We start from the raw sequence: 72,089 nt of genomic DNA, 5'->3' as shown, positions 1-72,089 counted from the left end.
TTACACTACACGGAGCCCACGGCACACACACTACAAATTTGGCATGAGGCACAGAGGGCGATGGGGTGGAAGGGGACACTCACGCAGGCGACACCGCTGTGGGACACCCGACGACTCGGACGACATAAAAATACCAAGGGATTCCGACAGTGGGACCTCATAGGGATCTCCAAGGTGGGAGACCTGTGGCGGAAGGGGGCAGTGGTGCCATTCACTGAGTTGCAAGAAACATATAAGCTGGCGCACACTGAAATTTATAGATATGCCCAAATACGACACGCCCTACAAGCAGGGATCCCCGCGAATACACAGCTGCCCGAGTCCCCACCGTTAGAGGACAGACTACTAACAGACCACCTCCAAATGAAAGCCATCTCACTGACTTATCGGAAAATAATAAACAATCAACAAGATCCAACAATAGTCCTGAAGCAGAAATGGGTGGCAGAGGTGGGAGACCTGGATGAGGAAGACTGGCAAACGGCCCTGATGTCCCAGAGGGAGGTGGCAATACCCTCTACCCTTAGGTTACTCCAACTAAAAATCTTTCACCGAATCTATTATACACGGCCCCTGTTACACAGGATAGGAAAGGCAAACACTCCCTTCTGTCTCCATAACTGTGGAGCCGAGGGTACTTTCTGGCACACACTCTGGGAATGTCCACGGGTCGCTTCTTTCTGGCCCTCTGTTCTATGCACCATGTCCCAGGTCACTAACGTGGTTATTCCACCTGAGCCCAAATGCTGCCTACTCAACATCTGGGAACCCACGGACTTAAAACGCGCTGACCAGGCCTGGGTGACATTGGGGATAACATAAGCCAAACGGAACATAGCACAGCGCTGGGGTTCGGAACAGTCCCCAACGCCTCAGCAGTGGTGTCGAGATTTGGACGACACAATGGTAACGGAGAAATCTGTTTACACCCATAGAGGCTGCTCAAAGAAATGGACGCGAATCTGGGGAAAGTGGAACCACTTTCGGGGCGACATATGCGAGCCCCCCCCACCTGAACAGGAATCGGACGATAGTGACTGACCTATACACCACACTAAGGCAGGATCAGCCACACTCTACCACACCCGAGGGGCACAGAGGGGTTGATGAAGTTGGAATCTCGTTGATGATACTATGCCATGTCTGTATTCAACTGGATTATCATTGATGTATGCCACTGCTTATCCATTATCATATTGCCTACTGGATGTAATGTGCCAAATGTTTAATAAAAAAGTTAAAAAAATATATATATATTTTATATTGCTGTTACTGAATTGCTTGTTTGCCTCATATTAGTCTTCCTTCATTTCTTCCGCAGGCTAGGACTGTCTGAGGCTATTCTGCATTTCTATAGCATGGTTTTAAGAGTCGTGTATCTGAATTTTATTTTGAATTTGTAATAAAACTTTCTAACCCTAAAAAAAAATCTATTAATCTGGGACATGACATATACAAACAACCGAAGCGTACATATTCCTACAATTCAGGTTGATGTTACATATACAGATCTAATTCTTATGTTATCAACGAGGATGTAGCTAGTTAAGTGTTTGCTATCCACTGATCAAGGTCAGGCTTTCCATGCAGCTGTGCACTCGTGTTTAGCCCACAGCAAAAGGGCTTCGATAATGAACTTACTTTGAAGCCTTAGTTGAAAGAACAGATCATTTCGAATTTATCCAGATGTCATCAGGGCCGGACTGGGAACCCAAAGCAGCCCTTGCAATTTTGACTGACCAGGCCCCCTGCTACTTTTGTTAATGGGGGCTGATATAGCAGCACCGATGCAAAAACAGCTCCCTCCGCAGCAAAATCGTCCCCCATCCTTCCAGCCTCCCAGGGAAATGCCCGATGCCCGCTAAGGCCAGTCCGGCCCTGGATGTCGTCAAAAAAATAGGGGTATTAAGTGTGAACATTGACACTATCTAGTTATTCATTTGTGGAAAAAACATGCTGGTCCCTAAAAATATGCTTACAGGGCTCAAGACTCTTTGGAGAGCGGCCCGCTGCTGAGTAAGGGGGAGGTGTCTGTAGAGAGAAGCAAGCTTTACCTTCCTCTCTTATTGAACAAGGCAGGTTCGTTCCAGCAGAAGCTGCAGCCCACTACAAACCTGTGTCACACGGGGCCTCTGAAAGCTGCCGACCTTCTGCTGTAAAGTCAGACTGGCTGGAAAAAAGCTGCACATCGGCTGGAAGAGACAGCTGTAAGAAAGTGGCTCTGTATATACTGCACCAAAGTAAGGTTCAGTGTGCACAGAGTCCACAGTCCCCAGAGGTTTGGCAGAGGCTAAAGTTAGATATAACCTTACTCTCTAAAGTGGTAGCTTGGTCGAGCAGTAAGGCAGTATCAGAGGACAGTGTAAAGCATTTGTTGTACACACTCAGTCAGCAAATGGTCTCACACACTCAAGAACTGAACTCTAGGCCAATTGTTTTGTATATAAAAATATATAGTAGTTTTATTGTAGAATCAACAATAGGTATCAAAATACTTTCTCAGAATAAAATGCTGTAGTTGTATACTTTCAATAAGCAGTATACTTTTAAATGCAATAGTTACAGTTGTTGCAATAGGCAACACAATTCAAACACAATTATAACATTGAGCTGAATGGGAGTTTTTAAGTAAATGCAATTTCAATTACTTTGCGTATGATTTTCTTACTCAGGGTTGGATACTGGATTTAACCCTGGTGCTTTTCCTGTAAACAGTTGAAATAAATCGTTTTTGTTACACAGGCGATTTTTAAGGAATATTTGTAAGTTTCAAAAATCGACACTTAGAAGAATTTCTGGCAAAAACCGCTAACTTGATTTTCCTATGGAGGAAAATCAAGTTAGCGGTAAGTACAGTTGCAATTACTTTTCAAGGTCAGTGCTGGGCACCAAGATCCAGCACTGGGGTCTCTCCTGATAACAGGTGAGTAATTTCGTTTTCGTTGATCGGCTGATTTTTAGTGAATATTTTAAAGTTTCAAAACTCGACTAATTTCCAAGTGAAACAAGTCAATGTTACCCTATGGAGAAAATGTAGGTTATCGGCTTTCAGGTAAGTACTCGACTGGCAGAGTTAAGGTTCTGGGCATAGAGTCAGGGGTCTCACAGGGTCAGGTAGGTACAGTTGTTACACACTCAGCGGCACAGGGGCAGCCGGGTGCAGAGAGAGTTAGGCCCAATGTTAGCCTATGGCGGGCAGGGGGTCTTTGGTTGGTGGCTGCTAGCAGGCAGGCCACGCGGCTGTGGGAGCTGGGCTCCTGGTCACTCACTCAGGGCAAGTGGGGAAGAAAAATAGGATAGAGGTTGCACTTCCAGGGGCACTCGGGCGGCTGGGTGCAGGGCGTTTTTGAGCCGTTGGGCGCTCAATGTATTGCAATGGAGAAGTTACCAGATGAACAAAGGCTGCAAGCTCAGGGACGGAGATTTTTCAGGTGCGACCACCACTTCGAGAGGTAAGTTGGGAAGCTGTAGGTTAGGTAGGCACCCAGGAGTTGGGCCGCAGGGCGCCGGGTGCAGGGGTGCCTTTTTGCGTTGGGAAATCTTACCCTCTGCTGGTCGCGGTTGGAGGCGTCCCTGGTTCTGAGGCTGCAGGCATCGTCTGGAGCGTCAAGGAGGGTCCTTGGGTGCTGGATTCTTGGTCACAGTCGCCGGGGGAACGTCCTCTGGGTCTTTGTTCACTCAGGCACAGGCCGGGCTTGGCGGGTGCAGAGTGTGCAGGAGTTGCGGTTCTGGCTGGCACCAGGGGTTTGTTACTTGCTTTGAGCAGAACCACTTCTCGTGGGAGTCCCAGTCTTTTAGAGTCACAAGGCAGCCAGGTCCTCAGGGGTTTTCAGGGTTGCTGACCACTGGAGACGCCGGGTTTTAGCAGGAGCAGGTTCGAGGGTCGACAGGCCTGTAGGGCAGGGGCCAAGTCAGTTGGTGTCATCCTCTTGTTAGCAGCTGCACGGCAGGTCTTCTTTCTTCTTGTTCGTTTCAGATTCGGGATCTGAGGATGGAAGGTTCAGGGTGCCCCTAAATACTAAATTTAAGGGGCGTTGCAGGTAGGTAGAGGTCAGGGACCAATGGGTCTCTTTCCTGGGGTGGGTACACCCCCAATCCTGCCACTCTCCAGTGGGAGGGGGGCAGGAGCCTAGTCCTGACTGGGCAGGGCTCCCCATCTTCAAGATGGCGAGAGCGCGGAGATGTGCTTCACCTCGCCTCCCCCACCTGAGGGGTGGGGTTGGCAGAGGCTGGCACACACCTTTTCCTAACTTGGACTTTCCCGCCAGTCTTCCCGCCAAAGTGGGGGCTTGAACCAGTGGGGACTAGTTGCTGAGTACAGTAAGTGGTCTGGGGAGGCTCAGAAAGGCGGCATGCCTTTGAAGCTTCCCCCTGCCCATCCTGGGGGAGGAGACCTAGCTCCTCGCCCAGGATGTGCATTGTTGCAGGCCCAGGAGAGAGGATGGCTCTCTACCCAGGGGTCCAGCAACATGTCTGCTGGGTAGCAGCCTAGGCAGCCTCTCAGACAGGACATGGATTGTAGGTTAGGTTCAGGGGGCAACTCTAAGTTGCCCTCTGTCGTGCATCTTACATTAAATCCCACACTGGCATCAGTGTGGGTTTAATGTGCTGAGAAGTTTGATTCCAAACTTCTCAGTCTTCAGTGTAGCCATCATGGTGCTGTGGAGTTCGTGATGACGACCTCCCAGCACCATATAATCTTAATGGCAGCACTGCACTTACAGTGCCCAGGAATGGCCCTGGGTGCTGTAGGGGTACAGGGCTCATGCACCTGTACCCTCACCACTGGCATAGTGCACCCAGCTAGAGGGGTGACTGAGGTATGCCAGGGCAGTGTGTTTGTGGGCATGGCACACAGAGATGTGTGCCATGTCGATTCTGTTTTGTTCTGCACCAAGACACTCAGCCTGCAAAGGCAGTGTGTGTGTGTGTCAGGGTACAGGGCCTCTAAGGGTGGCACAATAAGTGCTGCAGCCCTTAGGGGCCTTCTCTTGTCACAGGGCCCTGGGTACCTAGGGTACCATCTACCAGGGGCTGACATGTGGCCAGAGATGCCAATTGGGTTTTAGTCTTCATGCAGTTTTAGGGAAGGAACACAGGCCCTGGGCACCTGATTGGCAGGAGCCCAGGGCGCACTCAGTCAAAGTACATCAGCAATTCAGCAAAAAGTGGGGGCATACCATGCAAGAAAGATGGCACTTTCTCACAACAGCACTACACCTAGTTCCATTGTGGGTCATGGAAATAGACGAAAGGCTGCTAATACAATGATATGGTGAAGGATCACAGTATTGGTTGTCCTTCTTTTATCTCTATGGACCTTTGTGGCTGCTGCTGTGGCCGGCTCCACACCTGGACCAGGAGAGCACAGGAGGTGGGAAAGAGTTACAAACAGTCCACTGAAATAAGGGTGGGCGGTCCCCACTGCCAACCACAAATTAAGAATTGACTTAAAAGAGGGATGCCTCACAACCTACACCACACTACTGCATGAAAACAGAAAAGTCATAAATACTCTCCTGTCATCAGGACAAGGACTGTATGGCCTCAATGCGGCAGCCACCTATGTGGCACTTGGTTAGAGCAAGAGACCTGGAAGCTTAGGCCAGGTACCGCTCCAGCTATCAGAGTGAGAGAGATGGGCGATAGTGCGAAGGGGGTTCTTCTACGAACACTGAGATATTATATATATATATATATTCTTATTTAATCTTTATTTCGGTTAAAAACCAAAATAATACACACATATTCATCATTGACAATGGAACCCATGGTACAATTATACAGGTAGATAAAAATATTTCATACACCAGGTTCTAATAGACAAGTGGCTCATGGTGAAATTTATAAGCACAGAAAAAATCACTGGACTATATCATTTGCTATGTGTGTACTCCATTAAAACCAAGTAAAACAGGAGAAACTGGAATAAAGTGCGAGTGCAATAATATCTAACAATCTCCACAACGATCTCTGAGGCTTTCAATAGAACCCTAATGCCTTTATGGATTTAAAAAGATAAAAAAGTTAAGATAAAAACTAAAAAGAAAATTTAAAACAGGATCCTGTGAATTAAGACACCCTCAAGTCTTGGGATTGTTACTGGAGCTAGACCCTAGCACAAGGGAGAGTAGACAGGAGCCTTCGCCTAATGGCCCAGAACCGGCCAAGAAATTTTGCAACAGCACATACAAAAGATGGTCTTGTATGTGATCTTAACAACCGTAGGGCGTCAAGATGGCTATGGGTCCCCAACTTTCTACATAGTGGGACCAAACAATTCCATCTTGGTCTGTCATAAGCTGAAAATGCAAAAAAAAACATGGCCCACAGTTTCATTTGGGTATGGGAAGGAAGGGCATCCCTTGGGCTGACTGATGTTGTTTATCCAGTGGTTGGTAAAAGCATTGATAGGTAGACAACCAAACCTGAACTGCGTATACAGTTTCCTGTCCCCAGGCACTTTGATGATATCGAAATATTTCTCGAGGTGTTTAGAGGATTTTATGTCTAAGAAGACATCAGTTAAACAGCCATGACGAATCCTCAAATAAGTGGTCTGCTCTACCCATAGCCAATATTGGCGCTTTAGCATCTCCTTAGAATACAATGGTGGAGAGCAAACAGACTCATTTGGGAGGCCAATTGCTGCCCGAATAGAGTTGACATATTTTATCCACCCAATTTTTTTATTCCCATCTTAGGCAGACACTTCATCAAAAGCGGCAACATAGGGGGCAAGGTCAGGGGTGGTGACCAACCTATACCAAAAGAGCAGGGGACGCAATCTCGCTTGGTCATGTATAGACCTGACTCCCAGGTCCAATTTTAACGGGAAGGAGGGGGGTGCTTTGGGGTAAGGCTACAAGGCTCCTAAGAAACATATTTTCGACTGATGTTAATTTACTTGCAACCGCTACACCCCATAGAGCACACTACTCACAACCTTTGAGCTGTAGAGTTTAAGGGCTGGGGCTACGGGCTTCGTATATGATAAACAAATCTCTCGCCCCAACACCCCAGATAACTGAGAGAATTTTAGGGACGCCTTGTTCAAATGATTATTATTATATATATATAGTAACTGGAAAAACTTTAGGCTTTACAGACGTGATAGTTAGGAATTAGCATTTAAAAAACCTTAGAAATTCACTGAAAAAACCATTGGTTTCAGGGACGTTATAGTTAGTTGGACATTTGTTATAGTTAGTTGAGCTAACTATAACTCGCGCGCCCGCAATGCACTGGTGATGACATCACATATTACATCACTCATGACATGGTCAGTGACATCACTGATGACATCATCCAGTGAATGTGTGTTTCTGTAAAGTTTAAATATTTTTCATATATATCTATGCCAAGGTATATTGAAGAAAGAGTGAATTTACAAGTCCCTGAATGGATTATTTAGTAGGTGCGTGACTGACTGTATAAGTGAGTAATTGAACATGTGTTACTGAATGTATGGGTTAGTGACTAAACTGTGTGAAAGTCTGTATTAGTGTCTCATTTGGTATATAAGCGGCTGCATGGGTTGGTGAGTAGCTACATGAGTGTCTATATGGGTTATTGATTTGTTGTCTGAGTATCTGTGAGTGCCTGAGTGTCTGTGTGGGTGGGTGTGACTCTGTGCATACATGTCTGAGTGGGTGATTAACTGGTTGTATGGATTCAAAAGTACATCTGGGAAGGGCTGTATGGGTGAATTAGTGTGTGTATGGGTGTGTTGGTGAGTGAATGAATGTCTCACTGGTATATGTGTGAGTAACTACATATGTTTTAAGGCAGTATATGTGAGTGTTGGAGTATATAAATGACTATATGTGAGAGTAAGTTATTTAAAGAGTGGGTGCATGAAAGAGTCTGCTTGTATCAGTGATTGTATAAGACAGTAAGTATGTGTTAGTATATGCATAAATAAGTGATGTGGTGTGTGTATAAATAACACAGTTGGTGTGTATAACTGTACCCATGAGTAAATGGGTATGTGATTGATTCTTTGCATGACTGACTAGGTGTGTGAGTAACTCTCTGGATGAGTGGCGGACTGTGACTGTATGTATAGGTGTATGAGTGCATATTATAGTACTGTATTGATGAGTAACTGCATGTATAAGTGAGTGGATGTGAGTGGAGACCTAGGAAATAGTGGGTGGTATGTAGTATCTGGCATTGTTGTGTGTATGGTTTCAAAAAATAGTAGTGTGTGTATCAAAGTTTATATTAGGCCATCAGTATGTGCATCAGATTATCAGGTGGATGATGTTATCAGTGATGTCATTTGAGATTTCATGAGTGATGTCACTGACCATGTCATGAGTGATGTAATATGTGACGGGCGCGCGAGTTATAGTTAGCTCATCTAACTATAACGGGCAAATTTCTCTGGTTTTATACGAGTCAAATGTCCAACTAACTATAACGTCCCTGAAACCTGGTTTTTTCAGTTAATTTCTAAGTTTTTTTAAATGCTACTTCCTAACTATAACGTCTGTAAAACCTATGTTTTTTTCAATGAATTTCAAATGCTTTTTAAATGTTAATTTCATATTTTAATATTTATAAAACCTATTTTTTTTCTATTTTTTTTGTAATATTTTGGAACTCTATTATCCTTTTTTTTATTTGAAAAATTTGTAATGTTTTGTATCTTCAAAAAAAAGTATGTATATTGTTGTTTTTTTTGTTTTTTGAGAAAACTGAACTCCCGTACCGGTAGCGTACCAAGCTCCATCAGCACGCAAATCCTATCCGCCATATTGCTAAACTCGTAAAGGATGCGCATTTCGTATCCGACGGGTTTGTGGCACCGCGTCCCGCGTAACATCATATACGTATGTGGTCGCGCCAGCTGCTACTTTGGTATGCGACGGGTACGCAGTACCAAGCCGTGCCTTACGTCATGTACGTATGGGGTCACGCCCGCTGCACGTTGCGTATGCGACGAGTGCACGCTGCCAGGCCCTGTATTACATCATAGACGTATGGTGTCGCACCAGGAAAGTCATTTCCTCATTTTCTTTTTCGTCTCAAAACTATATTTAAATAAGTTTAAAGTGTATATGAGAACAAGCGATAATCTAAAATATTTTAAACATTTATATATTTGTAACTGTAATAAACTTATATTATGGTAAATATATTTTCTCAAAATCGCGTTCGGTGCGGCCTCATTGCGTGCTCGGTGCGCGAATGCCATGTGACCTTAAAGAAAAGCATTTCATTGGTTCATAACATTTCCCATTGTAACAGTTGGAGTACCTCACCCATTTTAGTCATTCTCTCTACAGCATTTGATGAGAGACTCTTCTTCTGCTTACAGAGCTTTTTTGAAAACTTTTTGCTATATACACATATCTGACACTACACACAACATGCAACCATCATCTTCATCAATATTCATGCTCTGTAAAGTAGCCTTCCATCTGTGATAGCCATGCATTTGAAAGCTACATAACAGAACTTTTTCCCACTGCCGGAGATAACATGGTTGCATACGCTCTCCACAGCACAATGTAAGGTGGTACGGCCCAGGGGCAGTATCATGCATAGATAATAAACACACTGACACAGATAGATAGTGGAAGTGGGTACGGGCACGTGCGCTCGACTCCTTTTTATTACCAGGGTCACATATCCAGTGATGTCTGTGCTGAATGCGTGTGGGGTGAGTGTAAACCAGCCCTCAGGGAATGGTTGCTGCTAGCATCAACTACAACAGTAATCATTGGATCACATACAGAGATTCAATAATAAAAGGGTCAATAGTTTGTGCTGCAGTAAGGTAGGGACACTAGATGTGAAATAATACAGAAAAGATTCTATCGTAAAAGAACCATAACTTGTGGTATACTGAGATACAGACAGTAGATCTGAAATAATACACAAAAAGATTGTATCATAAAGGGTCCATCAGGTCTAGTGCAGTCAGATAGCCACATATAAAGCATTCAGCATGTGCACAGCCAGCGATGATGCGTGCTGCGGGCGGGCCGTACTAGGAGCAATGTCTGTTGCCTATAACACTACATCATCTGCAATAGCGACTCGATCTGAATTGTAAACACTGTTGTCTGCAGTGTAGGCCAGAGAGCGGTCAGCAAGGGCCCACAGCCATGTGGCGGTGACTTGAGCTGTCCTGTTTGCCGTACACGAAGCAACAAAAACCGTGTGCGGACCCTGTGATGATGCGTATGCGTGCTGCGAACAGAGCGCACTAGAGCAATGTCTTTTGCCTACAGGACTGCGTCATCTACAATAGCCACTCCATCTGAATTGTAAACACTGCTGTCTGCAGTGTAGGCCAGAGAGTGGTCAGCAAGGGCCCACAGCCACGTGGCGTTGACTTGAGCTGCCCAGTTTGCCACACCCGAAGCAAGAAAAACCGTGTGCGGACCCTGCAATGATGCGTATGCGTGGTGCGGACAGAGCGCACTGGAGCAATGTCTTTTGCCTACAGGACTGCGTCATCTATAATAGCGACTCGATCTGAATTGTGAACACTGCTGTCTGCGGTGTAAATTGAAGGCAGTAGTGAGCACAGTCTTCCATGAATACTTTTTCTCACTTCCTCTTCACAAAATACAACAACATAAATTACACAAAACTCTGCAATAAATAAATCAAAACAATTCGAATTGCGATCTCTGCTGTCAACTGTGTACACTGTTATTCGGTTTTCTTTACCACTACCAAGAAGAATTTGGTCATTGTACTAGACCTATAAGTCATCTTAAAAAACTTCTTCAAGCAAGTATACTAAAAGGCTATTGTGTATATTTCAATAGACGTTGTAGTTAGTTGCCTACTAGATTCTGTAATTAAACAATCACCAATCAATCTGAATTGTAAGCCCTGCTGACCGCAGTGTAGGCCAGAGGCAGTGGTCATTAACGCCTCACAGCCACGTGCCGTTGGATTCGGAAGCACGGAATTGGTTGCACCTGATTGGAGGGGGTACACACAAATCATCACAAACTTTAACTTCCGACATCCTCAATCACAGAATCAAGACCCTGTTTCACTGTTCCGACCTGCTGTACCACGGTGTACTCCACCGACTGCAGTCACCAAGCCCAATAATCATGTGCAGCAGTTAGCTACGGAAGCACAGAGTCTGATGCACGTCAACGGAGGGAGTTCTGTGAAAAATAAGCAGCAGGTAATATCGGACATCGTCCATTTTGGGATCAAGACACAGTTCCACTGTTGGGACATAGAGTTGGTTGCACCTGTTCAAAGGGACTACCTTCATCTCCACTCTCACATACAGTTCTAACATCGTCCATTGTGGGATCAAGACCCCGTTTCACTGTTCGGACCTGCTGTACTACGGTGTACTCCAGCGACTGCAGTCAGCCAAGCTCAATGATCATGTGCCGCAATTAGCTACGGAAGCACAGAATCTGATGCATGTCAAAGGAGGGACTTCTGTGAAAACCAACAAGCAGCAGGTAATATCGGACATCGTCCATTCTGGGATCAAGACACCATTCCACTGTTGGGACCTAGAGTTGGTTGCACCTGGTCGAAGGGAGTACCTTCATCTGCTCTCTCAGATGCAGTTCTAACATCGTCCATTCTGGGATCAAGACCCCGTTCCACTGTTCTGACCTGCAGTACCGCGGTGTACTCCAACGACTGCAGTCAGCCAAGCACAATGATCATGTGCAGAACTTAGCTACGGAAGCACACAGTCTGATGCACCTCAACGGAGGAAGTTCTGTGAAAACCAAGCAGCAGGTAATATCGGACATCATCCATTCTGGGATCAAGACACCGTTACACTGTTGGGACCTACAGTTGGTTACAGCTGGTCGAAAGGAGTACCTTCATCTGCACTCTCAGATGCAGTTCTAACATCGCCCATTGTGGGATCAAGACCCCGTTTCACTGTTCGGACCTGCTGTACTACGGTGTACTCCAGCGACTGCAGTCAGCCAAGCTCAATGATCATGTGCCGCAATTAGCTACGGAAGCACAGAATCTGATGCATGTCAAAGGAGGGACTTCTGTGAAAACCAACAAGCAGCAGGTAATATCGGACATCGTCCATTCTGGGATCAAGACACCATTCCACTGTTGGGACCTAGAGTTGGTTACACCTGGTCGAAGGGAGTACCTTCATCTGCTCTCTCAGATGCAGTTCTAACATCGTCCATTCTGGGATCAAGACCCCGTTCCACTGTTCTGACCTGCAGTACCGCGGTGTACTCCAACGACTGCAGTCAGCCAAGCACAATGATCATGTGCAGAACTTAGCTACGGAAGCACACAGTCTGATGCACCTCAACGGAGGAAGTTCTGTGAAAACCAAGCAGCAGGTAATATCGGACATCATCCATTCTGGGATCAAGACACCGTTACACTGTTGGGACCTACAGTTGGTTACAGCTGGTCGAAAGGAGTACCTTCATCTGCACTCTCAGATGCATTTCTAACATCGTCCATTGTGGGATAAAGACACCGTTCCACTGTTGGTACCTGTTGGACTACTGTGTTAGTATACAGAGCACTCCACGGTGCTGGGCCTCAGGCTGAGCGCTGTATGCCTGTGTCACGGTAGTCAGCGTTGATCTCAGGAGCCTTCCCAGCTCGCAGACCTCGGCCCAAAAGCTTCCGCCGGCACGTGGTGGGCCCTCTTTCACATACGGCGGTGTCGAAAGGTGAACTGTGGGGCATATGTGCGTCGCAGCGGCCATGACGGTTTCTGGGTACCAGCAGGCTGAGAGCATTATTCCCGCAGCCAGCTTCGCTCACGGCGTCAGCCTCGTGGCGGTGTAAGCTGCGCAGACCTGACAGACATGTTCGCCATTCCGGAAGAGAACCACACCCAGAGAAACGTGCCTTTTATTCATACCCCTATGCTAGCCTTGCGTACGCCGAGCCAGCCCACTACGCTAAAGATTTGCATGGGGGAGGGGGCACGTACGCGCGTTGTTTTCGTAATCTTCCCTACTGACTGTACTATCATGGTTGCGTCCACTATCCACTTCACTCAATAGACCATCAGTGTATGTTGACATGTACATGTCTGTGCTCTGCATACTCAAGTCTGTCTGGCACATCCCCTCAACACTTTGCATTGTATACTTTTATAATCGAGAATCACTTGCCACCTTCACACATACTTTGCTCCCATCTCTCCCCGCATTCTGCATTGTGTGGCAGAGGTGCTATGTTTGATTTGTGTACATGGCTAGCCACGGTTCCCACAGTACGTAGTGTCGTTGTGTCTGCTAGGTGTACATGTTGTTTGTCATGTTGTATGTGATTATGTAAGGTAGCGCGTTTTTTTACGAGCAGTGGTTTCTCCCATTTACATATTGCTGTCTTAAAGAGGATACCAAAGTTTTTCTCACAGGTGAAAAGTGGGACCACAATGACAGTCATTCATTACTATGCAAGAATGTCCAACTGCACAACGCTTCTAAGCTTACAGCCCCCAATCTTGCTTGCTTTCTTAAAAGCACGCCAACTCCCACAATCAGACCAACATTCACACAGCTTTCTAACGGCAGTTATCTGCTTCTTAATAACACGGACTGCTACGCAATGTGAACTGGCATACCGTATGTCCTTACTGTTTCAAACCGGATAACTTCCTCTTGCAATCTCTATTCCCACCCACACAAAGTAACTCCCAAAGTTCAACTTGGCCTTCAATACCTACTTTGAAAAAAGATTTTATTAAACGGAGCAAACTGAAAGCGCTTTTGTTTCAAACAGAAGTGTCCCTTACTTCTCCAAAAGTAATTTATCGACTGCAGATAGCACGAACTTCAAGTAAAATACACTCCCTTTTAAATACGAACCTCCCATTACACATTGTCAATTGTTACCCAATTTTCAACACATCTGACATTTAAGGTCTGGCACACTTTTTTAACACTGTCTCCTCCGGCCTTCTCACAGGCTTTCAAACTGTTTTTAGTCTAATACCAAACTTCATTCATTCGATCATCTCTGGAATAACAGCAACAGTGCCCATAATTCTCGCTCTGTTTGCGGCCATCCTACTACTATTTTAGCTTGTTAAAAATGGCTGCGCTCCCTGTGGTAACAAGCATGTCCGACAGAATACGCCTCTATGCGAAGCTACATAAATACCGTGAAAAAATGGAACAACTTTTCGGCTGCCTGCCTCTATCTATTATCGGAGCCAGCTACAACATGACATTTATTTGCACATATACAATCTGCGTGCAACCATCTTTTTATTGCAAAACTTGCCCAATCGACTGGCGAATGGATCTATGCCTTGCCAACATCCCAGCAAACACTCCCGATATCCAGCAGGTAATGGAATATCGTGAACACCATGAACTTGATTGTTCGGGCAGTGGAGCAATGGCGGATGCAACGCAAAAAGGTATCCTGGCAGAATGGGATTTCTGCGCAGCCGCGAAAGATCTCCTGCAACGTGCGACCTTTGACAACATCGCAGATTGCCTGCCAATTCAAATTGCCGCTCCAACATTCGAGGAACATTACTGTCCCTTCGAGGATATGAATTGGATCGCTTCGCTTTCCTCACAAGATGGCAACAGTCGCCTCTTGGAACATTACGCATCTCAGCCGCTGAAGAACTTCCAGACTGCAATCGCCAAGACTTGTAAGAAATTCACTTTATTCTTGGATTGATTTTTTCCATCTTTTTTTTACTTTTTCCTATTAAATGTTTTAATACACTTCAATTGAACTATTTTCATATAATAACTTTGTAAGTATGCCTAGGCACTTGAACTGTGTTTTCATTATTGGCCCTTACGTCTCCACACTAACCAGGGATGGATGATGTATGGCCTATGCAAATACACTATTTACTTGTAAATTAGCCTAAACCCGACATCCATTTTGAAACCATATCTATTCTTTGTACACACGTCTCTCTGCCTGCCTGTTATCCACAAAGCCCTTTCACACAAATTAGCTCATCCTCAGCCTCTGCTCACGAGCTGGCGATCAAGATAAAAAAATACGGCATTGTTTAGGAACTGGTTGGCACAGTGTGGTAATCGTATCCTACCTTTATTTTCATTCTACAATTTACAGTCATTCATGTCTAATAGGTATTGTTTATGTCACATGGAACTGTAACATGTAATGTGGAATTGACTGATGCAGGAGCTTAGGTTTGAATACAGTAGAAGCGGTTGGAGTTTGCCTCAGCTGGATGCCTTAGCTCTTGTACCAGTGGTTCCATTTATGGCACTTAAATAAAGACACTTTTTATATAACTTGCAGACTCCATCGCTTTATCCCACACAGCCACTTTCTTAAACACACCTAATTTCATCATTTGTCTTCTGTGGCATTGCAACCTTCTGCATTATAGTCTTCACAATTATTTCTTTATTCCTGCTTGCTAAAACACTCCATTCGAGTCTTCAGACTGGTAGGGGTGAGTAGTTTGCTTCCCACTCCCTCTATAGTCTAAACCCATACTAACACCACTTGCACAGCTATGCTACAGCGGCCAGTATGCTACAGCGCCCAGAGCACATCAGTTTACAGCAATCAGCTCACGGTTTCATCCCCGAGTGTACCGGCACCTCACCTCAGCACCATCTCACTCTGGGCACAACAGCACTTTCAAACCGCTAGGGGTGAATACTGCGCTTCACACTCCCTGTGTAGCACACCCTAACCACCTCACAGAGATCACAGCGCTATGGTTTAAACCCATACTAACACCACTTGCACAGCTATGCTACAGCGGCCAGTATGCTACAGCGATCAGAGCACATCAGTTTACAGCAATCAGCTCACGGTTTCGTCCCCGAGTGTACCGGCACCTCACCTCAGCACCATCTCACTCTGGGCAAAACAGCACTTTCACACCGGTAGGGGTGAATACATCGCTTCACACTCCCTGTGTAGCACGCCCTACCCACCCCACAGACCTCACAGTGCTCCTACCCTCATCTTTCCTACTCTTTTCGCCCTTTTTTCCCCTTACTCGCTTCAACGGAATCACAAAATGGCTGCCAACACTTCCTAGTTGCAACCGCTCGCACCGCTCACAGCCAATAAGCAGCAAGCGCGTGCTCGTAACCCCTCAGCCAATCAGAAGGCAGAATTCCCAAATATCGATATCTGTAAATTTCAATAGTTCTCCAAAACTACTGAACGGATTTACACCAAATAAAGAAAAGCGTGCTTTCGAGACCAAGACCCTTCTCCCTGCCAAATTTGGGGTAATTTCGTTCATCAGTTCGACCTGTAGCCTTGTCTAAAGTTTCCTATGGAAATTAACATGGAGAAAACACGTTTTGGGACCCCCTTTTTTCTCGCCCCCCCCCCCCCTTGACGAATGACCCTCAAACTTTCAACATAGGAGCTGATATGATCAAAGAATTAGTTTGGAAAATTTCATGACGATTCATCAAACGACGCCAAAGTTATAAGCAAAACAAAAAATGCTCTTCCTATGGAAACTTGGTCCTAACTATAAGTACCTACTGGATATATATATATATATATATATATATATATATATATCACTTTAAAAACCATAGGTTTCACACATGTTATAGTTAGCTGGACATTTCACTCGTAAAAAACCAATGAAATTCCCCCGTTATAGTTAGTGCAGGCAACTATAACTCACGCGACCGCAATCCTCTGCTGATGACGTCAGATATTACATCACTGTATTTAGACACTTATTTACCCATGTCTTCTTCCATTAATCTTTAGCTATACATATATTACAAATATTTATTTTTCATAAAGACACATATGTCATCAGTGATGTAATATCTGACGTCATCAGCAGAGGATTGCGGTCGCGTGAGTTATAGTTGCCTGCACTAACTATAACGGGGGAATTTCATTGGTTTTTTAAATGCTAATTCGTAAATATAAGGTGTGTGAAACCTATGGTTTTTTCAGTGAATTTGTACGGTCTTTTAAATGCTAAGTTATGTATTTCTTAAATTTTTTTTTCTTCAGGTTTTTCACCGTGCGCGCACCGTGTGCGCGCTGTGGGCGCTCGGTGCGCTTCGCGCACCGAGCACCCACGGTTCGCAGTGCGTGCCGTGCGCGTGCCGTGCGCGCGCGGTGCGCGCGTGGTGCACGCACCTCGCGATTTTTGTTAAAAAAAAAATTGTTTTTTTCTCCCTTGGGGGTCCTTCTGTGACCCCCCTGACCAAGGCTAGGGGGTCAAGAACTGTCCACTCTGCCCCCTTTTCACGTTGTCCACCTATTTTTTTCACCCCCTCAGACTGCGAGAGACAAAATGGCGGCCGACACTTCATGGTTTCGACCGATTCGAATGTTTACCGACATCTAACAACCAATCAGAATTGCGCTCGCGCACGGCAGGGTACGCGCACAGTGCGCGCACGGTGCACGCGTATAGATATTGATATGCTTTTAAATGCTATTTTCTCAGGAAATACTGAACAGATTTACACCAGACCGGCAAAAGGCACTTCCTTGACCTTATGGCTACCTCTCTGTCAAATTTCACGTAATTCTGTTCAGCCGTTCGGGCTGTAGCTGCGACTAAAGGTCCTATGGAAAAATGCATGGGGAAACGCGTTTTGGGATCCCCCTTTTTCTCAGACCCGCTTGACGAATCACCCCGAGACTTTCAGGGTAGGAGCTGAACGGAGCGCCCCATTAGTTTTGAAAATTTCGCAAGGATTCGTCAACCGGCGCCAAAGTTATTCAAAATAGAATTTTGAGATTTCCTATGGAAACTAGGTTGTAACTATAAGTATCTACTGGCGACCGCCAGTAGATTATATATATATATATATATATATATATATATATATATTTTTTTTTTTTTGAACTCCCGCAACCTCCAGGCGGCGATGAAGGAGACACAGACCCCGCCTTGTCAGGCTAGATGTCTTTACTTAACCTTGTTCCCACGAACGATGACGCGTTTCGGGCTATAACAAAGCCCTTGATCACATGCGGAACAACATCGCCATACTGATTTGTATGTGTTTGCTGAGTGCACGCCCACCTCCCAGGTTCTGTTTCACATGTCCAACAATAGTGAATGCAGACTTCAACTTAGTATAAGTACAACATTAAATTAGATGCTAGTGCATTCACAAAAACATCTCAAATGTATATATACATATATATCTTATGATCAAGGCCCTCCGGGGCTAAAACGCGTCATGGTTGTCATTCTGTGGAAATAAAACAATTAACAAGTGTAAAATCTGTGGTCCGTGCTCCATTCGTTCGTCTAAACAGCCAGTGTCAGGTGGAGTACCTTGGATATATATATCTATATATATATATATATTTTGCTCCTAGAAGTCCCAACGCTAGGGAAATGAGAGTACCTGGCATGCCCTGCATCCTTTGGGCCAAGCTCTTATAGTGACTCTAAGCACTGACCACACATATAGTAAGTGGGGAAGAGGAAACAGAAACCAGAAGTGTCTGTCTCCAGACTGTCCCCGAGAGATCACATTAACCGGGTCTCCAGACTCCCTCTGGAAGTCCATATCGTCCATGATAAGGGAACCCTTATTTTCTAGCTCTGCCTCGTCCAGTTCCTGACCCTCTCCTAGAATTGTTTGTAAATGTCAAGCTACTGCTCCTACCTCTGGCATCCAACCTGCGCCCTCCCACCCCCCTCTTCATCGGATACTCTGACAGCATCACCCGCTACTTCCAAGTTCACCTGCTTTGGGACATCCCTGGAGACACATCTGTGGTGTGTGTATAATGCATAACCTATCTAACATAACAAGGCAGTGCAGAAGCCAACAACCAAAGCAACCGCCATGAGGCAGTGGCTAGGCCGGCCAAACCTGAGCATGCAGACCAGCGCCGCAAGCGCCCCAGAAGGCGAGAGAAACACCAATGAAGAGCTGGAGCAGCACGCGCGGACAAGCGAAACAATCGCACACAAAGGAGACAGGTCCCCTTTTTCTCCATGACTGATGTACTCTCTTATTTCCTTTTCAAGACCTCAATAGGAGGTAATACGTTCTTGCAGGTCTTTCTCAAGATTTTTAGGGCTCCTCTGGATCGTAGTATGGGAGACCTTTCATTTTCCCAGGTTGTTTTGTAGGTTCAGGAAGGAAAACCTCAGGGTCTTCTTTGACCTCCTCAGATTCAGAATGAGAAACAAGTGCTGTTTGATATCCTTCCCTTGGTTCAGGGTGAAAAATCATGGTTTCCTCTCAACCTTTTACAAAATAATGGAATGGAAGTCAAAACCTCTTCTTTGGTTCAAGATGGCAGACAAGCGTAATCTCAACCCGGTTTATAAAGGCTTTTTGAGTTATGGGTTGCAAAACTAATAATAATTGCTGATTGGGTTTAATTTGTAACAAGAACTATTCTTTAACTGTGGTCTTTTCAGTGAATACATATCTATAAATACATATATACATGTTATTGGTTGTGCGCATATGAGGAAATGCGGTTTATTATATGGCGTGGTTGTGCGACCTCACCATGTAATAAACTCACACACCTGTCTTGGGTCTAGTCAGGCTAGTTTGCAAAACCTTGGCTCAACCCTGGGTAGCTGTGACTTCGAGCAGTCCGGCTTTAACAAAGGAACAAGTACAAAGAATTTAGAAGTACCAAAACAAATGAATAAGAAAGAAACACAACACAAGTGGAATCCTACACCAGTTTATAAAAATAGATTTTTTTGAATTAATTTCTAAACACCTAAATCAACAAAATCCCCCAGATGGTTCTAGAGAATATTAGGCAAATGGTAAATGACTGCTCTTCACTCAAAATGCAAACAAGCATTGGCAACTAGTGCATTTAGTGGTTCTTTGAAAACTTCTCATAAAGTTGTGTTCAGGTACTCCGGTCCGCTTTGGGTGACCAACTCCGGCAGGGGGCTAGTCACAGGGGTCATTAAGGCTTTGAAGAACAGTTAGCTTGCAGTCAAAGCCGTCTCCAGTCCAGTCCGCGCTCTATGGGCAAACCACCATAGACATCAATGGAGTGGTCCTGATGCAAGGGATATAGGATGCTGAAAATGCTGATCCAGTCGACAGGGTACTCAGCCATTAGCCAGTCATATACTTCCTTATCATGCGCATGTATTGCAGTATACTGCAAACTTACTGCAGTATACCGCAAACTAACTGTGGTGTACCGCGGCACAATATATAACTATTTTAAAAATTCTAACTTTTAAGACTACTTACACTATTCACACATACTACTAACAATACTATTTACACCAAATAATATATTTTCCTACTGTGTTACATCTACAACCTTTAACACACTTTCACACTACGTCTGTTTCAATTACCACACTCCACTGCATGCCTCTACACTCTGTGACACTCCACTTTGTCACTCCACTCTATGCTATTACACTCTATGACACTACACTCTACATCACTCCACTATACGCCACTCCACTCTATACTAATCCACTGTACGCCACTCAACTCGAGCCCACTCTACTCTACGCCACTCCACTTCACGCATCTCCACTCTACACCACTACACTGAACGCTATTACCCTATACGTTACACCATTTTATGATACTTCACTGAATGCTAATACACTGTATGACTTTCCACTGTACGCTACTCCACTGTACACAATTCTACTGTACGCAACTCCATGCTATGACTCTACACACTACACTATTCCACACTTTTCCACTCCACTGTATGCCACTTGAGTGTACACCACCTCACTGTACACTATTCCTCTGCACGCCACTGCACTTTACGACACACCGCTGTATGCCACTCCACTCTACAACAAAGCCATTTTACACTATTATACTCTACATCTCTCTAATTTACGGCACTACACTCTACTCTATGCCAATTCACTTTACTGTACTACACTCTACGCTATTACACTGTACGACAATCTACTCTGCAACACTCTTCTCTACACTATTCCACTATATGCCGCTCCACTCTACATCACTACACTGTACGCCAATAGCAATGTTATTCCACTGTACACTACTCCACTGAATGCTCCTCCATTGTATGCCACTCCACTCTACACCACTCCAATCTACACCACTACAAGCTATACTATGCCACTCCACAGTACAACACTCCACTGTATGCCACTCCGCAATATGTGGTACCTTACTACACTGTACAACACTCTACGGTATTCCACTCTACACCACTACAGTGTATGCCACTCCACTCTACACCACTTCAGTCTACACTATTCCACTGTAAGCCACTACACTGTACCTCAGTCCTCTGTACACCATCCTACTCCACTCTACTCTACGCTATTACTCTTACGCCTATCCACTCTATGCCACTTCACTCTACCCCACTCCAGTGTATGCTATTCCACTGTATGCCACTCCAGTATACGCCACTCCACTCTACGACACTGCACTCTACTCCAATATAAGCCACTGCAATGTTTCTCACTCCACTGTATTCCAGTCAACTGTAGGACACTCCAGTCTACTCCACTCTACAGTACTACACTATACACCAACACACTCTACACTATTCCACAGTACGGAACTCCACTGTATGATACTCCGCTCTATGGTATGCCACTCTATGCCATTCCATTCTATGCCGCTCTAATATACGCTGTTCCACTGTACTCAACTCTACGGCAAGCTACTCTACTGTACTACACTCTACACTATTACACTGTACGACACTCTGCTCTTCAACACCCTACTCTACACTATCCCACTATATTCCGCTCCACGCTACTTCGCTACACTGTACGCCAGTAACACTCACCATTATTCCACTCTACTTCACTCCACTGTATGCTACTTCACTTGATTCCACTCCACTCTATGCCACTCCACTGTATGCCAGTACACTCTATGCCGTTCCACTGTACACCACTCCACTCTATGCCACTCCACCATATGCTATTATACTGTATGCCACTACACTATACCCTACCACACTGGACAACACTCCACTCTATGGTATTGCACTCTACACCACTACAGTGTACACCATTCCACTCTATGGCACTCCAGTCTATGCTATTTCACTGTACGCCACTACACTGTACCTCCCTCCACTATACACTACACCACTCTACTCTATGCTCCTCCATTATATGCCACTCCACTCTACACCACTCCAAGCTATACTATTCCACTGCATGCCACTCTACTGTACAACACTCCACTGTTTGCCACTCCTCAATATGTGGTACCTTACTACACTGTACAACACTCCACTCTACGGTTTTCCACTCTAGACCACTACAGTGTATGCCACTCCACTCTACACCACTCCAGTCTACACTATTCCACTGTAAGCCACTACACTGTACCTAAGTCTTCTGTACACCATCCTACTCTACTCTACGCCACTCTACTCTACGCTATTACTCTTACTCCTATCCACTCTATGCCACTTCACTCTACCGCACTCCAGTGTATGCTATTCCACTGTATGCCACTCCCGTATAAGCCACTCCACACTACGACACTGCACTCTACTCCATTATAAGCCACTGCAACGTTCCTCACTCCACTGTATGCCAGTCAACTGTAGGACACTCCAGTCTACTCCACTCTACAGTACTACACTATACACCAAGACACTCTACACTATTCCACAGTACGGAACTCCACTGTATCACACTCCGCTCTATGGTATTCCACTCTATACCATTCCATTCTACGCCGCTCTAATATACGCTGTTCCACAGTACGCCACTCCTCTGTACGCCGCTCCACTCTATGCTACTTCACTCTATGCCCCACCACTCTGCCACTCCTCTCTATGCCACTGCACTGTATGCCACTCCACGACAATCCACTGTACACTATTATACTGTGCATCAATTCATTCTACAGCACTACACTATACTCAACTCTACGGCAAGCTACTCTACTGTACTGCACTCTACACTATTACACTGTACGACACTCTGCTCTTCAACACCCTACTCTACACTATTCCACTATATTCCGCTCCACGCTACGTCACTACACTGTACACCAGTAACACTCACCATTATTCCACTTTACTTCACTCCAGTGTATGCAAGTCAAAGTATGCTTTATTCGAAATTTCAATCATAAAAGCAGAATACATGCAACAGGAAGAAAGAATTAAAATTCATACAACATTTTAAAATAGAATTAAATTTACAGCCACATGATATCAGAATACAAGACATACGTTTTACAATTTCTAACTTGATTGACAGTTCTAATTTGAGAATTACGTACTATACCTATTAGACAGTTAAAAATGATAAAAAGTTTAAAATTTATCTTGGTTAAAAAATTCTTGTTTTTAAAGAAATACAAGTTAGAAATATAGACAAAGGATCATAACAGAGAATAGTCAAGTGACTAGCAGTCTCTGTCTAATCGACCACGCCCATCCAAGATACTTCGCGGTAGCTATTGAAATCCATGACAAAGTGCTGGTGCGTATAATACGCAGAGCAACAATACTACTAGTAGTCCCCAAGTTTTTACACATCGGAGATAACCAAATGCGTCTTGGGACCAGATAAACTTTACAAGAAAATAGAAAATGACCAATTGTTTCTTTGGTGGTGCCACATGCAGGACAGCTATCACAGGATCCACCTTCCCATTTGGCTACCAAGTATCTGAGGGGAAGTTCACCTGCTCTTAGTTGAAAAAGGAGCTTTCTATCACCTGGTCTAGTTATGATATCCCAATAGGGTTCCAGGCAAGGATACATCTTAGCTTCTAGAAATCCTCCAGCCATAGATCCAGCGCTAGAACTATTCCAATGCCGAGAGGCTACCATCTCCCAATAAATTTCTTTCAGAGTGCTTTTGGATGGAAAGGTTGCTCCCACAGGATCTTCCCAAAGCGAGCACATACCAAGCTCAGTCAAAGTTAACTTAAGTGATTTAAGCCACCAAATTTTGTGGAATACATCTATTCTAATAATATCTAGGAACCCCTCAGCATAGTGGGAGAGCACTGGTGTCGTCCATAGCCTTCGCCAATACGAAATCGGACGGAGCCTAACCAAATCTGTGACTGCTCTTCTACCCAGGTCATATTTAAGGGGCAACAAAGGTGAACTTTTAGGGACACCGGTTATTGCCCGGAAAAATTTATTTTCCGAGGTTTGAAGTGCAGCCATCTTCTCGAAGCCCCATAGCTCAGCCCCGTAGAGTGCAGAGCCTAGAGCCTTCGCTTCGTAAACCTGAAGTACAGGTTTTACTGGTTTGGTCAAAGATTTTCTAAGCTCTGAGCTGATGGCACCGGACAATTGCCTATGTCTAAGTGTGATACCAAAAACAATGGTCCTTGACAATTGATAAATCTATCTGAGACAATAAGCTTTGCTTAGTTAATTAGTTTGTCTATTCCTGAGCCCAAAGAGAAAACACACAATTTTGTTTAGGAACAACGGCTCACAATATTCAATAATTGGTTCATATTGAAAAAGGACAACATCCAAAACACTAGTGAAATTATATACATGCGTTTATTTAGCAATTTGAGTATTTAGAACAGAACGAGGTTGCTCCAAGGGGAGACGTGCATAAAGGGAAAGTGATAAAGGAGTGAGTGAATGAGACAGGAAATGAAAAGTTACATAGTAGTCAGAGTATTCAATTAATTTTAGGCAGTGTGGATCGGTTGTGATTCACCGTCCAGAATCCAAGAAACCTGGTCACATTCATTAGGTACAAATTGTTTAGTATATTTCAAAATTAGACCCCGTTGGTGGTCTTGCACGGAGGAAGGAGTATGTGTCCCAGGTAGTTAAGGGTGGGCGTCGACGTTTCGACCCGTCTTGTTGGCCTTAGGGATAGTTAAGCCTTGGCCGTGCGGGTCTTCATCAGGACCAAAGAGGGGGCAACCTGACTGGAAGGTGGTCTACGCTGAGACACCTGTAACGTTAAAAAAGGGGGGGATTTGTGAGGATGTTGGCCTAATTAAAACATGATTAAAAGGAGGTATCTAGTGTCAATCACATACCTAATTGGTTTAGAATCACAGGACAAATCCGGAATACCAATAAATGGAGGCCTTGAAGTCATAGGTCAATTATTTCGTTCTGGGTGAAGGGAATCATACTAAGCTCATTTCAAGTTATCAACGGCGACCTACAACGAGAGAATTTTTAAACAGAACACCGTGAAAAATAACTCTAGGGGCTAAGGCTGCCGTGTGTGGGTAGTAAATAAGCAGGAGTGACATCTTACCGCATCGGGAACCGTGGCGGTGTGTAAGACGTTAAGTCATTCGTCGATACACAGGAGTGAATCAAGGCTAAAAACAAAATCGAAGGGCATGGTCATAAAGGCCCCAGGCTGAGTGGGTTGAAGATCTACGGTTTGAGTATACGGGTAGTGAAGACTTACCCAGCTAGCACAGAGAATGTGCCGAGTCACGGAGCGTCTGTCTCCGTTCGCGCCTCAGTGCGAAATGAGCTCGACCGCGGCTTGGTCCGGTTACCAAGACAACCGTATGCGGGTTAGTCACGGTAAGCGCGGAAAGGGTAGAAAGACTAAATTAAGTCACACGCGGGGTTGGAGTCCTAATAAGTGTATGTAATGTCTGTTGTGCGAAGAAAAAATCACCATAACATCTTAAGCAACAGGAGCATATATCTCCATACTAGTTACAAAATTAACGCAGTTGTTACGATCTGGTTACCAAGGCAACTGTTATCCATGTGTTGGATAATTAACATTGTGGCAACCATACACTGGGAAGGACCCATTACCAATTGGAGCACTTAACAACAAACATTGGACACATTAAATTACAACATTTTAGATGTACAAGTGAGGTAACTTAATGACATACAGACAATGCATAAAAACAACAATGTTGGTTAACAAGTCATATATCCACATATATTGACAATTAAAATTATCAAGCGACCCGGAGACCAGTTGCTCTCGAACAATAGTTGGTGTTGATAAAGGAGCCCTTTATACAAGGAGTAAATTATGGGTATAGGACCACTAAAGTTAGTGTTGATAAAGGAGCCCTTTATACAAGGACTGAATTATGGGTATAGGACCACTAAAGGAGGGATACAGTCTATCTATGATTCATAATGGAGACTTGTTTGTTGGTTTCCTCCAGTTCGTTCAAACCCCTGGTCACAGTGTCTAAAGAATGGATCCATCTATATTCCTGTTTGTACAGAATATCAGTGAAGTCCCCACCTCTTGGGTTGGGTTTTACTTTTTCCAGAACCCACCATCTTAGGCTGTCTGCTGCATGTTCAAAATTGGTGAAATGTTCTACTAAGGGGGCACCAGGTGTCTTGCAGCGAATGCGGCTGCAATGTTGAAGTATCCTGCATTTAACCTTCTGGACAGTTTGGCCTACATATAAAAAGTCACACGGGCAGGCGATTGCATAAATAACCCCAGATGTGTTACAGTTGCTGTGTTGTTTTAATTTGTAGATGTGGTTGTTGTGTGAGAATTCGTTGATGGTCCTGGTTAAGGCACACGCTTTGCATGAACCACATTGATGGTGTCCCATAACCGGAGTGCCCCATAGTGTAGTCTGTCCTACCGTTTGGCTGGGAGGTAGTAGGGATTTGATCAAATGATCCCTGATATTTTTGCCTTTTCTGAAGGCGTGTAGAGGGGTGGGCATGTTCCCTAGTTCGTCAGCCACTAGGTGCCAATGCTGGTTAATGGCTTTTTTAATGGCATTACTTTTAGTATTGAACGTAGTCACACAGACCAAACGTTCCTCATTGGTCTTGTCTTTAGTTTTAGGGGTTAGCAAAAATTCCCTGTGGTTGTGCCACGCACGTTTACGTGCTTTCTTCAGGAGTCTGATAGGGTAGCCACGGTCTATCAATCTGGACAGTAGGCCTGCTGATTCCTCCCAGAAATGTTCTTTTTTTGAACAATTTCTACGGATACGTAAAAACTGTCCAAAAGGTAAATTATCACGTAAATTGCGGGGATGGTGGCTTGAGTAACGCAGCAGTGTATTTTTTTCACTGCTTTTCCTAAACAATGTTGTGTATAGTTTACCTGATTCCGGGTAGGCCTGGGCAAAAATTTCGTTCCGTTCGCGGAAATTGCGATAATTTGACAATTTTGCGTTCCGCGGAGAGCGCGAAAATGTCAAAAATTCCGGTTTCCGCAGCTTGGCGATAATTTGTTTCTTGCTCGCGCTGTAAAATGATACATTCTCGCGCGCGCGCGATCGCCTTACCTGAATCCCTGCGTTCGCCGACAAGTTTTCTTGATCCGGTCGCGTTCTCCATGAGATGTTGTATTGTTTTTAGCCATTTGCGCTGTCTCGCGACAGTTCGCGCCCGCAGTGACGTCATGCGTCGCGCGATCACGTCTTTCTTCTCGCGATCATGCACCGCGAGAACAACTCAAAACAAGATGGCCGCGCCCGCAAGCAGCCACATGGGTAAGTTGGCGACCCGCAACCATGCAGAAAATCGCGCGAACATGCCGGAAAAAAACTTCCGCATCTTCGCGATATTTCTGCTTGTTTGCGATAATTTTAAACATTCTCGCGATAATTTGCGAAGGTTAATTCCGCAAATTCCGCCCACCCCTAATTCCGGGTCTGATTTGATTGTGATGTCAAGGAAGTCGATATGAGATCTGCTATAATTCATCGTGAATTGTATGTCAGGTGAACATGCGTTCAACCAAAGATGGAATTTATTAAGATCCTCTTCATCACCTCGCCACAGGAATATAATATCGTCGATGTATCGACGCCACAGTACTATACGCTCACTATATGGATTTAGTGGATTGAGGACATATTGATGTTCAAATTCACTCATGTAAATAATGGCCAGATTCGGGGCGAAGCTGGCCCCCATCGCCACGCCTTTAGTTTGTATAAAGAATTGACCCAAGAAGGTGAAATAGTTTTGAGTCATTGCAATTTTGAGTAATGATACAATGAATTCAGTAGGAACCAGATGGGGTGCAGGTCTAACATTGAGTACAGATTCAATACATTCGAGGGCTGCCACTTGTGGGATGTTAGTATAGAGGGCAGTTATGTCCATGGTGACTAGTAGGTGAGTGTCAGGGTCATATGGATATTCATCCAGGAGTTGTATAGTATGCATGGTATCCCTTAGATAGGTCGGGGTCTGTTCCGCAATGGGCTTTAGAAATACATCAACGTACTTGCATAAAGGTTCTAAGACCGAACCACAGCCAGATACGATTGGCCTACCTGGGGGATTTTGCATCCGTTTATGTATTTTAGGAAGAGTATATATTGTGGGTAGTCTGGGATGTTTATTATTCAAGTAGTCATGTTCAAGTTTGTTGACAAAACCTTTTTCCAGAGCAGTACTAGTAAGGATCCTTATAGACTTACTTATGTCTAGAGTGGGGTCTCTGCGTAATTTCACATAATTCCCTGCTACAGTTAACTGGGAATCAATCTCTCTTTTGTAATCCTCCGTATTCTGTATGACAATAGCACCGCCCTTGTCCGCGGGTTTAATCACGATATGGGGATTATTCTTTAGTGTGTCCAGGGCTGCACGTTCTTGTTTGCTTATGTTGTATTGGACATACTGTCTGTTAGTCAGTATGCTGTCTACATCTCTCATTACCACCTGTTCATACGCCAGGAGTTTGTGAGGCATAAGGGACATGGGAGGATTAAATCTGGATGGTGGTCTAAGTGTAGCAATATCTATATGCTGACGCCATCTATTCTCACTAGATATGTGTAGCCCTAGGTACGTAAAAGTATTCACCACCTCTAGCGGGCGGCCATTCATAGTAATTTTGGATTTAAAGCTACGATGGGGATTAAAAGTCATAAGTTTTGTTTTAGCCGTGTTGACCTCTAAGCCATACTCCCTGCAAAATTGGTCAAAAATAGACAAAGCACACTGCAGACCGCTTGGGGTCTTAGATAAAATAAGCGTGTCGTCTGCAAACATTAAAATAGGCATTTTTGAGCCAGCTATAGAGGGAGCATCCACCTTTGCAGAGAGCATACGGGCAACAACATCGTTGATGTACAATGTAAAAAGGATGGGAGCCATTGAACATCCTTGTCGAACACCCCGTTCAACTGGAAAATCCACAGTCACCGAACCCTGTCCCCCCCACTGAATCTTGGCAAAATTTGTTTCATGAAGCCTCATTATTAGTGACAGTAACTCTTCTGGTAGACCCTGGTTCTTAAGAACCAACCACAGCTTGGTCCGGGGAACTAGGTCGAAGGCAGCCCGCAGATCAACAAAAGCTGCGTACAAGCTGCCCTCGCCCAGCACCACGGTCCTCCATTGCAACAGGGTAAAGCGGAAGACCTGGTCCACCGTGCTTGTGGACCGACGGAATCCTGCCTGGAAGGGTGACAGGGCATTGGTCTCCTCGCCCCAGTCAAGGAGCCTATTGACAATCACGCGCCCCACAACCTTTTGGATGGTGTCAATAAGGCTTATAGGTCTATAGTTGCCCGGCTGGGACCGGTCGCCTTTCTTGAACACAGGTATTATTACCGCACCCTGCCAAGATGTTGGTACCGCTGCACCCTGCGCAATTGCATTAATAAGGAGATATATATACTTACACCAGCGCTCTTTATCATTGATAAAGACATCAGCTGGGACACCATCAAGTCCTGGCGCGCGTCCACCAGACACTGAGCTGAGGGCCATCATAATCTCTTTGATACTAAAGAAATTTTCTTTAAATTGATTTAAACTTATATCTGACCCTGTGACGACTTTATTTGACTCAGCATACTGATTTTTAAAGAATTTTACCCATTCATCTTCCGGTACATTGTTATTTGGGGGTACGGGTAAACCCGAACTTCCCCACTTAACGAAGCTCCAGAATAACCTGGAATCATTCCTGTCACTAGCTATCTTTAGCTCAGACCAATGATGCTCATCCCAGGCTTTCTTTGCCTTTGATATACTAGCTTTATATTCCTTTCTAGCGGATCGAATGGCAATAGACTGCCTCCCCTTTATGGCGGTACCTAAAGCTAGTCGAGCATCTCTACATTGGTCATTATACCACTTTGCAGGCTTTGGGGCTCTCTTTCCTTTGTTTTTCACAGGCTTAAGGAAGTGGTTTTTTATTGCACAAAAGAGGGAGTCGTGTATTTCAACTACTCTGCCCAACCCGGTGCTAGATGAATTAATATGCTCAATGGCTAGTATTGCTTTATCTACTTCGCCGCTGATGTTAGCAATGGCCAGTTGGTTGATAACTATGTTCGCCCACCTTAATCTGCGCATATCATTAGTGGGGACAGTCAAAGAAGGGGCAAGCTCAGTCGGGCCGATGGTCCGGTTGGTGAAAAACCAACATTTATGATCTGCACACAGGGGGTTGTGATCACTCTCACTCCTCCAAACAACCTCCATGTTGCAGATCAACCTCCATAATTTAAGACTGCATAAAACATAGTCAATTCTACTTTTGTGTCGCCCGTTATCAAATGTAATAGTCCCATTTTTATCACTTCGAGTCCTCCCGTTTAGAGCTCTTAAGCCCTTTTCATAGCAGAGGGCATTCAAACTAATCACATCATCGGTCCAACGCACAACCGATTTGAGCTCCAGCTTGGGAACTCCCCATTGCCGATCTTCTTCGTCCCCAAGAAAATCATCTTCAGTAGCTAGGGGTTCGAATGTTCTATTAAAATCACCCGCAATGACAATATTATTGTTTAGAGAGTGAATATCAAGGAAACGTCCCAAGGCCGCTAAAACCTCAGATCTCCCACCCCTATTACTCCTCACATAAACATTGTAAATATCAAGCATTCCCAATTTATCTAGGTTCATTCTGATTAATTGTATGTCTCTATGGCTGGTGTCAATGGCTTTGACAACTAACTTTAGACTCTGACGGACCCATATAGTTAATCCACCCATAGGTCTCCCCTTTAGACCTTTTAATGCAGGCACAGAGTAATTCAAATATCCCTGAGCAAAGGATGGTTCACATAGCCAGGTCTCTTGAAATATACATAGGTCAAAGTTATTAACGAAACAAAGCCAGTCATCAGATATCAGTTTAGAGGCCAACCCAGCAATGTTCCATGAGAGTAGCTTCCCCATATTATCCCCAGTGCCAACCGGGGGGTTAGTTAATAAAGGAGAATCAAGGGAAATAAGGGGATTAATACAAATACCAACACTTGTTTCTAGTGGTAAGTTTCCTAGCTCATTGGGAGGGGAAGGTAAATCAAAAGAAGTCTCTTGGATGTCTATCATTGAGCCCTTATGGTGATTATGTCAATCCACTTCTTCAAGATTTTCTAGAACCTCATAGCGGTTTCCAAGAGAGATGACAGGATTGGACTGTTTACAAAATGGAACCCCTGGATTAGCAGTGGGAACTATTTGAGTTCTTGGGTAAAAATAAGTCAATTCCCAGGTAGAAATAAAAGACCTCGCATTGTTCGTATGCCAATTAAGAATATGGCTGACGGCTCTGGGATCTCTGAAATTAATTATTACAATATCCCCGTTTATATTCTTAGGTGTGTTTCCCAACCAAGAAAGACGCTGTACATGTAAAATTTCGCCATTTATATTCCAAGCCAATGAATAACTTTATTTTTTAACTGCGAGCGTCCCCTCTTTTAATGTTGGGACTCCCGCGAGAACAACCACAAGGGGAACTGCTTCTGGTGGCAGTTCTAATTGGAGGCCCTTGCGTTTCTTTACAATAGGAGATGGAATTTTACCTTTTTTATCACGTGTTGTACCAGATTGAATTAAGTTATCTTCCCTCAAAGACTCTCTATCTTTGTTTGAAGTAAAGTGTTGCAATGATTTGGGGGTAATGACTCTTCCTATACTTTTATTATTTAAATTGTTAATACTTGGATGATTTTGAGGAATAGAGTTTAGAGATGGTACAATGGGGGACGATACAACAGGTGCTGTAGTAATAGGGGGCGCCATCACTGGCTTTGCAAAATTCTTGATTAATTCCCTGTTATTACCTATTAGCGATTCTACATTATCAAGTCTTTTAACTATTATTTTTAATCTCTCAACAATAGGTAAGATGAGAGATCTAAATAGCTGTTCAACATTACCCAATACCTCCGCAATAGATATATCATTTGCTAAGCAAGGAACGGAAGTAACTGGGAGAGATGTTTTATCAGTACAAGTTACAGGACCCTTAGCAGTTGAAACCAAATCAGAGTGGTTACTCTTTTTTTTACTCCTTAACGGCTCACTACCTCTCTTTCTCCTTTTTCTAGGTGGTGGATCTGAAAATTTGGGTTGCCTAGGTGTGTTAGCCTTTTGAGGTGGAAGCTTAACAGCTTGTGGTGGTGACTCAATTGAGAGTACTGGCTCAGAAATTGAATTAAGGAGTAGAGGTGGAGCAGTTAGGGGCTGGACAGTATTTAACTCTGGTAAGGAGGTTAAATTTCATGATAGGATTGGGAGATCATCGTTGCTGGAGTTATCTAGGTCTTCATTGTGGGAGTGGCAACTCCTAAGTGGGGAAGTGGCTGAGTGCAAAGAACCCACGAGGGATGGCGTGTTTTTAATAAGCTCAATAGAGCTACGGCGCTTTGCCCTTAGTTCAGCAAGGATTAATTCCCGTTCTAATCCCGAGTTGACCCTAAATAAATAACTATCTAGGGTCCCCTTATTAGCGCCTCCAGCCATGTTAATAATAATACCGCTGTGGTTGGACTATGGGTCGAGTTAACAGCTATATATAGGGTAGCTCGCTATGGGTAAAACATGCAAAAAGAACAAAGGGCACAGAACAAGGGAGTGAATGCCAGCTCACGAATTAGTTTGTCCAAATAAATTCACAAGCACTTTTAAGGGGGTGAGCCCGGCCCGGTCTCCCTCGGCTCCAGAGGGCTACAGAGGGCCCGCCCTTTGCCCGGGCTTAGCCTGGCGTCGCCCGCGCACGTCCCGCAGAGGGAGCCTCTGAGTTTTCAACGCCTCTGGGCGCGAGAAGGGCAGGAAGGAACAGCAAAGCACCCTGGGAGCTGTAGTCTCCCCTTGCTGCGGCCACGATTGCGTGGGGCGGCGGCAGGCGAGACACGCAGCGTCAGGGACCCAGGAGCAGCTGACGATGAGGCAGGCAGCAGGACCACCAGTGTGGGCTCCAGGAAACAAGGTAAGATCCGATGTGACACCCGCTCCACCGAGGGAGCCTCTGAGTTTTCAACGCCTCCGGGCGCGAGAAGGACAGGAAGGAACAGCAAAGCACCCTGGGAGCTGTAGTCTCCCCTTGCTGCGGCCGCGATGGCGTGGGGCGGCGGCAGGGGAGACACGCAGCGTCAGGGACCCAGGAGCAGCTGACGATGAGGCAGGCAGCAGGACCACCAGTCTGGGCTCCAGGAAACAAGGTAAGATCCGATGTGACACCCGCTCCACCGAGGGAGCCTCTGAGTTTTCAACGCCTCCGGGCGCGAGAAGGGCAGGAAGGAACAGCAAAGCACCCTGGGAGCTGTAGTCTCCCCTTGCTGCGGCCGCTATGGCGTGGGGCAGCGGCAGGGGAGACACGCAGCGTCAGGGACCCAGGAGCAGCTGACGATGAGGCAGGCAGCAGGACCACCAGTCTGGGCTCCAGGAAACAAGGTAAGATCCGATGTGACACCCCACTGTATGCTACTCCACTTGATTCCACTCTATGCCACTCCAATCTACACCAGTACACTCTATGCCGTTCCACTGTACACCACTCCACTCTATGCCACTCCATAGTATGTTATTATACTGTATGCCACTACACTATACCCTGCTACACTGGACAACACTCCACTCTATGGTATTGCACTCTACACCACTACAGTGTACACCATTCCACTCTATGGCACTCCAGTCTATGCTATTTCACAGTACGCCACTACACTGTACCTCCCTCCACTACACACTACACCACTCTACTCTATGCTTCTCCACTGTACGCCACACCACTCTAATACTCTTTAAACCTTTTCACTCTATATCACCTTACTCTACCCCACTCCACTGTATGCTATTCCACTGTATGCCACTCCAGTATACGCTATTCCACTTTACGACCCTGCACTCTGCTCTATTCCAGTGTAAGCCACTACAATGTTCCTCACTGCAATGTACAACAGTCCACTGTCGAACACTCTACTGTACGCAACTCCACTCTATGCCAGTCCACTGTACGCCTCTGTATTCCACCCTATTTCACTGTACGCTACTCCACTGTTCCCTATTCCACTGTACTCACCTCCACTGTACAACACTCCACGCTATTCCACTCTAAGCCACTCCACTCTATGCCACTCTAATATACAGTGCTCCACTCTATGCCACTCCACTCTACACCACTCCACTCTATGGCACTCCACTCTAAGCCACTGTACTGTACGCTACTCCACTATACGCCACTTCACTCTACCCTACTACACTTTACCTTATGGCACTGTACGACACTCTATTCTATGCCACTGTACTGTATGCTATCTCACTATATGCCACTCTACTTCATTACACTGTATGCCTCTACACTCTATGCTATTTAACTGTATGCCACTCCAATCTACAACACTCCTCTCTGCGCCACTCCACAGTACGCTTTTACATTGTATGTCACTGCTGTCTGCCAAACTACACTCTACCCCTCTCCACTTTACAACACTCCAATGTATGGTATTCCAGTCTCCAACACTCCACTGTCCACCACTCCTGTCTATGCTATTTCACTCTACACCACTACACTGTACCTCACTCCACTCTACGCCAGTCAACTCTCTAGAACACTCCACTCTACGCCACTCCACTCTATGCCACTCCAATGTGAGCCACTCCACTCTCTTTGACTGTAGCCAATCTACTCTAACACACTCCACTGTATGCCACTGCACTGTGCACCACCACACTGTACGTCAATCCACTCTACACTATTCCACTGTATGGCACCTCGCTCTGTTATTCCACTCTGTGCCAATCCACTGTATACCACTCTAATATACGGTATTCTTCTGTACGCCACTCCACTCTACGCCACTGCACTGTAGGCCACTCTACTCTACCCCACTCCAAGCCTCTGCACTCTATGCTAGTCCCCTCTACGCAATTTCACTGAACACAACTCCACTCTCGCCACTATACTCTATGCTATTCCATTCTACATCACTCCACTCTACGCCACTTTAGTGTACACCACTCCACTCTACGCTATTTCACTCTATGCCACTACACTCTACAACACTCCACTATTTATTATTCCACGCTAAGCCACTCCAGACTACGCTGTTGTACTGTATGGCACTACACAGTACCGCACTCCACTGTATGCCACCCAACACTAGCCACTGCACTCTATGCTACTCCACTGTACGCCATTACACACTACACTCTAAGCCACTCCACTCTTCACCACTCCACTGTACGTTATTTTACTGTACGTAGCTCCACAACCCTCAACACTACGCTATTGTACTCTATTATTATTGTTATTATTATTATGCAACTCCATTATACGCCACTCTCCTGTAACGCACTGCACTGTACAACTCTCCACTCTATGCCACTCCCAATAGACGCCACTCTACTGTACCGGCACTGCACTGTACAACTCTCCACTCTATGCCACTCCATTATACACCACTCTACTGTAACGCACTGCACTGTACAACTCTCCCCTCTATGCCACTCCCAATATACGCCACACTACTGTACTACACTGCACTGTACAACTCTCCACTCTATGCCACACCCAATATACGCCACTCTACTCTACCGCACTGCACTATACAATGCTCCACTCTATGCCACTTCCAATATACTCCACTCTACTGTACCACACTGCACTGTACAACTTTCCACTCTATGCCACTCCCAATATAGGCCACTCTACTGTATCGCACTGCACTGTACAACTCTCCACTCTGTGCCACTCCTTGAGGGGGTCTCCTGTGCTGTGGATCCACAAGAGGGATGGAGGTAGGGAGGGGGGGTTACAAAAGAACCATGTCTTTTTGCCAGGATGGTTGCTCCCTGAAAGAAATGCAAATGTGTGCAATTGGTTATTTTGCAAATTTAAAGGCTGCTTGCAAACCAGTATTGGCTTTAACTGATGGAGTCACTTGAAGCTTCATGATGGCAAAAATGTATCCTTTTGAGAGGTAATGTCAGGGTGTTACCAGCCCAGTTCTGGAGTGCTTGTTTTTAATGGACACATAAAAAGTTTGCACAAGGTTTAGTCTTACTGCATTATACTAAAGCCTGCATATAAGCACTTTTTAATCTTAAACCTAAATTCTGTGCACATTTTGAGGTATCCAATAATGTACTGTGCGTAATGCAAGTTTAAAATAATCACCCACAGTGCTTTCTGCCACAGACTGGGGCCTTGCAGCACTAAAAAATGTCAATGTTTCCCACTATACCAACCTAGATTCAGTTCTGTGGCTCTCTGCCCGACATCTGCATTGAATGCGTTTAACAAGAGATATTTAATTACATACATTAGTGCATTTCCCACTGATCAGTTCAACTTGTGTACATTTTTCATTTAAATGGGTGTGTGTTATTCTATATACAGTTACCTGAAAGTGAAAGATCAACACAATAGTTACAGAATATTTTGTTCTGTTTAGCCATGAGTTTGCCAGCCCTCTTACACTTGGAATCCAGTTCCCATACTGATTTTTATATATAAAAACAACAAAGGAAGAGAGCAGAAAGTACATACATAGCGCCATTTTTGAGGTACAGAGGCACGGACGCCGGTTGGAACGCACATTTAGGAGGCACACAGGGGCTTAAATGGTGGCGCTCAGAGCTGCCCAGTAGAAGTGTCAAACCTTGGTTGTTATTTTATGTAGGCATCAGAATCGGCCCGGCGCCCCATTACTCATGTGTGCAGGTGACACACTTGACATATGGGCGCGATTACTTATTAAAATGGAAAAGGGCCGCGCCGTCGCACTCCGGCGCCACTGACGCTAATTGTTCCGGAATAGAAAGTTCTGGAAAGTGATGGATGCGAAGTTGCTGCGAGTCCTTCAGCTTGGCAGGTCTCGGGGTTTTTTAATTCTGTCAAGCTCCCTTCTTTCCCCTAACGCCCTGCACAGAGGTTTTATGGACCTATAGGGGAATATGAATTCTGCCTCATGATGAGAGGGCTGGGTGATCGGTCGCATGTCACAGAGGATTGCTAAACAGGCAGCTACCCAAAAACGTTAGTAGGGTTGGGGAGAAGTCAGTGGCATGTCGAGGGACTTCACGAAATGGAGGTGTTGCTGAAAGATGTGTACGATTGGTGCAGAGTGAGTTATTCATATATCGTAGGAAGGCCTGATAAAGAGTTTAGATTTAGAGAGTCCTGTCCGCCTTATTACAAATATCATAGTATATAATGTACAAAAGACGGTCTGGCTTTCTGTTGTGTTTGTTATGGAGTAACCCATTTGCAGTACTAGCATGGTTACAATAGTTACCTCTGATTCACCGTGGGGTCCCAACACTACCAGTTCCCAGTACTACCCTTTGGCCTCACAAGCACTCAGTAAGTGCTTCCCATAGTGTTGGCTGTGGTAGTGGCTTTACTAAGGAAGTCCAAAGTCCATGTATGTCTGCACTTGGGCGACTTGCTAATGATTGCAGGGTCTTCTACACTGGTCAAGGAACATCTTCAGCGTACCAAAACCATTCTGTACTGCTGGGCTTTTTAATCAACATCCAGGGGCCGCATTATACATGCAATGCATTTTCCTTCATTGCGCTGGGTGCACCTTTTAAAAGGTGCGCCCAGAGCAATGGAGGGAAATGCGCTGTATTATGATGAATGTGCTGCCCTCAGGACAAGTTTCCACATTGCAGGCGGCAACCCGCCTGCACTTTTAAGGGTGATTAGAGATCCCCTTGCAGGTGGGTGTAGTCAGTGACTGCACCTGCCTGCAAGGTGATGTCTGGGGGTCCATAGGACCCATTTTACCTCCTCCAGAGGGCAGCTATTAGGGGGCGCACTGACACCTTAGCCCGCATCTGTAATATGGCACGGGCGCAGAGGCAAAGGGATTTCCTCATTTGCATGGGGCCACACCCCAATGCAAATGAGGAAACACCCCCTGAAGATAGCGCTGGTGCTTTGTGTGCCAGCACTTTCGGTATTACGGAAGGGGCCGCACAAGCGTCTGCGACCTCTTCTCTAATACTAAAGTGCCCAGGGCGCGCAAAGTGGGCGCAAACAGCCAGTGCCCTCCCCTGGGCACTTTGTGTAATATGGCCCCAGAAGTCATCTCTTGTCTCTGCACAGAGGCCGACCTTCATGGATGCTGTGGTGGACATGACCATCATGAAAGCCTTTCCTCCTCTTCAGAGAGTTTGGACTTTTTGGGGATAGGAAAACAATCTTTCTAAATCAGACTCTGATTTCGGTTCTGCCAGTCCTCCCCCTCCTGGCCTTGTGCATTCCCTTGGTGCCACATGAAGGGTAACATGTCAGGACCCTCCAGGTGACAGTGACTCCAGTACCAGGAAAGCCTCTAGGCTCACGTGCAGATTCCAGACTCAGTTACCCTTCCTGCTTTAATAGATCTTCCTTTCTGACCTCTCAGTGGGCCATCCCTTCAGTCCTCCACAATCTCAGACCGTAGTTGCTACGGATGCCTCTCCGTTAGATTGAGGCATGTCTGGGTGAGATGACAGCATGGGGTCTTCGGTCTGTGTCCGAACAACAGCTGCACATACATGTGCTGGTGCTACGGGAAGGGTGACTTGCTCTGAAGGCAAATCCTCTTCCCTTTCAGAGAGCACCATTCAAGTTGTATTAGACGACACAATCGTAGTCCGCTATATCAACGGACAAGCTGGTGTGGGGTCTTGAGCTCTGTGTTGGTAGGCCCCACACCTCCAGTAGTGGGCACTCTAGTGCAGTGTGTTCTTAATAGCGACTCACATGGTGGGCACTCTCCATTTGAGGGCCGATGCACTGAGTCCCCCTCGCTAAAGGACCACGAGTGCGAACTCCATCCCAATATGATGACATGGTGTTAAGTTATGTTAAATCATTATATAAAATGCAGCAGTCACTCATAGCTTTCATGGTGCTATTTGGCCAACAATTAGGATTTATTTAAAAGTTTGGGTAAATAGGTAAGTTTTCAACAAATTTTAAAGTAAATGAGAGAGGGGCCTGCTCTCAGATAGCTGGCGACAGCCTTTGAAGTGGCTGAGCCAACAGAGTCCGTAAAAGAGCCCAGGGTCTGGCTCGGCTCTAAGAGTCTGTCCTCGAGCCGAGTCATGACAATGTTGGGCTTGTAATTTGTGCAACAGACATGTAAAAATATGATGGGCTCAGCAAAATTCCAAAACCTAAATTTCTTTAACATTCAGAAGCATTTCACCCTAATCCCCCAGATTATATCACTGCATTGAGAGGCATTTATTGAAAGTGATAGTGTTTAAACATGAATTTAGAAACTTTCATCAACCCTGGCCCTGACAACAATGCCATTGGTAAACTAAGAGGCAAGTCACTTGTCATGTGAACCCTTTAATTGACTTAGATTCGTATTATGCATCAGGCAACATTATATAATAATTTACATATATGTAAGTAATTTTAATATGCATGATTAATAAAACCTTTCCATATGTATTCGCAACATTAACATTAATAAAAACACAAAATAAAAAACTTCAAAATGTTAGCTATCAACAGTAGCCTCAAGACCTCATTATTATGTTAGAGTGTGCTTTGCAAGTGGGGCATGGACGTCATTTAGGGATCTCTGACCTCAGAGGTGGCAAAATCAGTGCCAGGAACACAGTGGCAGCTCCTCCTTAGGATGTCGGTTGGAGCTCCACCCTCTTTATTTCCTCAATTTTTTTTCTTCTTTATACCACTAGTGAATAATGTTTTATTATTCACTATTAGTGTAATGAAAAAAAATTGAGTGCTATTAGCTGGCATGACCTTCCCTGGCAGTTGTGGTAAGTAAAAACAAATACTTCTAAATGTATGTTGTGTGCATGCTTGTGGGTGAGTGAGTGTTTAAATAAGAGAGAGCATGTGTGTTTAAGTGTGAATGTGTGCGTATGTGTAACCATGTGTTTGTGAGCCAAATTGAAGGTCAAATGGTATGTGATGTCACTTCCGCTACCCCTGGTATTTTGGTGAATTGATGTTCATAAAGTGGGGGTGAAGGTCAAGAAACCTTTCTTTCTGGGTACTCTAGTGTTGGCACCTTTTTGGTCTTAGGGGGAAGCTGGCAGGAGTTGAAAGCAAACTTGTTTAAGGTGCTCTGTTGTGTGCAATAAGGTGCAAAGTGCGGCTACAGCATGCGAAAGGTGCAGAGGCTTTGAGGGGGTATGCCCCTTAAGGGATTTAAACCTGCCCTTTAACACCGTGTCGTACGTAATCCCCGTGTTCTTGCCTTGAGTATGTAAAGTGGGTTGGAGTGCCTGGATTGACCCCCCCAATGTGCTGAGAAAAAAAGGGCTGATGAGGGGGGAAAGTGAATGAGAGCAATTTCAAGTGTAAGGTTAGAACCCTTGGAGTGCAAGTTGGTTAGCTAATTTGGTGATCTAAATCTGGACACTAATGTGTCCTCCCACTCCTGATTGTGGTGGGGTTTTAGTGTGCTGACCCCAAGCATTGTTCCCATGACTGATACAAAAGCAAAAGACTTGAATATTAAACAACAATATGAGTGGGGATTTTGTCCTTTGTGATCTGCTTAACCAGTAGTGTTTGCAGTCAAAATTCCATTCAAGTTTCAGAAGATAAGATTTCAGATCAGCAGGCCACTCACTGGGGTGGAAAGTGCAGCCTAATGGCACTCAGGTTATACATTCTGGCTCTTAGTCCATTGACCCTCGAGCACCAGCTGGAGCATGTGGTTGATTACATGGTACCGGTCATACCTTCAGAGGACTTTTTAGGCGGTCCATAGTTATCGAGTCTTAGGATCATTCTAATTGAGTGCCTTCTTTAACGCTCCTTCGAGCCCCAGGAGATATTTCACGGTCAGCTGAGTTGAGGAAGGCCAATAGTGCTTGTCTGCAGGATGGACGAAGCCAGCAGCAGCAAAGGCTAAGGGTCCTTTTGCAGAGGCACATGGCATGAATTATATCTTCCTTTGCGGGACCGCACAGCCTACAGTCTCCTTTACCTTCCTGTCTTAGCCAAGGAGTAGCATTTGTGTTTGAGGGCAGAATCCCCAGTCGGTGTTTCAGGTATTGGTCTTTTATCCTGTTGTAAAACATTTCTGTCCGATATTGCTGTGGTTTCAGAGACTTGTAGCTATTTAGAACCATCTAGGCATGCGGTCCTTTATCTAAGGTAGGTTTGTCCTCTAAAGATGATAGAATGTTAGATGTTTTATTTACAACTCTTTGAAAGATTTCACAACTGGCTGTTGCAGACCTTACTTCTGCCAGGCCAAACCTGTTGATTGTTGTAAGTAGATAATCTCTGGCCGGTATCTGAGATCTGTTAGTTTTTTCCAGCCATATGTTATGGTTAATAGTGTTCTTCTCAAAGGATATAAGTCTGTAGCAGGAGTTTGCAAAGGCTGCACGCCTTCCTAATGTCTGTTATATAAGATCAAACTCCAGCCTGATCTGTGCTGGTGATGAATAGCTGGGGAGTTAGAGGTTTGCCTGTATATCCTCGCCATGGTTATGTCCAGAATGTTTGAGTCTCTCCTCCGTAGATTTTTGTTGTCGTATGCCAGGGTAGGCACTACCATTGCTCTGGCAATTTCTAAGATAGTACTGTACGATGGGCCTCTTAGATTTCTGAATAGTGTCCTCAATCCCATTGCCAGAGCAATTCCTTTTCTTTTAATTTCCTCCTTCTGGCGTTTAAAAGTGCAGTTGCTGTCAAATAGCAGGCCAAGGTACTTGTATTCACAGGTTTTGTCAATCTTGACTGAGTTAAGAAACCAGCTAGCCTTTCTTGTAGCTCTTCTCCTGCAAGTCATTATTTTTGTCTTATTCGTATTTATTGTCAGACCATTTGTGCTTGAATATTCTTGGCAAAGACACACAGATGATGGACGGAATGCAGAGCAAATCAAACATTCACCCCTGGTCAAGAGATCTGGGTTAAATCCATTGTTGTTTTGCTCACCATGCCACCCCAGTTTAGACCCAGCCATATGTAAATCAGTCTTGACCCTGTTCCCCATAGGAACAGTCCAGCCCAAACTGCCAGGCCAGATTCTCCCTGGACCCGGAAGCAAGCATCCTGGGACCGGTTTTGCAGCATCACCCCTCATTAGCCAGGCTAGCTTGGATCCAGTAGCACAGTGAGCCCGGGACCCACGTCTGAGCATATCTGGCGCACTTAGGGCGAGATAGCAAAAGACATACAGATGATGGACGGAATGCAAAGCAAATCAAACAGTCACCCCCAGTCAAGAGATCTGTGTTAAATCCATCATTCTTTTGCTCACAATGCCACCCCAGTTTAGACTCAGCCATATGCAAATCAGTCTTGACCCTGTTCCTTATGGGTACAGTCCAGCCCGAATTGCTAAGCCAGGTCCTCCCTGGACCGGAAACTAGCATCCTTCCTGTGGGCCCCGGGCTCGCTACGCCACCAGATTCAAGCTTGTCTGGCTGATGAGGGGTGTTAACCCGAAACAGGTCCCAGCATGCTTGTTTCTGGTTGAGGGAGGACCTGGCCTGGCAGTTCGGGCTGGACTGTTCCCATGGGTAGCAGCGTCAAGGCTGATTTGCATGGAGCTGCGTCTAAACTGGAATGGCATGGCGCGGCGTGAATTTTTTATTGATTCAGCATTCCATACATCATCTTTTCTTATTGCATTGGGTGGCATTCAGAAGGTGCTGCAGGCCAACCTTTGTCTGCCTGATCAATACCCGATTGTCAGCATACAGGAGGTTGGATGAGAGTGTTGAGCCAAGCTTAAAAGCATGAGAATTGATTGGCAGCTCCGTAGAGCTTCGTGTGGCTTGGGCGTTTCGTGACTTTATGTCGGGGCTCAAGCTCCTTTCCTCTGACAAGGCTGACGACCCAGTGTGTCGGAACACAGCACCTTTCCAACCATCCCCGCATTGTCCGTTTTGAGGAAATGCTGACTGCGTTACAGCTCGTAGTCTGACTGACCATTGTGAGACTGCTATCTTAAAAGCATCACAACGCGCCGGAGGACTTACCAAACGGAGAGCGCATCCATAGCACTTGCGACCACCAAAATACTTCATTCGATCCGGAACGATGGAGGTAATCAGCAGAGCTGTCGGTGCTGCTGATGATATGCCACAGTGGTGAGGACTGCCGTAGATCAGACTCCCGACCGGCAGCCACTGTGGTATCAAGATGGCGTCGGTGTGGGCGTAGGTGGAGGGCCCGTTGCGGGGGCGATGCGGAGGACCCGCTGCGGCATCTGGAGGGCAGTGGAGCACTGAAGACCCCCGGGGAGCCAAGACTGCGCTGAAGGTGAGCCTGGCAGGGGTCCTCCACCCGGTGACACTACGGGCGAGTGCCTGCGGTGACTCTTAGCATAGTGGAAGACTTGTGAGCCACAGAAACTCCTGTTCGCCCCTACTGTAGCAGAGGAGAGTTCCGGGGGGGCACAGTGGGTGATTAATGGAGGTGGCGGCCACATTCAACGCCGTAGTCGGTAGGCCTGCACCCAGGGCTCTGAAAGCTCCTGATCGTGCCCTGAACCGGCGAGTGAAGAGCAGAAGCGGCTCATCACGGTGAGCGGGGACCGGGGCGCCTTGACTGCCTAATCACTAGGGGGCCCTTTAGATTATAATTAAACTTCGACACGGCATGCCTGACCTCAAAATGGCGACCCGAGTGAAGCCCTTACCCACGAAGGGTTGCACAAGTGATCGGATGGGCACTTTTACACATGGAAGATGTGTGGGCCCTATGTGACCTGAATTGCTCTAAGAGGGGCTGTTATGTTATGAATTGTACATGTTGGTCATGCTTCCTCGTGCAGGTTCCACGTTCCATGGAATATGGAACGTGGAGCAGGCAAGTGGAAGTTCACAGTTATTCCTGAGACGTGAGGCTGACCGGTTGTACTACGAACTGTTTCTTCCTTCAAATAAAGAACACTTTCACAACTTAATCCTCGTTGTCATCATAACAAAATTGGCGACGATCGGGATATTTAAAGAACAGAAACCACCGAGGATTATTTTTTCGTCTTTATGAGCGGAAATTTATTTTTTGGGAAACCGAAGATGCAGAAAAGTACTTGTATCTGAGAAATTTGAGTGCAAATACCGCCAACGCGAGCATCGGACAAATCTAACGGTGAGCAATTTAATATTGAAGATCTAAATACCGTAATCTGGGCGTCTGTTGCGAGTTTGAATGGTGCCATCGCCGAGCAACGTGGAGTCCTTGCTCGCAGCGATTCAATTGTGCTCGTGCCTCATCGCACGCAACGTTCCTCTGTGCTTAGGGAACGTAGCGTGTCATTGACTTCTCGCGCGAACAGGAAGTAGCGCGCATCCACGTCATCGCGCAGCGGCCATTTTGGATTGGGGAGGTCGCGTTTTTTTAGTGTTGGATTCAAACACAACATTGTGCATTGGTCGGAAGAGGCTGTCAGAGAGAAAGCTGTCACTCTTCAATCTAGAAGGAAGGATTGGTATGATGCTAAACATAATACTAGACAATCTGATATAATTGTTGGGCAGTGGGTCAGAGTTAAAAAACCTGGCAAAGTTGCAAAAGAGGTTAGTAAGTTTTTTTAACCTTTACAGGTTATTGAACTCTTGAATAATGCTGTTCGTCTGTCAGATGGTAAGGTGTGGAATCTCAAGAGAATTGCTAAATGTTCTGCACCTTCTACTTCCACAAGTGATGTTCCTCCTCTTTTCGATCTAGAGGATTGCATGGACAAAGTCAGTATTGATGGCAACATAAATGTAAATTCTAATGTACAGACCAATGTAAATTTGTCCACATGTGAACTTAAGGATGCTCCTAGCACCTCGTTACAGGCCTCTGGTCTTCCTAACGTGCATACTGATGGTGTTTCTTCCGCTTCTGACCTCACCCATCAGAGGCGGGAGAGAAAACCACCTGTTTGGTTAAAAGATTACATTTCGGAAAATTTTCCTTTGTAATTGCTGCAAATGGTAATACTATGTGTCTTATCGGTTTATTCTTGGTTATGGATTATGTTTGTTTAATTTTTTTTTGTTTTGTATCATCTTCTTAAGTACTTTCTTGTCATATATATTGCTTTGTGCTTATCTTCAGTTTATTGAGAAAAGGGGATGTGTTATGTTATGAATTGTACATGTTGGTCATGCTTCCTCGTGCAGGTTCCACGTTCCATGGAATATGGAATGTGGAGCAGGCAAGTGGAAGTTCACAGTTATTCCTGAGACGTGAGGCTGCCCGGTTGTACTACGAACTGTTTCTTCCTTCAAATAAAGAACACTTTCACAACTTAATCCTCGTTGTCATCATAACAGGGGCTTAATCTCAATAAGCTCAGGGGGGGAACCCCTGAAACTATAATGTGCCTGATCCTAAGATGGCCGTCAGAGGCATAATGCCTGACACATTAAACACTGAAAACATTTCAGTTTTGAGAGCCACGGAAATATGCAGATGCCCACCTGAGACTGGGGACCGGCCGAATGGAACACCAGGGGCAGAATCTCTTGCCAGACCCCATGTTGGCCCCCAGGAGATCAATCTGACTCAACTTGCCTGACTATAACATGGCAGCCTATCCTCATTCCCTTTCCTATCCTGCCACCCTCGTCTTTTACACTCGCCCGTCTCTGGATTCAATGACCTTCAGTCAATTCCTGATCTTCACACTAAGCCGGCTGAGCACGAATCACATGGCCGATTCCCAGTGGAGCTGCTCCAACAGCTATAGGGGAGATTGGCTCTGGCACACCGCTATGCCCATATATAAATCAAAAGGGGGGAGAAAGAAGGGGTTGTGACCCACTCAGCTTCTTTTTCTCAAATGTTTAAATATCAGGTAGAGAGTGGATCACTGGTCCTGAAAGAACCAGGGTTAGCAAAATTTGCTAACCCTGGTTCTTTCAGGACCAGTGATCCACTCTCTATCTGATATTTAAACACCGCTATGGCCGTCACCTACCCAGCCGGAGTTCGGACATAAGTCTCGTCAGATTCTCCGCTGCTGTCTCCTTCCTGTGGTCTCCCAACTCTCCTTGGTCTTTTTTGGGTCTTGATTTTCTTGTTCGCTAGTAACTCCTGTCTTAACTACGTAATCATGCTGTAACTAATGTGAAATGTTTGTAACTTGTAACATGCTGTTTCCTTATGTAAAGCACCTCTGATACCTCCGGGTCTAGCCAGAGCTATATAAAACTCAAATAAATAAATAAAATAAATAAATAAATGAGGGTCAGAGCTGGTGGTAAATCTGCCAAGAGCATATTCAAAATTATGGGGGATAGAATGCACCTGTTTAAGATCCTGAGTGGTGGATATTATCCTGGGTAAGTTTGCTCCATTACCCAATTTGATTCTTACCCTAGTGTTATTGTACAGGTTTTCTATTGCTCTTAAGAATACTGGTGGAATAAGTCAGTTGGTGAGTTTACTCCAAAGCCCTCTTTGATTTACTCAGTCAAAAGAGGTTTCGTAGTCAATATACCAGTGATAAAGGGTAAATTTGGAGGCTTTTGAGGAGTCAATGTATAGAGACAGGGCTATGATGTTTGTTGTTGTCCCCGTTTCTTTTGAGAACCCAGTGTGATTGATCCGTATTATTGAGTCAGTGGTGGCCCAATTCAGAGGGTGCTTCAGTAGCGTGCCAGCATAATATTTTGTCTCATTGTCTATGAGCGCTATAAGTCTGTAGTTCTCAGCGGCTGCATTTTCATCCCCTTTAAATATGGGCGATATAATGGACCCTCTCCAGGATGCTGGTACTTGGGCGACTATTACGGCATGATTAGACTGTGGGGCTCTATTCTCGGCCCATTTGGTCGGTTCAGTATTAAGGATGGCCTGCGAGATTCTGTTTGGACCTGGAGCTTCAGTGATTTGGCCCTACGTTGTCTGCCGACATCGATTCATCAGCGTCTTTAAAAAAAAAAGGCTTTTGGATTGCCATATCCCTCAGTTGAGGCACCCCTTGCTGCTGTCAGTGTTGCCACTGCAGTCATGTGTGCGTTAAAATGAGCATTCAGGAAGATAGCCCAGAATTCCTCTGAGAGATTTGAGTCCAAGCGGCACTTTAGTGTACTGCTTAAACAATTCATCGTTCTCCAGAGCACATAGGAGTTGTGGTGCCTAATGTCCCTAATTAGTTTGGCCCAAAAGGGTTTCTTTGTTTTGTTTCTTTACTCTCTAAATCGCCCATTTTGGGTCTTTTTTGGCACTCTTCAAATCCGCTATGAAGGTTGCATTGTTTAGAGATTTCATCGCCGCTCGCAGGGCCTTATGAACTTTGTGCTTCAGTTCTTTCATTGCCCCTCCTGTGTGGCAATTGCAGGTGTTCTATTGGTGGGCTGCTGAGGGAGCCCTTGTTGGTTGTACTCTTGAGGCATGGTGTTTTGCAAAGGAGTCTGTAAAAACTTCACAGTTTTCCTTCGCAGAGTTGCTATTTTTCCTGGTAATTTGTAGATGATATTCTGTGTTTTGAACCAGTAGTTCTAATGTTGTTGAGGTCCAATTTACTCTCTTCGTATGTGATAAGCCATCGGGTTCAACCTTGTGCGTATTCTCTCTCAGAACGAAAGCCAGTTCTCACTCCTGAAGCAAGTGGTCGATCGCTGATCTTGCACCCATTTTGAATGAGTTGACATGTTCTAACTTGGGCAAGGAGGCAAGACTATAATCTGTTAAGGAGTTTCCAAGAGAAGAGTTAAAGGACAGATCAAGAGGGATGTCATTGGGGAATCGGCCATTGAGGACCCGTAAGCCCTGGTTCTCTAGTCTGCTGAGTAATTTAAGACCCTTTGTGAACTTCCTCCCACGATCTGTTGGTGTTTGTGTTGGAATATCCCACTGGTGTGCCTGTGACTCTAAAATTTCATTTTTCATTAGGCAGCCCAGCAATTTCATATTAAAATCTCCTGTCACAATTAAAAGGGAGCTGGGGTGAGCCGACTCGGCTTTGAAGATGTTGGCTATCATTTTTTTCGATGTCACTAAGCTGTCTTTGCGATTAGGTGGTACATAGATGTTTAGCACTGATACCTTTTGAACTTCCCCTTTTGTTTCCAATGTTATGTGCAGAATTTATGGATTATCTGAATCTGCTTTTTTCTCTCTGCTCATAACCTTAATAGCTGTACACAGGTAAATTGCAAGTCCGCCTCTGCTGCTGCCATATTTTGTCTCCTTGGTGGCTGCCACTCCACTGCGAGAGAAGCCTGTGATTGGTAGTGATTCCATGGCCCATATAGAACAATTGCCTCAAATGTTTGCAAGTAGCTTAATAAATCCGGGACTTCTAGCTTGTTTGTCAGTCTATGTATGTTCCATGAGCACAGTTAAAAGGGGTTTTTGCTGGCATCTAGGCAGCCTTTGTGTTCTAGGCCGGTTCACTTAAGGATAAATGGCTGATTGATGGTGCTTGCAATCCAATCCCACTCCCTAGTCTGAGTCTCTTTCAAGCATTCAACTGTTTTGTAATTAGTTGTTTTTTACACACTCGCTTTGCCCGCGCTTGGTGGTGTTGCACCTGAGGCATTCTTTAGGACTGAGTAGGGCTTTTGATGTGTGCCCGTATTTTCTGTGTTGTCGGCTTTGGCTCTCCTAAACAAGTGTGGATACCCAGGTTCTTGATAGGTTTCCACAGTTATTCCACAGTCTCTAAATTGCTTGCTCTAACAAAGTACTTTCTGGGTCAGGTCGGTAGAGCTCCAGATAACCCTAGTTGATTCACTTTGGTGCCCAGGTGCAGGGCTGATAAATTAAATGGAAAAGATGTCCGCCGAGGTGACCCTAGCGAGTTGTGGGATTTGATTTAACATATTAAGGATACTGCCTCGGTAGAGGGCGTCATTGCTTCCCTTTGAACGATATGCTGGATCGAATAGAGTTCTGCTTGTTACTCCTTTTTGGAGGTTGATCCCGGGTGGCATTGTCCTCCTTTCCACCATGATTGAGTCAAGTGGGACTCCACTTTCCTGTTGCCTGAAGGGGATCAGTGGCCCTGGCATGGTGGTGTGACCTGTTCTTTTTGATAAAGAAGGTCTATTGGGGATCGTTAAACCAGCTAACAGCGGGGCGATATTGTTCATGTTGTGCTCTGTTCCTCCCCTGTGTTCCTCGGAATTTCCGCCTAATCCAGATGCTCCAGGCATCATGTCTAGTTCCTCTTGTAATGAGGGCTGATGTATAATGGGGCTGGGTTGAACAGCTGATGTAGCATCTAATCTGGGCTCTTGATGTGGACTTGATGACTGACCTAAGGCCTGTGGGTATGCCCCCAAGCCCAGTGTGTCATTCGCCATTGTGTTGGATTGTACTTGTGGTTGAGTGTTTTATTTCAATGTGTCCTCACTCACTTGATTGCGATCATTCTGAGGCCCTCCTTGTGCTGAACTTTTTTTTATTGAAGATGGCGTAATCCATTAGCCAATTGGTTTTTGGATAGTTTTTGTTTCTGGATTTCCTTTTTTTGCTCCGTTTTATTTTTGGTCTTACTCCTTGCTTTTTGGCTACGAGATTTACGGGTGAATCTACACTTGATGTTGGATGGTCTTGATCAGTCTCGGCTAGCTGTTTGTCCAAGGCGCTGAGATAATTTTTGTTGTCTCTAACTCATCTTCCCCCGTCTGCCATATGATTATGTTACTGGATATATCTGAAGTGGCAGGGCTGAATTCAGAGCCAGAGAGAGCTCTGGTCTAAGCAGTTGAATCGGTAGAACCTACAGATCTTATCCTTCTTGCACTGTTTGATCAGTAGGGAAGGCGTTTCAGATGTTTCTTGAGGCTTAATGACAGCCATCAGGTCCACAAAGAGTTCACCCAGCGTGGCAGGGATTGTGCTGAGTTCCTGAAAATAGGTGAGCACGTGCACCTATGAATGAGCTCCCTGGTGTCCTACATGCACAGTCAGCGTATTCTGTAGATCGATCTGTTTGTCCATTTTAGCCGAGTGGTAGTCCATTGCATCTACCATTGATTGAAGAGTTCTCAGCATAGAGGACCAGGGTTGGTGTTTTGGTACCAAACACTACCTAGAGGGGACTAGAGATTGAGCCTTCCCTAGCTCTCCTTGCACAGCACCTCTACTGAAGCACTGCCTGCTCATTCTCTTACATAAAAATGATGGTTCATAATCTTTGCATTTGACCTTCCCAGGGTTTGAAGTTATCCAGGAACATCCTTGCATACTGACCAGACCTCTTGTGGGCTAACTCTGTTGAAACTCAACTCTGTAATCTGGAAGCGCCCTTCTAATCGGTTGTAGTCTATTAAATCAAACACAAGAGCGATATTAGTTTAGGATAACACAGTTTGGTCAAATGGAAAAGCCAAAATCGATATCAGTTTTTCCGGTTTCATGTGGTGCAATTTATCCACTAGTGAGGTATCTCATTCGCTCTTCTGGTTTACATCAAAAGTTAATGCCTTGTCTTTCATGCAGTGCCCAGATAACCCTGGGGATAACAGTGCCATGCCTTACAAATGCTTTTTGATTGATTCATTCATGATGCATGAGCTTAGACCGTGGGTGGCAGGCAGCACCCACATGAAGGCTTGGCTCTCTTTGGGCTCAAGGGTCAAGAGAGCCTGGTGGTGAGCCAGAGTCAGGCCTCTGTCTCCAACCTGACTCGAGCCTTCAGTGGCGTGCCTATCTCTAGAGGGTATTCCAGCAATTAGCAGCACATATCAAGAAGCCTCACCCACAAATTGGGCATTTGTTAAATTTGGGAATCTCTACCAAGTTGGTGAAAGATCTAAGAATCATTTTAGGTACATAACATTTAACACGCTTTCCCATGAACAAGCATAGCCGTTGATGGTCATATGAATGGTGTATAAGGTATTAAAATCAATAAATGGTGAGCAATTGCCGTGTTTCTTGAAGGGGTTTGCAATGACAGAATCAGGGAGTTTGTGACAATAATTAATCTGGCGATGGAGTTCATAATGATTTGAAGTCTTTCAATTATAAGAGATAGAAGATCTACATAAACGGAATTGGTATAAGAGTCAGGATCTAATAATGGCAGCAACAGCAGTCTTTCTTCTGTTCTTGTTCACAAATGGCATAATTTTACAAAGGATTTTCAAATGATAGTCGCATGACGAGACCACCAAGCAAATTTGTGTTGAGAATGAAAGGTCGTTGTCAGTCTTGGCTCTGAGTCTTTTCACTAATATGACTGGTACAAGGATCATCATTGCCATAATCTCAGTTTTTCTGCGTTCAGTTTTTTAGAAATGCTCCGCCTTTATTCCCAGATTAGTTTTTTTATTTTTTTTTATTTTTTTATAACTCTTTTTATTAGAAAAACATCGACTTCAAGGCATAGTTTCATAGTAACACAGCATAGGTAATTGCAAGCACAAGGATTCATCAATGCATAGAATGATGATGCAAGCGGAATCACGGGGAAGGGGAGACATGTACATCGTGAAGTCTGGGGGGGGTACATATTTCACCTCGATATAGGTTCCAGGGGGTCCATATCTTGGACCATTTCCGGGGGCAACCCCTCGCTATGCACACAGATTTTTCCCGTTGCATGCACCAATCAAGGTCCTTTTTCCAGTCCGTTATTGTGGGTGCCTGTGATGCCCCCCAGTACTGTGCAATATTCCTCTTGGCAATCATGCAAGCAAGTGTGACCCATTGTATGGCGTAGGCGTTGAGGTCCGTGGGTTCCCAGATATTACGGAGGCATCTGGGAGCTTCTGGCCGGATGTCAATCTCTAGGGTTTCACTCATGATTGCGTGTATCTTGTGCCAGTACTCCTGAACTAGCCTGCAATGCCATATGATGTGGATGAAAATACCTGGCTGGGAACACCCCCGTCTACAAGACCCATCCGTGTGTCCCCCCATGTGTACCAGTTGAGGCCTGTTATATAGATTCTGTGCAGGACTTTTAGTTGCACCAGGCGGAGCTGCGCCGATATTGCTACTGTTTTGGGGGACGAGATCGCTGTCTGCCATCCTTCGTCATCTAATTCTATACCGTCCTCCGTCCATTTCTGCCGCAGTAGGGTCAGGGGATCACTCATGTTATTAATTAGTTTTCTGTACGTCAGAGATATGGCACGTTCAGGCAGGTACCCGTCAAGGAGTCTGTCCTCCAGTGGGGAGCTAGCTGGCAAGGAGGCGTCCCCTGGTAGTGCGGACCTGAAGGTATCTGAACAACTCTGTGTCAGCAAGTGAGTATTGAGTCTGGAGTGTACTAAACGGCGTTACTCCCTCCGCCGCCCACAGATCTCCGATAGTAGAAATACCGATCAGGTCCCACTTGTCAAACCCTTTTGAGTCGCCCAAGTATCCTAGCTTTTGTGAGTCCCAAAGCGGGGTAGCGAGTGTTAGTCTGTTGACCCGGCCCAGGGATTGTGTCGCGGCGTGCCATACCTTAACTGTGTGCTTAGTGGGCCCCGTTAGCGGGAACTTGCCAGGTGTAGAGTACAGTGCTCGGCCGTACGCCCCGCTGGGAAGAGTCCAGCGGTCCATGCGGAATCCCGGGGCGTCCGGGGGGTCATAGGTGCCATGGTTGATGGCTATGAGATGAGCAGCCCAATAATATTTTTTAATGTCCGGCAATCCAATCCCACCATCATACCACCCAAGCGTGAGCTTCTTTAGGGCTATGCATGGCCGTCCACCCCAAAGAGGTCCCTCTGTAGGCCCTCTATCTCCCCAAAGTACGAATTAGGTACCGGGTCTGCAGCGTTTTGAAGTGCATAAAGGAAGCGTGGTAGGGACATCATTTTGAATAATGCAGCTTTGCCCAGCAAGGAAATAGGAAGTGATTTCCAGTGTATGATGTCGCTTTTAAGGCGTTGCAAGGGTGGGGCCAAGTTGCATGAATATTGGAGTGCTGGGTCCAGGGAGATAAATATGCCTAAGTACGTGAATCCATCAGTGACCACCGATATCAGGCAATTTCGAGGCAATTGTGGGGAGTCCCCGCTGAGGACATATATGAGAGATTTTTGCCAATTTATCCGGAACCCAGAGTACCTTCCAAAGATGTCTAGGATGTCAAATAGTACAATGAGGGATCTCTTGGGGGAGGCAAGGTAGAGGAGAACATCGTCTGCGTACAGAGATATACGATCCTCCCATCCCGGTGCCCAGTGTAACCCGCGAATGGCCACGTCGTTGCGTATCCACGCTGCAAGGGGTTCGAGGGCCAGGGCGAATAGCAGGGGAGAGAGGGGGCAGCCCTGTCAGGTGCCACGACCGAGCAAAAAGGGGGCAGATAGTTTGTTATTTACGACCACCTTCGCCATGGGGTCAGCATAGAGAAGTTTCACCCAACTGATAAAGACTGGGCCAAATCCGAGTTTTGTTAGCACTGCAAATAGATAGGGCCATTCGAGGGTGTCGAAAGCCATAGTGGCGTCTAAGGAGGCTATGATCGCGTCCTCGCGCATGGTCGGGGCCCTACCCAGTACCCCGTGAACCCTGTGCAGGTTAAGGGCAGTATTGCGCCGAGGCATGAAGCCTGATTGGTCTGGATGGACAAGGTCCCCTATAACCTTGATCAGTCTATTAGCGAGTACTTTAGCTAGGATTTTAGGCTCGGCGTTAAGTAGGGAGATGGGCCGATAGGAGGAGCAATCAGTTTTGGGCTTCCCTTCTTTGTATAGGGTAACGATGGTGGCCAGACGCTGGTCCAAGGGCAATATCCCCGTCTCCAGGCTGGAAGTGTACATGGATCTGAGATAGTGTCCTAGTTTGTCAGGGCGGAGCTTGTATAGCTCGATAGGGATACCATTGGGGCCAAGAGCTTTACCAGGTCGCAGAGTTCGAATCGCCAGCGCGATTTCTTCAGTGGAGAGGGAGCTATCTAAGAATTGGCGGTCCACCTCCGACAGGGTCGGGAGGGAGATGTCCCTGAGAAGGCCGACAGAGTCATCAAGTGTATGGGGGGCCACCGACTATTCCCAGATTAGTTTAATGCATTATTGTATACGTTCGCGGGATGCGATACCACCAATAAAGCAGACCAATAACTGCATTATATACGGATTTGTTCTTTGGGTTTGGAGGAGTTTAGCTAAAGGGAACACATCAATGTTAAGTAGGTGAGGTGACAATGCTGACCCTTGACGAACCTCATATTCAAGATGGACTTCTGCAGCTCTAAAAGGGGGGCAATCTCCCATGTTACCTGGATCTGGTTGTCCAGGTGTGCACTTCTTCACCATGGCCTGAACAAGAAATATCCTAAGTTTTATCCCATACACTTCCCTGTGAATTCCCCCCGGGGCATGTCTTCAGGTGCAGCTGGTCATGGCATGTGCTATATGCATTCCTGCCAGTCCCACTTCTCCGAAAGGTCCCATTCGGAAGCATCAGGCACAAGTGATCATCCTGATTGCCCTAGACTGGGAGAGGAGAATTTGGTACTCCAGGCTGTTTGGAACTCAGTATGTGTCCCACTCTTCCCCTCCCTCACAGGGCAAACCGAATGTCTGTGGGTCCTACTCCAGTGCTCAGGCCTGCCACGTATCCGCAGCTGAGGCTGTGGTGCGGGCTGGGGATCCTGCTCTCTAGCTGACATGAGACATACATGGGCTTGTGTGTTAGTGGGCTTCCTTCTCCCTTTATTGATAACTTGCCTCTGTTTAACATCCACCCCTACACCTGGAGTGCAAGAAAACATCAAAGAAAGTTGAGCATTATAGTGGACCCGCTTACTGTGGAGAAACCCCTCCTAGACCCTGGTATGGACTTCTAGGAGCTAGGCCGCCTCAGTATGTGAGGGACTTGGAGAGAAGGGAATTCTTGCTCTTGCCACTTGGCCTCTGGTATTTAACTCTGGGTTCTTCACAGCAGCTGCCAGTCCCTCTACTGTACTAAACCCAAAGGATCTGCGCATTCTGGTGGTCCAACAAACATGCGCCGTTACACAGTTCCTACAGAGTGTAGCAATTGATCCATCGCTCCTAAAGTTTCCTCTTGGTAATAAATGAGCATTAATAACTGGTTGCCCACTTATAGATTAAGCTCTGCTTATTCAAAGATCTGCAGTATTATTGCATTACCAACATTACTTGGCAACCAGAAAACCTGGGAAAACACTATGTGGCTGCCTTCGGCCGTCCTGCGGCTAGTCAGAGCAAACAACTTTCAAAATGGTGCAGTAGGATTGCATGTAGTTAACACAGTCTGCACAGCCCCATTGCACTACTCCAAAAGTTGCCGGTTACTCAGGACACTCTTAGAAAATAAAAGAAATGAGGCTGATTAGTAGGGGCAGTGTGTGCTGAAGTAAGGGAAGGGACTTTGTCCATTTTTGTTGTCGGTCACACCTCAGTACACGGTTGCTAGAGTTTGTGTTCATTGTCTAGCTTGTAATAGAGGTGTTGGTTGTGCATGAGGGGCGCTGGGGTGTGCAGTGTTGATGCTGCAGACTTGTCCGTATCACAGACCAGTGTCAGGTTCATTGGTTAGTGCTTTCAACTGATAGTACCTCCATTGGATAGTTGTAGGGTCTAGAATATCCTATTCTCCATCTCCTCTGTATAACAGTAGGGCATAATCAGCCATTAGATATTTTGTCGAAAGTATGATGGAATTCTGCATGCGTTTTTTACTTAGGAACTCCATCATTTGAACAAATACGTCTTTAGCACACATTTGTTCTGCACACAAGTTGTTTTAATGACCTGCCCTAGGGGGGCGCTGGATACTGGAATTGTTTAATTTACTATTCCTACTCCAGTCTGTGCAACAAATGGTGTTGGACTTTAATTCCTACACAACTCCACCATTGCGCCCCCCTAAAGCAAGTCGTTGTAATGACTTGCGTGCGGAACGATTGCGCACTAAAGACGCACTCGTTCTGTTGCCGGCACTGTGAAGGCACAGCTTGATTACGACTTCGTCCTAAAGGACGTTTCTTATTTTGTCCTCTGCTCCAGGGCAAGTCCGCCTTTATATATAGTGATGGGTGGCAAAATGATATCCATACAGTAGGGGAAAGCAACCATTGAGATCAAATTCTGCTTGTTCTCAATGGTAGTGTAATCGCAATGTATATATTTCTATCTAAAAGCACATTCATGCTAGTCTATATATTTGTATGTCAATGGAAAGAAGTGGATGTTTGAGGCTATAAATGAGCCTGCCTTTGTGTCATCTTATGTTAGAGAGTTTTATATAGCATTCATTTATATTAAAGGCAATCAGTCTGAAGACTGACCCTCCATGGTGGTAGTGTGATATACACAATTCATTTTATGAGCTGGATCATCACACCATTTCTCAATGTGATTAATCAATGTAAATTAAATATATTCTCAACATTCACTTTCATGGTGAAGGAAGCAGTAGTCAACAATATATGCCATAGTCGTGACATTGTCCCATCTGACTAACCTCTTCTGCCTCCATCTGTGGCTGATACGGACTAATTAGACACCTTAAGCCAAATTTGTCACCTTATTGCGTCACCTTCTGACCTTTCCCCTTCTATGGCTTTACCATCTGCTTATTATTTGTTATGAGATCATGTGGTTTAGGATTAGAAGAATCTTACCCATTTGTAGACCTTGCGAAAACTCTCTGCTGCCTTTTGGCTATGTTTGTGTTACAGAAATACCACATATAGACTTATCCTCTGTCCTTTGTAAATAAACCAGGAGCTCTCAGAGGCTACCTAGGTGACTTGCAGGTTTTACCACAACTTAAATAAATAAATGTGTCTGGAGTAGGGAGGCATATCAAAGATATGTCATGAAAACAATGTGTAATGTTTTGTCAATTAACATGAATATGGATAGACTGATTTAAGCTATGTGAGGTATTTTGGTGTGTTATGTGGTGCGGTTGTATGACCTCACTGCATAATGCACTCACGAAACTACTTAGGTCCAGTCAGGCTCATTTGCTAAACCTTAGCTCAACTCTTGAGAGCTGTGGCTTCGACCAATCCGGATTAAACTAAGGGACAAGCGTAAAGCATTTAGAGGTACCAAAACAACTAAATAAGAAAGTCACGCAACATGAAAGAAACCAACACCAATCTATCAAAATAGATTGTATTTTTATGAATTTAGACACCCAAAAGAACAAAAGCCACCGGAGGGTTTCGGAGATATGAATTTCTAAAGAAATCATAAATCACCACTTTTTATTCAAAACGTGAACAAGCACTGTTAATCGTAAAGCTTGGAAAATTTGTAAAACGTGTGAAGCATTGTGTTCAGCTACTCTGGCCCGATTTGGGCAACCAACTCTGACAGAGGGAAGGTCAGGAGGCTAATGAGCTCTCAAGTCCAGTTCCCTGTTCTATAGGTGAACCACCATAGACTATAACCAAGTGATCCTGATGCAAGGGATACAGGATGCTAAAAGATGTTGAGCATGTTGTGCAGTCAACGGGAGTCTTCCTGGGGCTAAGCCTCGGTCCAGATGGGGAGATTTCGCCCACACCAATCGATGTCCCTCAAAGTCCTCTTTGGTCCAACAAAAGTCCAGTTGCCACTAGACTAATGATCACCCGGCACAGCGAAACCATTGTCTCGATTCGGCAAAGGCTAGTGTCCGTCTTGGGTGATGAAACTGCATACTAATGACTCTCCCAGGTCCAGCAGACTCGGTTGCATCTTCTGAGAGTCGGGACTCTGTTGTCTCGGTGGCAAATCGGCGGTCAGCGGTGATCAAAAGATTGTGGCTAGTAACTGACCAGAACGGGCTATTTCAGCTCTTGTGGCCCGAGTACTGTTACAGGAAGTTAGTCAACTGAATCTTGAAGTTCAACTTTTCTATCTGTGGCTCTGGAGTGAATTTTCCATGAGCCAGGCACCACAGGCACAGTTCTCTCTTTGCTAGCCCAAGGATCAGCAGGTGTAGTCCTGTGGTTGGTGCAGCCTCTCTTGCCAGGTCAAGGGAACAGAATGGTAGCCATTCTTTGTTCCTCTTTCCAGTCCAGATGTGACCTGAGCTCTGGTCCGTATTTATACCCAGAAAATACCCTCAGGATGTAGGAGTCACTAGCTAATGCGCTTGTAGGCACTTTCCCACCTGATGACTACTTCTGTGAGGTGTGGCATCTAGCGCTCTATTCTGCCCACTGTCAAGATGGCAGATCCCCTCTTTTGGCTTCGGGAGCTGGTGGCCCACCTTAGAGGTGTGGCTACCTGAGGGCTACACAACCACGAGAAACCGGTTTGGCCACAGGTTTCCCCTCACCAACATGTCTACCCGAACAAAAGAGAATCCCCTCTCCCATGTGTTCACCATTTGCCCTTCAAATGTGGCTTCCTTTTTGAAGCTCAGCTTTTGGGGTCACACCCAGTGTGACTTCCTGCCAGAGAGAAATACAACCTCTCTCAATGGCAGGCCTTGATTGTTCCCTTTACTCGGGTCATTCACACCTCTGACTAGGATGACAGAAGGCTGTTGTGGTGGGTAACATCTGCAAGGGCCACTGGAAAACTTGGGCAACAGAGTGGGGACTTAGTAACAGCTTCAATTCCGTAAAAGGTGCATTAAATCAAGCTTGGGCATCAAGTCAAGTTTCATGCAACGATTAATTGATAACTTGAAGTAGCCACTTTAGTATTCCCTTTCAGAAGTTAGCAACACCCAGTTGTCAGTATGTAATTATGTACTTGCCAATTGGGTTCCTAGCCTCTCCACTGTAAAAACAACAATTTGTTTTTTTGTACTGTTAGGACATATAAACTTACATGCCCTGCTTTTTTATTTTAGGACTCGATAGGCCTGCTGTAGGGGTGACATATATATTAAAAATGGAGATCTGAACTCTGCCATTAGTTTAAATGGCAAAGTCAAGTAAGCAATTTAAAACTGCTCTGCCAGTTTGCAGTGGCAGGCTGGGAGACATGTTTTCATAAACATAATTTATTATTTACATATCAAAAGAGCATAAACTACACAACCCTTAGTTAGGAAAACTTTATTAATAATTTTATATACTAAACAAACGTAAACTACACAAACGCTGATTAACTCTGCCTAGGGAGTTTACAACACTTTTCACGAAGGTGCACCAGTTATAGAAAGTTTTGTGTGGGGCAGAAATTATAACTTTAAGTTTTAGCTATAACTTTAGAATTTCCAATGTTTGTATAGTTTAAGTTTGTTCAGTATCCAAAATTTTCATAACTAAGGTTAATGTAGGTTACATTCTTTTGATATAAAAAAATTAAATAAACTTTACCTAACTTTATCTTCAATCTTTGTGTTTTTTCATTTTATTTGTATTTTTTTTATTTTTGAAAATTGGCTCCTAAGCATTTAATGTTGTTTATTTTACAGTGAAGTGAGTTGAGTAGGGTGGCATAGAATAGAGTTGCATAGAGTGAAGTGGGGTAGAGCAGAGTGGCGCAGAGAAGAGTGGCGTACAGTGAAGTGGGGTTGAGTGAAGTGGTGTGAAGTGGAGTGACATAAAGTGAGGTGGAGTAGAGTGAAGTGGCATACAGTACAGTATTGTAGAGTGAAGTAGACTACAGCAAAGTGGGGTTGAGAAGAGTGACATAGAGTACAGTGGTGTAGAGTAGTGTAGAGTGCAGTAATGCAGTGGCTTAGAGTGGTGTAGACTACAGTGGCTTGGAGTGGAGTAGAGGGGCGTACAGTAGAGTGTGAGACTTTTTAGATAGACATAGTGCCAAAAAGGCTGAACAATTAATTTTAATTTGGCACGAATATGAACTATGGTGTGTAAAAAGCCCTTTTTCTGTTATTTCATATAAATTGGTTCAGCTGTTTAAAAGTTATACGGCGAAAAACTATTGCGCCGCTTTATACCACTGTACTTTTACGGTATACTGTGGTACATGGCAATAACAAAAATTACAATACCATTGGTTTTGGTTAATGACTCCCTTTACAAAATTAAAAGGCAGCCATATTGGTTAGACAACACTTTCGGTTTGCACTGGGTCTAATGTGAAACCTAGATTAGTAGTGTGTTTTAAATGTATAGGAACACATGAGGCAATTTAGCAAACTCTGAAGAAGTAGGGAAAATACTTTTTAATGTTTTATATGTTTTTTAAAAACTTTGTGAAGTGCTGTTGTACTTTTGCAAAAGTATCAAGAAAGTACTGACACTACCTATGGTAATGAAAAATACACATAACAAAATGCACTCTGCAACACGCCAGTGTCGTGTGGTAGAGTAGAGTGGCGTAAAGTGCAGTGACTTAGAGTACAGTGGCATACAGTAGAGTGGTGTGGAATGAAGTGGGCTATAGTAGTGTAGAGTAGAGTGACATACAGTGAAGCAGGGTAGAGTGGCTTGGAGTGAAGTGCGGTAGAGTGAAGTGGCATAGAGTGGTGTGGAGTAGAGTAGAGTACAGAGCTTGGAGTGGCATAGAGTGGCATTGTGTGGACTGGAGTGGGGTAGACTGGCGTAGAGTGGCACTGTGTGGAGTGACATGGCATTGCATGTAGAGTGGTGAAAAGTAGAGCAGAGTGGCATAGAGTGCAGTGGCCTAGAGTAGAGTGCAATGGCATAAAGTACAGTGGACTGAGGAAAGCACTAGCGCTGATCAGTGCTAGTGTCACAAAGGGCACTGATTTTTGGTGTGCTGGATTCACCAGCAAATATTGATCAATAAAGTTTTCCAAACTTGAAATTGCTCTTCATTGCAGTATTTTATTCATACTTATGAAAATATATTCATGGAAGTATTCAATAGTTTATACTTGGCATTCAATTTCTTTTTACAACAATCCATATGTTCCCAACAATCCTTATATTCCTATTCCAATGCATTTCGGCCTGCTGGCCTTCATCTGGGAAATCGAATATGCAGGAGACTGAGTTCTATCAGCGCTGTAAGCAGAACGTTCTCAGCGCATAAGTATGAATAAAATACTGCAATGAAGAGCAATTTCAAGTTTGGAAAACTTTATTGATCAATATTTGCTGGTGAATCCAGCACACCAAAAATCAGTGCCCTTTGTGACACTAGCACTGATCAGCGCTAGTGCTTTCCTCAGTTCATAGCACATACTCCAAAGCAGGGAGTAAACGAAGGAGCACGATTTACGCCTTTAACCTAAAGATTACCTCGGAGCTGTGCACGACTATCATCTAAATCATTGTAATAAAGTACAGTGGTGCAGAGTGGAGTGGCGCAGATTGCAGTGGCATACAAATTCAGAGGCGTACAGTGCAGTGGAGCAGAGTAGAGTGGCGCAGACTGTAGAGACCCACAGTACAATGGCATAGAGTGCAATGGCGCAGAGCTCAGTAGCATACAGTCCAGTGGCATGCAGGGCAATAGGGTAATTTTTTTATTAACTTTTTTATAGTACCACAGTACTTTCAAGGTAGTACTGCAGTACTTCGTAAACTTAAAAAAAAATGTGTAAAATAATAATTTTCCTTACCTGCACCCAGTGTGTAAAAATCCCTCATGTCTTCCTCGACATGTTGAAAAGTAGTAGTAATGTAAATTTTGTTACGAAACAATATGGCTGACTTTTGATTTTGTAAGGGCTTTGCTCAGACAATAATATTGTGTTTTGTCTTTGGCATGTACCGTGGCCCAATATATCACTATGTGTTTCTGGTTTATAACTTTTTAATTACTGAATCAATTTTGATCTCCTAACAAAAATAATCCTTTCTACACTATGATCTATATTCCTGCCATATTTTTGGGGAAATCTGTCTGGCTGTTCTGCCACTACATCTGTCTAAAAAGTTTATGAAAAATGCATTGGTGGAAAAACGCGTTTTGGGACCCCATGTTTTTCTTTGTACCCTCCTAACTAATCACAACAGAACTTTGCATCATCAGAAAATGTAAGAAAAAGCAATAGGGCTGCAAAGATTCATGGAGATTTGTCAAACAGTGGCAAAGTTATTAGCATCCACTGAATTTTTTCTGTAGTGTGTGTGTGCGCCCACGTGTGTGTGTGTGTAAGGGTTTAACTTACCATATATAGGGACTTATTAGTAAGTTAACTAATACCAATTGGGTGTAGCCAATCAAACATACTTTTAAAGGTCAAAAGCACTGGCATTGAGGTCTTGTTAGCAGGCCTCCGTGCACTCCGAGTTAAAACACCAGCAGCATCAGTCCAAAACTATGGGGGTGATCACACAAAAGGAGGCATTTCCTTAGAGGTGATCTTAGGGAAACTGAGAACAAAACTTCCTAGAAGAAGAGAAAACTGTATACCTTTTGGGAAGGTTTATGCGTTATCCACTTACCTGATAAATTGTGATTATTTTTTATATATGTCTGTGGGAATCAAAGAGCATCTAGAAAGGACACAAAAATGTATCCTTCAACTCTCCTTATCATGAGACCATAAGTGAGTAAAAACGTCAGTGCCATTTGGGATAAAGATATCTGTTTTTGTTGTGTTTCTGCTAAAGTAAGGTTTCTAAATTATTAGTAATAATTTTACATTCACATCCTTATTGTCACACCCTGTGATGCTGTCAGTTCAAAACGGCATGTCACTTCCTGTGATGTTTCTGCAATGTTATTAGGATTAAGGTCATTTGATGTCACTTCCTGTAATGAAATGTCACTTCCGCCATCCCTGGCATTTTGGTGACTGAACGTGCATGATGTTGGGCCCATTTCATAGTCATTACTTTCATTACTAATCCTGCAGACTGTGGGCCACGGACTTGGTGGGGGGCTGATATCCTCAAAATATAGCAATAGGTAACAATAGCTAAACTCACAACGTAATTAAATAGCAATACATATTCAAACCAAAACAAAATACTACATTCACAGTCTTCACTTTCATAGTGTTAATGGTAATAATAATACATCTAATCTCATCGGAAAGATTAATTAAGACCTTTGCAAATTGTAGCCGCCACAACATGGGTGAGGGCATGAGCATTGCATTTAGTGCGCAGTTTATTGTTTACGTGGATGATGTGCTAGTTATGGATGGTGGTGCTAACCATAACTGTCTAATTTCACTGCTTTTACGGTTTTAATCCCTTAACTAAATCTGCACTTTAGCTGTGGTTTTTTAAGGACATTAAGAAATTGTAACTAAAGATAACTGCAACTTCACTTTAACCTTTATTTTTCAGTGAATAGATATGTATTTTGTTAAATCACCTCAAATGATATTGCACATGCGATAAATCCATAACTATGACGTAAATGTTGCAGCCATAGAATGGCATAAATCTGGCCCTCTTTATTTCTATAATCAAAAATAAACAAAACCCAAATATTCTAATTCCATTCAGTGCCCATTGTCGCAGTTTAAAGAAAAGTGCTTTTTAAAGCTTATTACAGTTACCCGTTGTAGATCCTAGCTAGCTTTGATTATAATACCTTAACATATGTTTAAAGAAACAATGAAATTCACTAAAAAGTCATGGTTGTGAAGGAAAAATGAAAAGGCACTAAAATGTGCGAGTTATGGTTAGCGCTGTAATCAGAAACTTCTACACCAAATGCAATTCTCAGGCCCTTACCCTTAATGTGACAGATGCAATTACAAACGACTTGAATAATGTTAGAGGTCAGATATTACATTAACATTAACACTAACAATGAGACATCAATGAATAAACTTTTGGGAAATGTCGCTTTTGGGACACTTCACCTTCCTCCTCCCCCTTTGATGGCTCTGCATAAAGCTTGCAATGCTGAACCCAAATTGGAAGATTTTTTTGGGGGGAAACGTTTGTGCAGATTTGCCGAACAATGACAAAATTATTAAGAAAACAAAAATGCATTTTCAATGGAAACTCTAACATAACCATAACAGAGATTTGCTGTAGCTGGCTCTGTAATATATATAATTGTGAACGCACACATACCTATCTAAATATAAATATATATATATACACACACACACTAACATAAGTGCATATGTATGCATTCATATGTATAGATACACCTCCCTTCTACCCCTCACCAAATATCTCAGTAAAGAGATATGATCGCAGGCTTGCTTCCCAGTTGCGGGAGAGACGTGGGTGAGGGAGAGTTCTTCCTAATGAAGGCCATTTGCCAGGTTTCCATCACATAACCCATGCAGAGAAATTAGCATTTTGTTGCTTTAGCCAATTAATCCCGGCTCGCAATTAAAAACATGCAATCAGGATAAATACATTAGCGTTCCATCTTTGCCAGAAACGCCGCAATATTAATGGGCCCTTGCTCGCTGTCTCCTGGTGCGCGCTAATTAATCGAACGCCACCCTGCTCTGGCACCTGCAGCCAGAGGTCCCTTGTATAGTGTGTTCGCTTTTATCTGTTTTTTTATCTATAAAAATCCCTGATGCTTTGGCAGTGGGGGTGGGCGGAAGGGGTCGCTGGCCTCCCTTCACCCAAACCTACTTTACATCCTCGCCTGTGCCCGCCTCCACAACTCTTTTACGCAAGTCTGGATGTTACTTCTTTGTAAGATATGTGTGTTTGGGTAGTAGAAGGTGTGCACCTTTTCTTCACACAACAATGTATTTCTTTTAGAGTTTGTATGAGGGCAATTTTCCATGGTTCCTGTAGGATCAAGTAAAGTATCGTATTCATTGGTAGAGCCAACATGGCTAGCGAGAGCGGTTGCCACTTGAAAACACTGTGCAGAGTGGCGTGCATCTAAAAAAGCATGGTATCTCTATGACATCGCCAACCTCATCTGGCCCATCATTGGGTGGATGATGTTAGGAGGAAGGTTAGATGTGGTCCAAGGAGTATGCATGTGTGGGTGCTATTTTGAATCCTAAGCACTTCCATGCAAGTAAGTGGGGATGAACCTTCCAGCAGGGGCTATAAGGAGGCATGGATATAGGTCCTTCCTGACCCCCAGGGGCATTCAGATTCACTGTACCAGTTCTCAAAATCTTAAAGAACGAAGCGGTATGAATGCAGTGATGGGTGGACGCAAAATGTGAATGACAGTTTAACAAACTAGTGGACAAAGAGGGCTGACCCAAAGCCTCTCTTTGTATGTCTGGTGGCTCAGTGGACTAATGCATCCACTGCAGGGGCCTGTGTTCGACCTCATGGTCACAGGTTCAAATCCCGGCAGGTCCACTCAGCCTTTCATCCATCTGAGGTCGATAAAATGAGTACCATTGAGTTGGGTAACAATAAACATCTGTTATTCAGCGCCAAGAGACCTATGAGTGAACGTGCGCTTTACAAATACACATGTTATGTATGTATTAAGTATTTTGATTTGTGAGTTTTTGCATTACATGAAGCTGGCAAGAGAGTTACAGCTGTCTCTAAGCCAGACCTAACAAATGTGAAGCACATCCTGGAGTGTCTAGAACTCTGCTTTCCAAACATTTTGGACTTGCGACCCAATTTTTATAATGAGAAATGTTTGCGACCCACTTTTTTAATGGACATCAGGTGGGGCATTCTTTTTATGTAATAACAGCAACTTTACATGAGCATCAGATTACATTACAGAAGGTCAGATTAATTTTATTTTATGTACAGGAGATTAAATAATTTGCCCAGAATAAAAGGATGTTGAGCCAACGCAGGACTCACACCTGGTTCCCGAGATCCAAAGTCAGCAGCTCTGGCCGTTAGGTCACATCCGTATTTTTCAATGTGTATGTGAAAGTCATACACAAGTGGGGTGGTTATGTATGATCATGTGTATTGAGCACATTCTCTGTTGAAATGGTTTTGCGAAGTAAAACATAAAAAATGCAACAACAAATAAAGGGAAGGTATACCCGGAGACTTGCTGCAAGGGCCCTTTGGGACATTGTTTAGAACATTTGCACTGATGCACAAACAGGGCTACTCATTTTAAATATTACCTACTTATAGACCAAAACTTTCGCGACCCACAAAAATCAACTTGCGACCTACTAGTAGATCACGACCGACGCATGGATAGAGGCAGAATCCACAGAATCACAGTTGCTATTAAAAAACACACGTGCGAAAGCTATGGATCCAGATCTAGAACGTGTTAAAGAAAATCCACAAGCCAATCAAAGTGTTGAAAAATCATAATAAAATAAGAACAAGCATTGGCATAGCCAATAGGTCTCGCCTTTGGGACCTTATAAGTGTTTAGCCATGCAATAGTTGCATAACTAAATACTTATAAGGTCCCAAAAGCGAGACCTATTGGCTATGCCAAGCGGCCGTGCGGCAGTGAAAGTGATCGCGATCAAACATCAAAGCGGCCGTGCGAAAGTGAAAGTAATCGCAGTCAAGTGCGGCGTACGCGCCCGCGCACATGCACTGTAGCTCTAGGCTGGCCTGGTAGCACATTTTGGAGCCCTCTCAATAAGTCTCGCCAGACCAGCGCAGGCGCTGGGTCAGGCGAGACCTAAAAATATATACCTGTGAGTCACAGAAACAAGTGGCAACGGAATCTGCGACACCCAAAATGAGCATAAACTGCACAAGCAGACAAGACACAAAGTTATAGGATTTCGTAAGCAGTGCCACAATGCAGATCATGCGATGAGAGTGAAGCAAAGGAGTCACGCAGGTGCATGATACTCGAGTCATGAGAAAATACAAAAAGTAACTTCAGATAGATACAGAACTATCAGCTACTCTGTCGCTGAGCGAGCTAATAGGAAGCCCTAGCCTCATAGATGGGCACAGCTTGAATGCAAGGTTAGCACTGAGCAGAAAGTTGGTTGCAGCAGTTACAGTTGCACAGAGGTAAAATCTTAAAAACTCAAAGTTTTTTTAGGGGATGGGGCAAAAGGGGGGAATTGAAGAGGAAGGTTCAGCTTTTTGGGTTTGAGACCCGGGGAATGGACTGAATGTTACTTGGGTATATTGTGTTCATGAAAGGCTGCATTTTCTTTTGGGAGCATTAGTTTTTGGTATGGTTGCAGATTCAGGAAAATATTGATCCGGTCATTATATTTTGAGACAGTTAAGCTAGAGACCAGGTTATAGGTTCTCCTGCACCATTAATGCAGGTAGGAAAATAACTAATCAGAAAATCCTGCTTGACTCTAGGTAAGCAAAAATTAAACCATTTACTGAGCGTTCAGGCCTTATCCTTTGGAGGCAATTTTATTAAATAGTCATTTTTAGGTCAAAGTCTACCAGACAGTACAGCTGTCTAGTTGCTAAAGCCTTCTTGGGGACATTCTGAATAGGAATGCATTCCTCCCATTGATTTCCATCGGCTTGGTGGGTTGTAATTCACATTTGCTTGCTTTCAAATTGCCAGTTTATTTGTTTTTGACTGTCCCGAATTTCTTTGCCCCTCCTGTGGAGCATAGCCTGTTTACCACCCCTCTGACTCTCTCCTTGTATTCTTCCACAGGTGCTCGCTTTCTGTAAACAGGGCTTGAAATGTTGTTCTTATCTTGTCACATTTGCTGTGCATTCAACAACAGAGGTCAAATGTCAGGCTCTGGCTTCCAAGGGAGCTGTCTGACTTCAAAGTGAGAGGATTTATCTGACGATCTGGGTGTGTGAAAGGAAACGCTTTTATTAGGACACAACACAATTTAAATGTTTGTAAATGAACTGTGTAAATATTTCAGAATATATCAGAATTTAGAAAGCACAAATGAAGCACATTTTTGTAATTGTGAATTGTGGTGAAAACAAACATTTTAATATTATCAAAACAAATCAATACACTAGGTGATGCAATTTCTGTACATTATCGTTTCTGTGCTTCATAGTTCTCGCAATAAAACTGTATGTCTATGCAAATGTAATGGTCTTTTCAATTGAAAATGTACTATCTGTAAAGGCAATGCGCTACCACTCCATGCATACTTCACCCTATGCCACTTCACTCTATGCCACCACGCCACTCAAATCCATGCCACTCTACATGACTCTATGCCACTTTACCGCACTCCACTATGCTGCACTCCACGCCACTTTATTCCATTCTACGACACTCCACTCTGACACTTTACTCCACTGTACTCCACCTCACACCACTCTAAGATACTGTACGCCATTTTATACCTCTCCACTCTGACACTAAGGGGGTTATTAGGATGGCGGGCGGACTTTAGTCCGCCCACCACCCTAGCGGTGCTGGGACCGTCCGCCGCACTTGCGGCGGTCCCGCACCGCTAATTAGGATGCGACCGCCACCCTGGTGGTCGCATTCCACAAGTTTGACATTGCGGCTGTAAGCAACACCCCCTGCAATGCCAAAGTGCCATGTTGTGCATTGCCATGCACAACATGGCAGGCACTGCGTGGTGCCTGCCACCTTGTGCATGGCAATATAGGGGGGTACCATAGGTACCCCCCAAGTGCAGCCCCCCACCCCCTCACCCCCCCCGGGGGCCCGCAATGGGCCCCCAAAGCAATTCCCGCCAGCCTTTCCAAGGCGGCATCGCCGCCACGGAAACGCCTTAAAAGCCACACATCATAATATGGATGGCGGTGCCTGCTAGGCACCGCCACCATATTGTGGCTCAAGTCCGCCCGGCTGGCAATCAGAACAATTGCTGACCGGCGGAATAGCGGCGGCCGCACTTTGTGTCCGCCGCGATACCCCCACCAAAATAATATGGCGGGGGTAAATCAGGTTGCGATGGCGGGCGGATCGCCACAACAGGGCCGGCAGTGGCAATCCGCCTGCCATACTAATCACCTCCTTAGTCCTCTCCACTGTACTCCACTCTACAACACACTACTCCACTCTAAGCCTCTTATCCGTAAGCCACTCTACTCCACACTACGCCACTCTATGCCTCTCTACGACTCTACTCCACTCTGACACTCCACTCTTCCACACTCTACGCTACACCTCTCCACTCTACTCTGATGCTACTCTTCGCTCCTCCACTGTACGACACTCCGCTCCACAAATCTCTACACCCCACCACTCTATGACATAACACTCTATTCTACTTTACAGCACTCTACTAACCGCCACTCTAGGCCCCTCCACTCTACCCCTTCCACCCTACCCCCCTCCACCCTATGACACTCCACTCTACAGCACTTTACTACAACACTTTTCTTCACTCTACTCCACTCTATGCCACTTCAGTCAAGGACGCTCTGCTCCACTCTATGACACTCCACTATGTCTAATTCAATGATGCTCCACTCTTTAACACTCCTCTCTGCTACACAACCCTCTACTCTAATCCACAACACTCTACTACACTCTATGACCCTCCACGCCTCTCTACTCTACACCACTACTCCCCTCTACTCTATACCACCCTACTCTACGCCACCCTATTCTACACCATTATACTCTAATCTACACCACTCTGCTCTACACCATTCCACTCTACGCCATGCCACTCTACTCCACTCAACCCCACTCCATTCACTCTGACCCTTCACTCTATGACCCTCCACTCTACGATCCTCTACTCTACTCCACCCTACTCTAGTCCACTCTACAACACTCTACTCCACTCTAGTGTACTCTACGCCCAGCACTCTATGCCACCCAACTCTATGCCCCTACACTCTATGTCCCTACACTCTACTTCATTGCACTACACTCTATGACACTCTACTGTACTCTACGTCACTCCACTTTACTCCACTCCGTCCACTCTGTTGTACACCACTGTCTGCCACCCTAGTCTAGGACAATCTATGCTATTCCTCTCTATGCCTCCCTATGCCACTCAACTCCCATCCATTCTATGCCCATCCACTCTAAGCCCCTTTACTCTGCACCCCTCTATAACACTCTATGGCCTGCCACTCTACACCACTCCACTCTACACCACTCCATTCTACACCACAACACTCCACACTACGACACTCTGTGCCACCCCTCTCTATGACACACTACGCCATCCCACTCTACCACAATCTATGCTGATCTATTCCACTTTAAGCCACTCCACTCTATGCCCCTCAACACCATTCTTTGCCCCTCCACTCTACGCCGCTGTATACCACTCCATTGTACACCACTCCACTCCTCTCTACACCAATCCACCCTAGCCTACTTCACTCTACACCACTTCACCCTACTCCACCATACTCAACTCTACAATACTCTACCCCACTCTACTCTGCTCCACTGTACTCCACTTGCTCCACGACACTCCATTCTACTCCACTCTACTCCATGACACTCCACTCTATGCCACTCCATGACATTCAACTCCATGATACTCCACTTTACTCCATCCACCACACTCCCTCCACAATACTCTACTCTACACCACTTCACTTTACTCCACTCTACTTCACTCTATGCCAGAATACTCCAGTTCATTCTATGCCACTTTGCGCCACTCCACTCTACGACACTGTACTCCGTGACACTCTACTGCACGACACTCCACTGCACGACACTCCACTCTGCTGCATGACACCCCACTCTATGGCATGACACTCCACTTTACAACATGACCCTCCACACCACTCCACTCTACACCATTGCACGATTTTCTACGTCACTCCACTCTGACATTTTATGCCACTCTACTGATGTGTTCTGGAAATATGATGTGTGTGTATGTGTTGATATTTTAGTTTGACCCCTGCCATCTTGTCTGGGAGGCTTATGCAAAAATAGAAGATTGGTAGATTTAAAACTTAAAATAGCTAATTGTCTTGAGCACTCATGGCAAAGATATACTTAACCTGCAAGCCACAGGTAGGAATCCCAGTAAGATAGCTCGGTAGGTGCACGTGCAGAAAGGCTGTGAAGGTAGTAAGTCACATATTTGCCTGTGGTAAATACCTTAGAACAGTGTGTAGCCTGCAGGCCACGTGCTTGATATTGATGGGGAATTGGGGCAGAAATGTCCACAGCATTGCTCTGGGGAGAGTGTTGCCCTGTCCTACACTGTTTTTCTACAATTTGCGTGTCTTTTCTTTCCACACCTCAGCAAGCAGGACTATCACACATTCACGGAGGGCCTCCCCATTCACATCGCTCGAGACCCCCAGAGAACTCTGAGGTTGTGAGGGGCACCTAAAAGTGCACTCCTTCTAGACAGAATGGCTCCCGTTTTCTCACCAGGCTTTGTGGGAATTGTGGTGGCAGTGGAATGGGAACAGAGTGGAAGGCGCAGACCTTTTTATCTGTACCCTTCAGGCAGTAGGTGCCTTTTGGCCTTCCCTCTTCACTTGTGCAAACCATGATGGAAGCTGCACTCACCTTGCATGTGAGTGGCACAGGATGAAGGCATAGCCTTTGTATGTGCTAGGCTGGGAATCCAATATGGGATTCATTTGTTTGAATTGGTTCTACAAAATGTGTCCTGTCCCCCTGCTTGGGCATCTCTGCCTCCAGCTGTTCTCCCTGACCCGGCAACTGAATGTGAGGAAAACTGTGCACGGGCGTGCACTTCTCTGTTGTCAACCTCAAAGGACCTGCAGAGCTCCCATTGCTGAAGGGCCCCATAGAATAGCATTGAGGTCAGAGGAACGCTTTGGCCCAAATAGAGTAGGAAGGGATTGCATTGGCTAAAGTGTTCAAGTGGTTTCTGGGTCTTTCCTTGCACAGTGCATGTGCTGCGCTTGCGATGGGTATTGTTTACAATCAGTATCTTGGAGCCTCCTAGTTGACCAGCGCATGCCAGGCGTAACTTCCCTTTCTTCCTCTAGAGCATGGACCTAGCACAGAAGGAATCATCTCTAGTGTCCATCCACTGATTGCGCTCTGATTCAGGCACTATTTCTGTCACTACTGCCATCTGGACCAATCTCCTTTATCCCCAATAATAAAGGAGGCCTCAGGGGCAACAGAGACAAAAGAACAAAAGACCCCGGTTGATACAAATACGATCCAGTAACCCTTCATTGCCCTCCCTAGGGACTTTGAACCAGTGCCTATAGATATCAAGAAGGATAGCTTAGAGAGGGTGCACTTACTGCAGAGATTAATGTAGAAACTGCGGGTTGTGGATTACTCTCCCAGTAAGATAGCTCAGTGGGTCAGTTTGCATGCTGCAAAGTTATATGTGTTTAACCTGGAGACCTGTTTCCTTCCTGGATACATTCCTCGCGCTCACTCTTCATCTACAGACCTAGTCCAACAACATTCTGATTACAGGAGACTAATTGATAAACCGCAACAATCATATGCAGGGCCTCAGTTTTACTGGAGTGGTAAGCAGCCTCATACACTTAGTCTGGCACACCATGGACCTCATTTTGACTCATGAAATCTCTGAACTAACAGTGCCTTGCCAGACATGGTCAGAT

The sequence above is a fragment of the Triturus cristatus genome, chromosome 4_1 (genome assembly GCF_964204655.1).
Source record: "Triturus cristatus chromosome 4_1, aTriCri1.1, whole genome shotgun sequence".
NCBI classification, from domain to species: domain Eukaryota; kingdom Metazoa; phylum Chordata; class Amphibia; order Caudata; family Salamandridae; genus Triturus; species Triturus cristatus.
The sequence above is the reverse complement of the archived record's forward strand: the minus strand, read 5'-3'. Positions refer to the sequence as shown.